Source organism: Gossypium raimondii, chromosome 8 (assembly GCF_025698545.1).
Source record: "Gossypium raimondii isolate GPD5lz chromosome 8, ASM2569854v1, whole genome shotgun sequence".
In the NCBI taxonomy this organism is placed as follows: Eukaryota; Viridiplantae; Streptophyta; class Magnoliopsida; order Malvales; family Malvaceae; genus Gossypium; species Gossypium raimondii.
Window position 1 is genome coordinate 3,146,963 of NC_068572.1, and position 59,556 is coordinate 3,206,518.

The 59,556-nt window shown below is 35.8% G+C and overlaps 5 protein-coding genes across 12 annotated transcripts; 1 reads left to right on the top strand and 4 right to left on the bottom strand.

Annotated features, from left to right (window-relative positions):
- Positions 1 to 11,994: 11,994 nt before the first annotated feature.
- LOC105793071 (uncharacterized) lies at positions 11,995 to 12,894 on the bottom strand. The gene is made up of 2 exons (XM_012622009.1): positions 12,808 to 12,894; positions 11,995 to 12,636 (listed from the first exon to the last, which is right to left on the bottom strand). The coding sequence occupies exons 1-2, from the start codon at positions 12,892 to 12,894 to the stop codon at positions 11,995 to 11,997; spliced, it is 729 nt and encodes a 242-aa protein (XP_012477463.1).
- Positions 12,895 to 21,649: 8,755 nt separating this feature from the next.
- On the top strand, positions 21,650 to 38,570 carry LOC105790302 (eukaryotic translation initiation factor 4G). Of its 7 annotated transcripts, none has more exons than XM_052634692.1 (10): positions 21,650 to 21,722; positions 21,823 to 22,068; positions 22,221 to 22,354; positions 22,451 to 22,600; positions 31,973 to 32,040; positions 32,129 to 32,185; positions 32,407 to 33,828; positions 33,913 to 37,007; positions 37,713 to 37,907; positions 38,031 to 38,570. In XM_052634692.1, exons 2-10 carry the CDS (start codon positions 21,893 to 21,895, stop codon positions 38,359 to 38,361), a joined length of 5,628 nt encoding a protein of 1,875 aa, XP_052490652.1. In that variant the 5' UTR covers positions 21,650 to 21,722; positions 21,823 to 21,892; the 3' UTR covers positions 38,362 to 38,570. The 7 variants fall into 7 exon arrangements, with proteins under 7 accessions (XP_052490652.1, XP_052490655.1, XP_052490653.1 ...); XM_052634695.1 differs by lacking the exons at positions 21,823 to 22,068; positions 22,221 to 22,354; positions 22,451 to 22,600 and adding exons at positions 31,012 to 31,254; positions 31,402 to 31,535; positions 31,640 to 31,789 and having other exon boundaries at positions 21,664 to 21,722; XM_012617823.2 differs by lacking the exons at positions 21,650 to 21,722; positions 21,823 to 22,068; positions 22,221 to 22,354; positions 22,451 to 22,600 and adding exons at positions 30,764 to 30,911; positions 31,012 to 31,254; positions 31,402 to 31,535; positions 31,640 to 31,789.
- A 7,871-nt stretch (positions 38,571 to 46,441) lies between these two features.
- On the bottom strand, positions 46,442 to 47,699 carry LOC105790304 (WUSCHEL-related homeobox 13). 2 transcript variants are annotated; one of them, XM_012617832.2, is made up of 3 exons: positions 47,459 to 47,699; positions 47,074 to 47,310; positions 46,442 to 46,966 (listed from the first exon to the last, which is right to left on the bottom strand). In XM_012617832.2, the coding sequence occupies exons 2-3, from the start codon at positions 47,276 to 47,278 to the stop codon at positions 46,524 to 46,526; spliced, it is 648 nt and encodes a 215-aa protein (XP_012473286.1). In that variant the 5' UTR covers positions 47,279 to 47,310; positions 47,459 to 47,699; the 3' UTR covers positions 46,442 to 46,523. The 2 variants fall into 2 exon arrangements, with proteins under 2 accessions (XP_012473286.1, XP_012473284.1); XM_012617830.2 differs by having other exon boundaries at positions 47,074 to 47,699.
- Positions 47,700 to 49,280: 1,581 nt separating this feature from the next.
- LOC105790305 (putative pentatricopeptide repeat-containing protein At5g52630) lies at positions 49,281 to 51,378 on the bottom strand. The gene has a single exon (XM_012617833.2). It carries the CDS (start codon positions 51,340 to 51,342, stop codon positions 49,543 to 49,545), a length of 1,800 nt encoding a protein of 599 aa, XP_012473287.1. The 5' UTR covers positions 51,343 to 51,378; the 3' UTR covers positions 49,281 to 49,542.
- A 1,930-nt stretch (positions 51,379 to 53,308) lies between these two features.
- Positions 53,309 to 56,375, bottom strand: LOC105790306 (casein kinase II subunit beta-1). Its single transcript, XM_012617836.2, has 5 exons — positions 55,881 to 56,375; positions 55,261 to 55,479; positions 54,842 to 54,951; positions 54,590 to 54,755; positions 53,309 to 53,875 (listed from the first exon to the last, which is right to left on the bottom strand). The coding sequence occupies exons 1-5, from the start codon at positions 56,113 to 56,115 to the stop codon at positions 53,745 to 53,747; spliced, it is 861 nt and encodes a 286-aa protein (XP_012473290.1). The 5' UTR covers positions 56,116 to 56,375; the 3' UTR covers positions 53,309 to 53,744.
- Positions 56,376 to 59,556: the final 3,181 nt, after the last annotated feature.

The following is a 59,556-nucleotide window of genomic DNA, read 5'->3' on the forward strand; positions in this document are numbered from 1 at the left end:
AGTATCAAAGAATATACAAAAGAATGTATAAATTTATGAATAATTATTTATACAATGTGATTATGAATGAATGAATGATATGGAAGAAAATCCAATGAAATAATCAGAAATAATTATTCAAAAAGAATGAAAGAATATTGGCTCCAAAAGGAATGTAAAGATGTATTTTATAAGAATAATGACGTTCAGACATTAGCCTATTTCACAAAGGAATTTCTATCACTTTTAGGCCAAAAAACAACAAAATGTTCTGAACATTACTCTAAATAAGCTCTACAAACTACAGGGGTCTCTTCCGCAACCCAATTGCTTAGAACACTCCCAAATTTATAAGGGTGAATATCTAACAAGACCCCTTTTCAATTGTCTTCATGTACGGTACTGATGTGAACGTTTTTTTTCTCTCTTTTTTTTTTAAACTTCTTCATGGAGCTCCGTCTCTTCATTGTCTATCATATTCAGTTGGATATTGGCTAACCGCTCTTGCATTTGCAGCTGTAGTTGGTCTTGCCTCCCTTTTTGGAGTTGATCAAAATTTTCCCATCTTTGGTCCATGTCTTTTGATTTCGCTCGAGTTCCGTAGGGGTGTCAATTTTTCAGGTTAACTGAAATAATTTTACCTAATTAGGGTCACTTTGTGAAAATCTAATGCTTATGATGCAATGTAATGCAAATGCATGAAATGAATGCAAAAAAGAGACGTTGATTTTGGCTCAATTATATTAGAAGATACTAGAAAATAAATCTCTTTACATAAAGTGGATATATATATACAGCTTTGCCCCTATATTCCAAGACAACGATCCTTTTCTTCATTCGCGCGTTAAGATAAATCTCGCGAACTCTTCAAAAGGATGTCTCTTCTATCTCCTTTTTACTTGATCCGGGCCGCGACTCATTACTCGCTCATCCTCGTGATGTTCATTGGCTTCTCGTTAAGAAAGTTCAGCGGCTCTTGAATAATATTTGTCATCTTGAATCTTTGGGCAACAGAGCAATGGTCGTGTAGTCTTCCATTAAACTATTATCCTTCTCTTATCACATTTTTTTGGACCATATTCGGACAACCGTATTATTATCCACTTTATCAAAAAACCCATTTCCTCATGACAAGTTTTCTATTTAACAACCAAACTTGAATCAACACCTCTTTATGATGAAAATGTAATGCAATCATAACCAAAACAAAAGAAAACAGGTTAGTACAAAGCAAGCGCAAGCAAGAATAAATAGAATACCTATTCGGGGGACTACTAGGGGTTCAAAGTGGTTCTACCTAGGGTGGGCTCCTAAGGTTCACTACATGTGGTTTGGTTCTAAACTAAGGGTACTTGAACCAGCAGATTCCTCAATCCTCACCCATTATAGGCTCATATAGACCGAGTTCAGTTCAGGAGAATACATTTCCCTATGGCTGCACGAAGATGAAAATCTTACGAAGACATAGGTACGGATGTATCCCAAAAGTGATCCACTATCCTGCACGGAGGTGAAAACCTCACGAAGGAGTAGCTTCTCACTCCCACTTAAAAGGGTGTGACCAACGGTCATGCAATGCAATGTGCAAAAAGACACTAAAATTTAAACCAACATCGCAATTATAAAACATAATGATGAAGATCGCAACAAAGATGGGTGGAATGCAAAGAAAGGATCGTATATTTAAACCAAATTTTCAATTTTCGACAAAAAGACAAAAAGTAATCAACTCGTGGCTCGACTCACTTATTTTGGTTCCCCAGTGGAGTCGCCAACCTGTTGACACTATTTTTTTGATGGAAACGGGGTCGACTTGGATTTTGAAAATAAAAACAGGAGTCGCCACCAATCTTTTTTTATGAGGTGTGATTGGATCACCTCAAAAAGTGGTTGTTTTTAATAAACGGTTTGATTTTATTAAAACAACAAGTTTGGTCTACAAAATTCAGAAAAACAGGTTCGGGAGTCGGTTGCACACGAGGAAGGATTAGCACCCTCGATACGCCCAAAAATTGGTACCTAGTTGATTACTTAATGTCTTACTGTCAAAAAATTGAAAACTTTAATGAAATTTAAAATACGATCCTAAAAAAACTTGAGTAACATGGATTAAGATTTAAGAGAATATTTGGCTATTTGGTCAAACGAGAAATCGAAATCCAGCACATTAGGGCACATTTTCTTGAATTTCCAAACGTAAAATATTGCCTTATTTTAACATTTTTAAAAGGATATTAAGCCACTTGGTTGAACGAGAAAAATCGACACCCAGCACCTTAGGGCATGTTTTCTCGAATTTCGCAAACGCAAAACATTGCCTTATTTTAACATTTTTAAAAGGATTTTAAGCCATTTGGTTGAACGAGAAAAATAGACACCCAGCACCTTAGGGCATGTTTTCGCGAATTTCGCAAACGCAAAACATTGCCTTATTTTAAAATTTTTTAAAAGGATATTAAGCCATTTGGTTGAACGAGAAAAAACGACACCCAGCACCTTAGGGCATGTTTTCTCGAATTTCCCAAACGCAAAACATTGCCTTATTTTGAAATTTTTAAAAGGATATTAAGCCATTTGGTTGAACGAGAAAAATCGACACCCAGCACCTTAGGGCATGTTTTCTCGAATTTCTCAAACGCAAAACATTGTCTTATTTTGAAATTTTTAAAAGGATATTAAGCCATTTGGTTGAACGAGAAAAAACGACACCCAGCACCTTAGGGCATGTTTTCTCGAATTTCCAAACGCAAAACATTGCCTCAATTAGAAACATTTTCCTTTTTGAAATATGGTATTTATATGCAGAATGGAATAATAAATAAAATAATGTGACTAAAAATAATATGAGCAAAAAATGAATAATAAATAAAAAAAAGAACAAATTCATCATGTATATACAATAACAAATAAATAAATAAATAAACTAAAACATAAAAATGGACATATAAATAAATAAATAAATGAACATAAAAAAATAACAATAAAGGAAAATAGATAAAAATCATAAAGTATGAAAATATGTTTGTACATATAAGGGAAATATATATGTATGTATATACATAAAATTATGAAAATATGAAATATATATATGTTTTAAAGTTATTAAATATAAAAGTTTATGTAAGTATATATATATATGTATATTTATGAAAATGAAATATATATATATAAACATATTTATGTAGGTATGTGTAAATACTATATAATAAAAATATATATATATACGGGCATAATACATATATGTATGTATATATATATATGAAATGAAATTAAAACTAAAAATAATATAAAACTAATTAATATATTATCGTAATAATAATGAATAAATAAAAGAAAAATAAAACTAATAATCATCAACAACAATAATAATAATAATATTATGAAATTTATTAAGAAATAAACAAAGTAACAAAAGGACTAAATTAAAAATTTAAAACGAAATTCGGTGTTAAATCATAAATAAATTAAAGGGGAAGGACCACAATGAATGCGCGAATAACAAGGAGGGACCAAATGGGAAATAATCCCGTCCCCCTAAAACGCATAGCTTCAATGTGGACCAGATTATAAAGCAAAATAGATTACAGGGCGAAATTAAAAAAACAAAAAGAACTTGATTGCAAAATCATTTAAAAGTGGAAGGGCTAAAGGTGCAATTAGCCCTTCCGTCGAAAACACGCGGATCCTCTAGTGGTTCGGGTCGGGTCGGTTCGATCCAAGGCAAAACGGCGCCGTTTCAAATGCCTTTATAAATCAAGAATTTTTTTTTAAACTTTATTTTCTGCCTTCTCTCTTAAAAAAAACTGATTTTCTCTAAAAAACCCCTCCCCTCTCAAATGTCCGGCCTGGAATCCGGTGAGGAGAGCCGCCGTCGACACCGCCGTCGACACGGTGGCCGAAAAATCCAAAAAAGGTTTTTTTTGCTTTTTTTTTACGTTTATACGTTATATATATAGTTTTTAAAAATAAAAGAAAAATAAAAATAGAGAAAACAAACAGTTTCGAAAGGAAGAAAAAAATAAAGGGAAAAATAAAAAATAAAAGGGAAAATAGAGCTTATACCAAAAAAAGGTTTTTGAATCTGTTTTCTTTGCCTTTTTATTTCTTGAAAACCATGAAAGAGGGGGCCGAACCTTTACAATCCGTTTATAATCGATTTTTTATACCGAAAATCAAAAACTAAAAAGCCCCCCATTTCATTTCTATTTTCGGCTTTTATAGCCTATTTTATTACTGTTTGTTTCTGCTACTTCTCTTGTTTGTTTGCAGGTCTGATGTTGATGGAGCAAGTGGGCGGTGGCGGTGGCAGTGGTGTGCGCCACTTGCGCTGATGGAGACTGCGCCGGGCTAGAAGACCCTAGGTGCGACGCACCTAGGGTTTGAAATTTTTTTGTTTTTTCTGTTAGGGGTTTGGGCTAGGGTTTGTTTGTAATTGGGCTGAGGGTGGTTGGGCTGAAATGGGTTAGGTCAAAATGGGTTTGGGTCTGATTTTAGGTTAGTGGGCCTGGTTTGATTTGGTGAGGCCCGGGCTAAATTTGGGTTGTACAACTGTCCTATGCAACAACCACCAACAAATGATAGTTATATCTCCCGTACATGAATGTGCCTTCAATTTGACTAATGACTTAAGGTACCGAAATGCTTCAATGCATGGCTTGGATGTCCAAAAAAGACGATAGAAATTTTTTTATCTTGGACCATTCGATTTCTATGGTACGCAAGTTCCATTTGTAGATCAATGACAGTACTTGTGACATATTGATTCAGTACCTTCAACCATTGCCACACATTATTATATGATTTATCTCACCGTTATACATATTTTCAATTGCCTTCTATTTTACAACCCATGTCTTGTAGTACAACACGGTGTAATTATACTCACAACGGGTATTAGCAATTAAAATCGGTACGAGAATCTGAGGATTCACTTTCAGCATAGGTAAGACAATGTCAGAGTTAATGTCAGAATCCAATTTCTGATAATCCTGTGACATACCTGCAAAACACAAATATTTTACCATAGGTAAGGAAATGTCAGAGATAAGGTCAAAATCCAATATTGGATGATCCCGTGACATACCTGCAACAACTGAAGTATGTGAAACGTTATATTTCTTTATTGTCTAAAACTCCATCTTCTTTTTCATCAATGTCATGATTTTCCATGGAAATATACTTTCAGGCATTGCGCACTTTAGCTCTTATTTTTCCGCTTGCGATGTTGTAAAATGGAAATTGACCCTATGTTTTATGTTATACCACTTCACTGCATCATCAACAACACCTTTGGAGGAAAACTCTATTCCAACTTGTAAATCTTTGAAATTTGTAAAATAACTCACATGGTTTGATATTCTATGAGGAAGTTTTAGAAATTCTATTCTATGAGGAAGGTTTAGAAATTCTAACTTATCTTCAATATTAATGTCGACATTAAGCACGTAGGGTGGAGGTTCATACGCCATAAAAGCTGGTTGGGTTTGTAACACCCCTTACCCGAGACCGTCGCTGGAATCGAGTACGAGGTGTCATCCAATTAAACTTACCAATTCGGAGCATAAAAATTTACTTTTAAAATTAAATTCACTGTTCACAACAAAACTGTCCACCTACGCGACTATCACTAATTTAATTATAACTCGAGTTAAGAAACTCAAAATTTAAATCCGTAAATTTTCCCTGAAACTAGACTCATTTTCCTACTTACCATAAAATTTTCAAAATTTTTTTTACTTAGCCAATTAGTACAGTTTATTCATTAAATTATCCCCTATTTCACAGCTCGATAGATCTGATCTCTTGGCACTAAAAATCAATTATATCATTGTACAGAATTCATATAAGGTTACCGTTTATTTATTTTGAAAATAGACTCACTAAGGAATCTAGACATATAAATTATGACCTACAATTATTTTTGTACAATTTATAATGATTTTCTAAAGTCAGAATAGGGGACTTCAAAAACCATTTTGACCCTGTCTCACTAAAATTCAAATATCTCAAAATACAGAATTTCTTTGCCTACACCGTTTCTTTCATGTAAAAATAGACTTGATAAGCTTTCGTTCTATATATAATTTACTCTCTAATTCCATTTCTACTATTTATGGTGATTTTTCACATTCACATCACTGCTGCTGTCAAAGAAACTGCTTCTTTGTATTAGCTACCATTTACACATACATAATACCAAAACATAATATTTACTAACCATTTCAATAGCTATTCTTAGCCATATCATATGAACATACTCAAAACGATTAAGACTCTATACATGCCATAGTTTAAACATTTTGAAAAGCACATAATACCGAGATGATTATGATAGTGTGATACGAGCTCCGACGATCCCCAATTTGATCAAGTTCAAATCACTATAAAACAAAGGAAAAAAAAGAAATGTGTAAGCTACTAATAGCTTAGTAAGTTACATGTAAATAATAGGTACTCATTTAATAATTAACACTTTTAACATATAACTAATCAGAACATTTCTTAGCAATTTCAATCACTTACACATGCACAATCCTACCAATTCACTTGCATATACATTTTCACACTTAACATTTATCACATATGCTCATTCTTTCAATTGTACCTGCATACACACTTCATTTCATATTCACTTTAATTCATTATTAATCCCGTTGAACACTTGGAATATACACGGATACGTAGAGATTTAGCACATAAGTGCCACACTGATATGTAGCCGAAGCTACCACTGATATGTAGCCGAAGCTACCACTGAATGTAGCCGAAGCTAACACTGAGATGTAGCCGAAGCTACCACTGATCAATAACACTGGAAATGTCCATGGGCCTGCTCACACAAGCTGTCAGGTGTCTGCAACACATGCTAGATCACCCAGCACCCGGGACTCACTGTAACACTGTAACACTGGTCTCTAGTGACATGTCACTTGTATCCACTTCTATTCCTAAGTTCAACCAAGAATTTACACTTAACACTTTAATTTCAACACTTTATCACTTGAATAATTCATGAACAATTTTCTTTCCACATTCAATATTGATTCACATATCAATATAATTCACAATTTATAAAAATATATTACTATTATTTACACATAACTTACCTCGGATGCAAAACGACTATTTTTGTAATTTAGTCGATAACTTTCTCTTTTCCCCGATCACTTCCACTATTTCTTCTTTCTTGATCTATATTAACACAATTCAATACATTTTATCAACATTTCATTCAAATACAATTCATACACAACATTTTGGCAAATTTACATTTTCCCCAAAACTTTTCAAAAATTCCACTTTTGTCCCTAAGCTCGTAAAAATAAAATTCACTAAATTCTTATATTTCAAACTTCACTAATGGTGGGTTTGGATAGGCGATTGGGTGCGGTGCGGTGCATTTAGCTTACTTTTTGTCTCACACTACAGTATCGCTACAGTATCTAATCTCACCGCTACCGCTGTTTTTACACTAACCCAAGTAAACGCACTGCCCATCCAAACTCACCTTAAATCATATTTCATGCTCATAACAGCCCTCAATTTCACAAAATCACAACTTTATGCACACTTTACCATCTTTCACAATTTAGCCATTTTTCAATATTTTCATTGAAATTCATCTAGTAAAACTTAAAATTAACACTTCAAACATTCATTATCTAACATCACTAATCAAATTACAATTATATCATGAATGGGTCAATTTTTTTAACTTTAATTTCATTTAAATTAAATGGTAGAAACATGAAATTCAAGCTTCAATAAGCATAAAATACGAAAATAATTAAAAACGGGCAAGAAATCACTTACAATTGAGCTTAGAAAAATCAAGAACCCTAGCTATGGTAACATGAAACTTTCGGCAGCAAGCTTCTGATTTTGGAGACGATGGACACTTATTTTCCCTTTATTTTGTCTTTTTCTCAATTTGGACAAAAATGCCTTTGACCCATTACTTAGATATTTTTTCTAGAATTACCCTTTTGTGTCCATAACACTAATTTATGGTCTAATTGCCACATAAACACTTCCAATTTCATGCAATAATTCAATTAAGTCATTTAATCACTAATTAGACACACTTTGCACTTTTCTCAATTTAGTCCTAAAAATTCAATTAGGCACTAAATCATTAAAATTTCCTATCCATATTTTCACACAATATTTCAATCAATCAGTAATTAATAAAAATTTATAAAATTAAACTATTTCACTTCGGATTTGTGATTACGAAACCACTATTCTGATTAGGCCCTATTTCGGGCTATGACAATTCTCCCCCTTAGGGATTTTCGTCCCCGAAAATCTTACCAGTGAATAAGTTGGGATACTGTTTCCTCATAGCCTCCTCGGTTTCCCATGTTGCCTCTTCCATTCCATGTCGTTGCCATAACACTTTCACTAAAGCAATTTCTTTGTTTCTCAACTGTTTTACTTCTCGTGCCAAGATTCGAATCGGCTCTTCTTCGTATGTCATATCCGATCGAATTTCCACTTCAGTCGGTGAAATCACATGCGATGGGTTCGATCGATATCGCCTCAACATAGAAACATGAAACACATTATGAATTCTTTCCAATTCCGGTGGTAAAGACAATCGATAAGCCACTGGACCAATTCTTTCTACCATTTCATACGGACCAATAAATCTTGGACTTAATTTACCTTTACGGCCAAATCTCAAAATTTTCTTCCATGGAGACACTTTCAAAAATACTTTATCACCCACTTGAAACTCAATCTCTTTTCTTTTCAAGTCCGCATACGACTTCTGTCGATCCGATGCAGCTTTCAAACAATCACAGATTATCTTCACTTTTTCTTCGGTTTCTTTTACCAAATCGACTCTATATAACTGATTTTCATTAAGTTCAGTCCAATACAATGGAGTCCTACACTTTCGTCCATACAACGCTTCATAAGGTGCCATTTTTATGCTCGATTGATAACTATTATTATATGCAAATTCCACCAAAGGTAGATATCTCTCCCAATTACCTTCAAATTCCAATACACAACATCTCAACATATCTTCGAGTACTTGAATTACTCTTTTAGACTGTCCATCGGTTTGGGGATGAAATGCTGTACTAAAATTCAATTTAGTACCCAATGCCTCTTGTAATTTCTTCCAAAACCTTGAAGTAAACCGTGGATCTCTATCAGATATAATAGACATAGGCACACTATGTAATCGGATTATCTCAGCAATATACAATTCAGCTAACTTGTCAAGTGAAAAACTCATTCGCACAGGAATGAAATGAGCCGACTTAGTCAATCGATCAACTATAACCCAAATTGAGTCTTTCTTTTTCGGTGACAATGGCGATCTAGAAACAAAATCCATAGTAATCCTATCCCACTTCCACTCGGGCACCATAATAGGTTGAAGTAACCCTGAAGGTACTTGGTGTTCAGCTTTTACTTGTTGGCACACTAAACACTTTGTCACATACTCAGAGATATCCCGTTTCATACCCGGCCACCAATATAATTTCTTCAAATCATTGTACATTTTTACACTACCGGGGTGGACTGCCAAACGACTATCATGTGCTTCCTGCAAAATTTTCTGAATTAAATCAACATTTTTCGGAACACATATTCTGTCACGAAATATTAAACATCCATCTGAATCAATCTGAAAATCAAATTTATCGTCCACTGCACACTGAGTCTTTCTTCTTTGCAATTCATTATCCACTTTTTGAGCCTCACAAATTTCTTGAAGAAACAATGGTCTAGCTTTTAACTTTGCAAGCAATGATCCATCTTCAGTCAATGTTAATCTCGTATTCAAAGCTCTCAAAGCAAAGAGAGATTTTCTGCTCAAAGCATCAGCAATTATATTGGCTTTTCCCGGATGATAATCTATCACAAGTTCATAATCTTTCATCAATTCCAACCATCTTCGCTGCCGCAAATTTAGATCTTTTTGTGTCATAACATATTTCAAACTTTTATGATCTGTAAAAACACGACATTTCTCACCATATAAATAATGACGCCAAATCTTCAAAGCAAAGACAATAGCAGCCAACTCTAAATCATGGGTAGGATAATTTCGTTCATGCGGTTTCAATTGTCGAGAAGCATACGCTATCACTTTTCCTTCTTGCATCAATACACATCCGAGCTTAACGATGCGTCACTGTAAACAACAAATTCTTTCCCTGATTCAGGTTGCACTAACACTGGTGCCTCAGTTAAACACTTCTTTAATTTCTCAAAACTTTGTTGACACTCCTCAGTCCATTCGAACTTAACATCTTTTTGCAACAATTTTGTCATTGGTGAAGCTATCATCGAAAAACCTTCTACGAATCGACGGTAATATCCGGCTAAGCCCAGAAAACTCCTAACTTCAGATACATTTCTTGGAGGCTTCCATTCAACTATTGCCGATATCTTATTTGGATCCACTCGGATACCATCTCCCGAGACAATATGTCCCAAAAATCTAACTTCACTGAGCCAAAATTCACTCTTGCTAAATTTAGCAAACAATTTCTTTTCTCGCAGGGTCTGTAGCACAATTCTTAAATGTTCGGCATGCTCAGCTTCACTTCGGGAATAAATAAGAATATCATCTATAAACACCACCACAAATTTATCCAAATAGGGCCGAAAAATCTGATTCATCAAATCCATAAAAATAGCTGAAGCATTAGTCAAACCAAAAGGCATTACAAAAAACTCATAGTGACCATACCGGGTTCTGAAAGCAGCCTTTGGCACATCTGACTCTTTAACCCTCAATTGGTAATATCCGAATCTCAAATCAATCTTGGAAAACACTGTGGCATCCTTTAACTGATCAAACAAGTCATCTATTCGGGGCAATGGATACTTATTCTTCACTGTCACTTTGTTAAGTTGACGATAATCAATACACAATCTCAATGTCCCATCCTTTTTCTTCACAAATAGCATAGGAGCACCCCACGGAGAGTAACTTGGTCTTACGAATCCTTTATCTATCAACTCTTGTAATTGCACTTTTAACTCTTTTAGTTCAGTTGGTGCCATTCTATAGGGAACAATCGATATTGGAGTAGTACCTGGCATTACTTCAATACCAAACTCTACTTCTCTAATCAAAGGCAAACCTGGCAACTCTTCTGGGAACACATCTGAATATTCACATACCACTGGCACTGATTCGATCTTTGTTTCAGACACTTTTGTATTCAACATATAAGCAAGATATGCTTCACAACCATTTTTCAAACATTTCTGAGTAGACATGGCAGAAATAACAATTGGCATCACATTTGACTTATCTGTTTCAACCCGAAGAACTTTACCACTACTACACTTCAACTCAAGAATTTTCTGACTACAATCTATCTTGGCCTGATGTAATGTCAACCAATCTATTCCCAAAATAACATCAAATTCATCAAATGGCAACAACATCAAGTTGGCAGGGAAACACTGACCTTGTATCACCAAAGGACAATTTTTGCATATTTTATCAACTATCACATGCTTGCCTAAAGGATTCGACGCTTTAATCACATACTCAGTCAATTCAACACACAAATTCTTATCAGACACTAAATTCATGCATACATACGAGTGAGTAGAACCATGGTCAATCAATGCAAGAACATTAGTGTCGTAAAGAGAAAATATACCAGTGATCACATCGGGGGAAGATGCTTCCTCTCTAGCTCGGATGGCATAAGCTCTTGCTGGAGCTCCCACTTCAGATCTTACAGTCGTGTCTTTTGTTACACCTTTACCACTAGTTCCAGTCCCCACATTTCTCGGTGGTCTTCCTCTAGTAGTCACACTGCTCGATCTCACATTCTGGAACTTTTCTATCTCTTCTCTTTCTGGACAATCTTTCACAAAATGATCTTGAGATCCACATTTAAAACATGCTCGATTGATTAAATAACATTCCCCCAAATGTCGTTTTCCACAATGTTGACATTCCGGTCTAGTAGGTTTAACACTACCTACACTTGCCATAGAAGTCGCTTGAGCTTTAGGACTTGAATATTATCTTCCTCGATCTCTTTGAAAATTCACACTAGAAGCATTCGATCGAGTATTCATTTCTCTGAACTTCTTCGCTTGAGACTGAAATGACTTGCCCATTGATCTTTTTCTTGCATCTCTTGTTTCACTTTCCACATTTCTTTTCTCTTTACTCAATTCTTCAACCTTGATAGCTCTTTCAACTAGTACCACTAACTCTTTAATTTCAAGAATTCCCACTAGCAATCGGATATCTTCGTTTAATCCATCTTCAAACCTTTTGCACAATGTAGCTTCATTAGATACACACTCTTGGGAATACTTGCTTGATTTGACAAATTCTCGTTCATATTCGGCTACCGTCATGCGCCATTGTTTCAATTCAAGAAACTCTTTTCTCTTTTGATCAATGAAACGCTGACTTACATACTTCTTCCGGAATTCTTCTTGAAAGAAATCCCATGTAACTTTCTCTTTAGGCACCACTGACACTAAAGTTTTCCACCAATTATAAGCCGAATCTCTCAACAATGAGATAGCACATTTGAGACTTTCTTCTGGAGTACAAGATAATTCATCCACCACTCTGATGGTATTATCAAGCCAGAACTCTGCTCTTTCAGGATCATCATTTACATTAGCTCGGAACTCTTCGGCTCCATACTTTCAAATTTTGTCCACTAGAGGCTTTGATAATCTTAACATTTCAGTTTGTTCAGGAGCTATGGGAACAGCTTGAGGAATAGGAGGGGGCGGAGGAGGTTGAGCATTAGGATTAGTTCTAACAAACTCAGTGTACCAATTGTTCATCATCTAGAGAAAAGCTTCTCTAGCCTCATCTCCTTGACCCTGAGTCTCGGGTCGACTTTCAACAGGCACATTACTTTGAGCATCATCAGCTGTATCTCGATTAGAATCCATTACTATATAAAAAAATATTTTAAGATGTCAGGAGTCGTCACACTATCACTATTCAATTATGGCATGTATAGATAGTCTATTACACTCGCTACGTTAGTCCGAGAATCGACTAAACCGTAGCTCTAATACCACTAAATGTAACACCCCTTACCCGAGACCATCGCCGGAATCGAGTACGAGATGTCATCCAATTTAACTTACCAATTCGGAGCATAAAAATTTGCTTTTAAAATTAAATTCACTGTTCACAACAAAACTGTCCACCTGCGCGACTATCACTAATTTAATTATAACTCAAGTTACAAAACTCGAAATTTAAATCCGTAAATTTTCCCTGAAACTAGACTCATTTTCCTACTTACCATAAAATTTTCAGAATTTTTTTACTTATCCAATTAGTACAGTTTATTCATTAAAGTATCCCCTATTTCACAGCTCGACAAATCTGACCTCTTGGCACTAAAAATCAATTATCTCATTGTACAGAATTCATATAAGGTTACCGTTTATTTCTTTTGAAAATAGACTCACTAAGGAATCTAGACATATAAATTATGACCTATAATTATTTCTGTACAATTTATAATAATTTTATAAAGTCAGAACAGGGGACTTCAAAAACCATTTTGACCCTGTCTCACTAAAATTTAAATATCTCAAAATACAGAATTTCCTTGCCTACACCGTTTCTTTCATGTAAAAATAGACTTGATAAGCTTTTTTTCTATATATAATTCACTCTCTAATTCCATTTCTACTATTTATGGTGATTTTTCACATTCACGTCACTGCTGCTGTCAAAGAAACTGCTTCTTTGTATTAGCTACCATTTACACATACATAATACCAAAACATAATATTTACTAACCATTTCAATAGCTATTCTTAGCCATATCATATGAACATACTCAAAACGATTAAGACTCTATACATGCCATAGTTTAAACATTTTGAAAAGCACATAATACCGAGATGATTATGATAGTGTGATACGAGCTCCGACGATCCCCAATTTGATCAAGTTCAAATCACTATAAAACAAAGGAAAAAAAAAGAAATGTGTAAGCTACTAATAGCTTAGTAAGTTACATGTAAATAATAGGTACTCATTTAATAATTAACACTTTTAACATATAACTATTCAGAATATTTCTTAGCAATTTCAATCACTTACACATGCACAATCTTACCAATTCACTTGCATATACATTTTCACACTTAACATTTATCACATATGCTCATTCTTTCAATTGTACCTGCATACACACTTCATTTCATATTCACTTTAATTCATTATTAATCCCGTTGAACACTTGGAATATACACGGATACGTAGAGATTTAGCACATAAGTGCCACACTGATATGTAGCCGGTTACCATCGATATGTAGCCGGTTACCATCGATATGTAGCCGGCTACCACTGAATGTAGCCGAAGCTAACACTGAGATGTAGCCGAAGCTACCACTGATCAATAACACTGAAAATGTCTACGGGCCTACTCACACAAGCTGTCAGGTGTTTGCAACACATGCTAGATCACCCAGCACCCGGGACTCACTGTAACATCAGAACATCGGTCTCTAGTGACATGTCACTTGTATCCACTTCTATTCCTAAGTTCAACCGGGAATTTACACTTAATACTTTAATTTCAACACTTTATCACTTGAATAATTCATGAACAATTTTCTTTCCACATTCAATATTGATTCACATATCAATATAATTCACAATTTATAAAAATATATTACTATTATTTACACATAACTTACCTCGGATGCAAAACGACTATTTTTGTAATTTAGTCGATAACTTTCTCTTTTCCCCGATCACTTCCACTATTTCGTCTTTCTTGATCTATATTAACACAATTCAATACATTTTATCAACATTTCATTCAAATACATTCATACACAACATTTTGGCAAATTTACATTTTTCCCTAAAACTTTTTAAAAATTTCACTTTTGTCCCTAAGCTCGTAAAAATAAAATTCACTAAATTCTTAAATTTCAAACTTCACTAAATCATATTTCATGCTCATAACAGCCCTCAATTTCACAAAATCACAACTTTATGCACACTTTACCATCTTTCACAATTTAGCCCTTTTTCAACATTTTCATTGAAATTCATCTAGTAAAACTTGAAATTAACACTTCAAACATTCATTATCTAACATCACTAATCAAATTACAATTATATCATGAATGAGTCAATTTTTTTAACTTTAATTTCATTTAAATTAAATGGTAGAAACATGAAATTCAAGCTTCAATAAGCATAAAAATACGAAAATAATTAAAAACGGGGCAAGAAATCACTTACAATTGAGCTTAGAAAAATCAAGAACCCTAGCTATGGTAACATGAAACTTTCGGCAGCAAGCTTCTGATTTTGGAGAAGATGGACACTTATTTTCCCTTTATTTTGTCTTTTTCTCAATTTGGACAAAAATGCCCTTGACCCATTACTTAGATATTTTTTCTAGAATTACCCTTTTGTGTCCATAACACTAATTTATGGTCTAATTGCCACATAAACACTTCCAATTTCATGCAATAATTCAATTAAGTCATTTAATCACTAATTAGACACACTTTGCACTTTTCTCAATTTAGTCCTAAAAATTCAATTAGGCACTAAATCATTAAAATTTCTTATCCATATTTTCACACAATATTTCAATCAATCAGTAATTAATAAAAATTTATAAAATTAAACTATTTCACTTCGGATTTGTGATTACGAAACCACTATTCCGATTAGGCCCTATTTCGGGCTATGACAGGGTTCCTCCAGCATTGTCTGGACCTTCATTGCCAAAAACACTCTCTGCTAGTTCAGTAGGAACGTTCTCTGGTTCAGAAAATAATACAATTTTGAACCATCTGGCTGGAACTCCAAGATTGGATTATCATCAGTTTCAACTTTCTTTTAGTTATCAACCCCAATTATGATTTCATGTTTAGGATTAAATGTCCTTTCACCGGTGTAGGTAGAAAGAAAAACATCATCCGTTCTCATTAGCCCTACGTTAAAACCAATATTACTTATGGATTGTCGACTTGTGTAACTTGATGGCATATCCACATAAGTGTTTCCAACATAGAATATCAATGTTCTAAAGTTGAAATCAAAAGTACTCATAAAATTTCGTGCCGGGGTCTCTGTGTTCAAGTTACTAACTAACCCCGATTGCACGCCAAAGTTGAAATTGAAGGCTGAAATCGAGGAATGCCTTCCTAGTAATGATTTCAGCATTCCCTAATACGAGCTTTGTAACAATGTTGTGAAACCATTGAACAACTGTGTGGTTGGACTTTCTGCTTCTTGTTCCAAAAACAATTGAACTTGAACTATTGTCGAACTCGGACCACCTTCATCTACATCGACAAACTGAGCATATAACTCTAATATAACATTTCTAGTTGAGCAATGCATATCAAACATCAACTCAACATTCATGTTGCCTTTGAGCTCAAATGTATCATATCTAATAGGGTTCATTGACCTTAGATATCTATATTTCAAGCTTTAATTTCTCCTCTGGCTTGAAATCAAGAGTTTCCTTCTAATTCTTGACAGAAGCTCGTTTAATTTTATGCTTCGATTGAATTCAATTCTGTAGATTGGACTAATACAAAACAATCCTAATTTTGGTGTCACAAATTTGACCGTCGTAATAAATAATGACTCTAATTCGTCTACTTATCTTAAAAAAAAAACATGTTTCACATGTTTAATATAAAATTAAAACTAAAACATTATACAAAAAAAATGTACTCATTAACCAAATTCAAACAACAACACCAAATTTACTTACTAAAACTAATTTATTTTATTGGGTCGATTTTGAACTTGATTTTAATATTAACAATATTCTCTTTAACATGCAAATATTTCGCACAAAATTTAACTATGAAAACTTCCCTTATCAATATTCATTTTATAGGAAACTATACCACATAATATGAAACAAATGTTGAAAAAGATTAAACATGACAAGTTAAAAAAAGTTTCTAACAAGAAGCGTTTTTCTGAAAAGTTTTTAAGATAATATTCTTGTTCTGCCACAAAAAGATAGCACGTAAATTTTATATACGGATTCTCTAGTTTTCAAAAAACTTTATCCTAAGATTATCGGGTTTTCAGAATACTTTATCCAAAAAAATTTGAGTTCTCAGAAAACTTTATCGCGAGATTTTTGGCTTTTCAGAATTCAATCTAACTATTAATTTTTTTTTATTTTTTTAAGTTTAATGTAGAAATCATTTGGGTGACATGGCAGGAGAGAGGGCGTTTTCCCTCTCTCTCCTCTTATGTCACTCGAAAATGCTTCCTGCTAGAACTTTTTTGCCACATATCCCAAAATCAACCTATTTCCCTAAATTTCAAATGAATTGACCTAAAACCCTACTTTTTAAAATATGCCTAATTTTTTCGAAACTAAATTCCTAAAATAAAAGTACATGACTAAATTCTAAAATTTTAAAAAGTACAAGGACGTATGACATATTTTAACCTATTAAAAAATATAGATCATTAATTATTTAGTCATTTGGTTGGATTGTTTTTTAAATTATTATTTTTTAACTAAAAAGTTAATATATCATTTGGTACTTGAGTTTTATTTGTCCCAAATTTGCATTTAGATTTGGTGTTAGTGTTCAATTTGGTACCAAACCGAATGATATCAATTGGCCCAATAAATGTTTGACATACATGCTTTAGTAAAAAAGACATAGGTACTAGTTGAGGGGGTCGATTCATTCGGGAGAATTTTTTGAAGTATTGTCCATCGAGCAACCAGTCGAGTCTCCAACAATGCCAAGGTATTACTCGTGTCGAGGTTTTGTCTCCCTTATTTGTTGAGAGCCATGTACGGTTCATGTAGCTCAAATGGTACCATACTTGCAAGTATGTGGTTTATATCCCTTAGGTAGGTTGGTGGTTTGAGTTACCTCACATGTAGGTGATTACAAAATCAACCACACACTATATTGACATCTCCTCCAAGTCTTGTAAGTCATATCACCACTAACCGAGTCGCTTTCCCTTATAAATCTTACTAGGCTTTCGATCAAAGAGGGAGACAAAACCCCAACCATGGGGACAATATTGACATTGTTAAATGTCCAATCGACTGTCTTGTAGATGACACTTGGAAGGCTTCTCTCGAAATAGTCGACCCCCTCAATAGTACTTAATTAGGATAAAAAAATTCAAATACTAGGTTCAACATTAAACCAAACTTAAGTACTTCATTCAGGAAAAAAGAAACTAAAAAAACTTAAATACAAAATTAAACATTAAAGCAAAGCTCAAATACCAAATAATATATTTTTTGGTAAAAAAAAAACAAAATGAACTTTTACATTCAAATAACTGCCTTGTCAAACCCTCTAAATAATCATGAATAAGATTTAAAACATAACCAGGTGGTTGCAAGAAACTGTAGGATCCTATCGCCTTACCAAGGGCATGTCTAGCTAATACATTTGTTGCTTTTTTTCCTTCATTGTCAACATGTTGTATCTTCACTTCGCATTGATTTTATATAAAATAGTTGACATCTCGAGCTATTGCAAAACGTGGAATCTCTGACATAGGATTCAACAACATATGAACAACCTATAAACTATCAAACTCAAGAATCACCTTCCTTACTCCATTATTCTAAGCTTGTCATAATCTATCGTATGCTCCCCATAGCTCAGCTTCAACAGTTGAACAAATTTCAATTTATCGGGTAAATCCCATGACGAGTGACCAGTCTCCAACATCTTTATATCATGGGCCGCAGTTCAAAGCCCGTGACCATCACACAAAATGCATCTGATGGAGGTCTATTGTGTAGATGGGAATCATTTGGCTAGCAAGAACTGGCCCGATTCGGTAACCTATTGGAGAAGCCTGTTAGATTGAAGCTTGGTTGGCCCGATAATCAAGATATAGCAACTTAGGCTATTTTGGTAACTAATCTTAGAAGATTGATAGAATCATATCTTGTAAAGATTAGATTAGATTTGACATGGCATATCTTGTAAATTCCATGATTTAAGGAATATAGTTAATCTCGTCCGTCGATGTAAATGTATCTTGACCGTTGATTTTAGGAGAGCTAAACTATAAATAGAGAGCTTCCCTCTCATTTGTACACTCTATTCATTGCTTTATTATTCTTTGTGAATAAGAGAATATTAAGAGCATTTACTCAAACACCTTGTGTGCGCTCTTTTTGTTGTTCTTTGTAAGGTTCTTTTGGCATAAATCGCTTCCGCTGTACAAATTGGTGCCTTGGAGGAGTTCTTAAGGAATCTTTACTTGAGTAAAGGCTGACTTAGGTGAGTTTCGACGAACAGATCGCCTAAGGCCGCATGGATCGTGAGATGAAAGATCGAGCCCCGTGACAAGTGGTATCTGAGTTATTGGTTCGAATGCACCTTGGGATGTCGAAAGAAGAGTTCGAACTAAGGTGGGCCAAAAAGTCTTTGAGGGAGATGCTGTCGGCTGTTGAGGAACACGTGGCTAAACTTGAAAAGTCAATAGAGGACGCGAAAGAGTCAAACAATGCGCTTGGGGAAAGCATTGATGACTTGAGGGAGTAGTCCAGGGACTTTGTGCCCATGTGTCTCACTTCCAATAGGGATACCATGCAAGACTTGCTAGATTCCCAAAGGAAGAAGCTAACAGAGAGGAACAATGCTCTCGAGGCCATGGTGATGGCTTTGAAGAAGGAAACAATGGCCATGACAATGGCTTTGAGCACAAGAATAGAGGAGCTCGAGGGAGAGTTGGCCTTGTGCAGAGCAGCCGTGGGGAAAGGAGTGTCAAGTGCAACACTCAGTAATGAGGATGTCCCGAAGCTGAAAGAGTTTGTGGAGACAATGTCTGCACGCGATGTAGATAATTTCTTGTGAAGGATGGAAAACTACTTCCGTGCTAAAGGCATCGTGGATGATGCAGTTAAGGTAGATACTGCTTCAATGTTTCTTACTGATATTGTGTTTTTCTGGTGGCGAGGCAGGACTACAAATAAAAGGCAATGTAAGATTGAGACGTGGCAAGAGTTTCAATGTGAGTTGAATGGACAGTTTTACCCAGAGTTTGCCAAGGAAGAAGTTTGGGCAAAGTTGCAAGGGATAACGCAACGGGGCACAGTACGGGGGTATGTTCGAGAGTTTAAGGAACTCATGCTCTAAGTTTCAGATGTGGCTAAAAAAGAAGCATTGTTTGCTTTTTGGAATAAATTGAAGCTGTGGGTTACATAGGAGGTAGAACAAAGAGGTGTCCATCGGAATCTATTATGGTAGTTGAGTCCGTGGTCAAGCTTGGTCTAGGGAAAGTCAAGCTTGGGTCTTCCAAGTCCAAGGAAAGGGGCGCATGTGAAAATGATCATAAGGAAGATATTGTTGATGGTAATGTCAACGACCACAATAGTGGTAATAGGAAACCACGAGTTGGGAAGAAGAAACCCAACAGAAAAAGGGACAAGTTGAAATGCTTTCTCTGTGATGGTCTATATATATTGAAAAAATGTCCGAAGAAATTCGCGCTTTCTAAGAAAGAGAAGTCGATGGGTAAAGCCTTGGGACTTGGTTCGAGTGCAATGGGTGTCAAAGCCAATGAGGCCAAAAGCGAGAAGAAGCCAGTGGAGTGCTTCTTGTGTCATAGTCAGCACAAGTTAAAGAAGTGTCTGAAGAAGTTTGTCATCGAAGGGGACGATAGAGTAGAGAGCCCAAGAAGCTTGGTTCGAGCAAGGGAAAAGCCGAAGTCAAGAGGGCAAAGAGGAGTAAAAAGAAGCGAGTAAAATGCTTTCTGTGTCGTGGTCTGCATGAGTTGCGAAACTATCCAAAGTAGGCCATAGTCAAAGGAAAGGCAACGCCTGAGCTTGGTGAGTCATCGGAGGGGCTTCCACCCAAGGAAGATGTGAGTTTGTCATCAAACTTAGAGGAAAAAGTTGTAATGAAAACAGTGAATCTGGGACAAATTAGGCTCAATTTGAGTGAAGTGTCGGAGTTGGTCGAGTCATCGACAAGGCTTCCACCTATGGGAGAGGTGGGTGATGCATCGGACTTCAAGGGTAAAGAAGTGATGCAAGTGGGACAGTTGACCAGAGTAAATGCAACAAGTAGGACGGTTTGAGTTAAGAAACAACATAAGCTGAGGCAAAAGTCTCAAAGGAAGGGAAAAGCTAATGCGTTGAGACGAGATCGAGACGAGTCAAGTCAGTGCTATTCAGAAGTCGCAACAAGGGGGTTGCAAGAATGGGTGGGGGAGAATGTCACGGGCCACAGTTCAAAGCCCATGACCATCGCACCAAATGCATCCGATGCACCAATTTGTAGATCGGAAGCGATTTATGCCAAAAGAAGTTTACAAAGAATAACAAAAAGAGCGCACACAAGGTGTTTGAATAAATGCTCTCAATATTCTCTTATTCACAAAGATTAGTTACCAAAATAGCCTAAGTTGTCATATCTTCATTATCGGGCCAACCAGGCTTCAATCTGACAAACTTCTCCAACAGGTTACCGAATCGGGCCTGTTCTTACGGGCCAAATGATTCTCATCTACATAATAGACTTAGGCGAGTTTGAACGAATAGATCACGAGACGAAAGATGTAGCCTCCGTATTCACTTTGTATGTTTCAGCTTTGGCAACCTCCAACAAGGTTCCCTGCCATGTTTGCTTAATTAAATAAACAAGTTAAAATTATTTTTTTAATTTTTTATTAAATAAACCGACATTCGTTATTCTAAATCTATCCTGATTGTACTGCTGTGCTGTGTGTATCGCACACTCTTTTGAATATCAAAGGTACGCACTCTCTTCTGCCGATCGAACCCTAATTATTCAATTCCCATTGCATTCTTCTTATAATGTCGCATTTGGATTTTGTCAATCTGTTTGGAAGCAGATATTGAAATTAAAAAAAAAAAAAGGGAAAAAAAGAGGGGAATTAGGAGGAGGAGTCAAGGGTGGGATATATGTCCTTCAAGCAGTCAAGGTCAGATAAAAGTGAGCAACAACAGTACAGAAAATTAGGGCGATCCGCCAGCTCTAATCAGCAGCAGCGGACCTCCTCAGGCGTTTACGGTGAGGGCGGTGGCGGTGGTCCCGCCCCTTCATCGTCTTTTTCTTCGTCTTCATCTTCCAGTCGAAGGTAACCGCAATTCTTCATCATGCTTTAGGCTTTGGACTTTAGCTTTGTTGTTTTTTTTTTTCTTTTCGTTTAATTGCCAGTTAATTTAGGGTTTTCTATGCGATTTTGTGGATTGCTGATCGTTTTTCTGTTGGTTGATCCTGATATTATAGTTTTAAGAAGTCTAACAATGCACAAGGAGGGCAACCTAGGGTCAATACTCCGGCTGTAAATTCTACTGAGTCTAGTAATGCTTATGCTGCTCGTAATATACAAACTGGTGCACGTGTACAGCCCCAATTGCAAGGTATGATTCAAAATTCTTAAGCTTGTTTCCGATTTTAGATTCATAATTGAATAAATTAGGATCATCTTGATGTTTCATGTTCATTTCTGTTGATAGGAGCATCCAATATGTTGGTTGCAAGTGGTGTTGCCAAGCCGGTTGGATCACCTGCCAATCAGAGAAGCACCCAAGCTGTTCCGAAGGCTCCAACATCTCAATCTGCCACCTTGAGTTCTGACAGTAGTTTTTCCACACACTCCACAAAGGGTATGTTTGTTTTCTCTTTGGTGTTCTAACTATATAAGATCAAACTACCTCGATTACGTGAAAACTTGGGGATCTTCAATTTACTTAGTATTTTGGCCGTTCGCTTACCATGATATCATTTCTAGCTTTAAGCTGATGTAACTAATTATATGCTTTTAACTGTTTCTTATGGATTAACTCCAGGAGATGCATCCCAAGCATTCTCTTTACAGTTTGGGTCCATAAGTCCTGGTTCAATGAATGGAATGCGGGTATCTAACTATTCATGTTGGTGTTCCATCTATTTTCCATTTGAAGCCTTGTTTCTAATAGCAGGTCTTGTGTTCTCATCTGTATCAGATTCCAGCACAAACTAGCTCGGCACCCCCAAATTTGGATGAGCAGAAATGCGATCAGGTTTTTCTCTTTCCATAAAAAGGATGCAGTTTAGTTTTTAAGAACCATGAAATGTTACACTGCAGAATACTCTGTAGAAACCAAGTATAATATGAATACAAGATATTTGGGGCCATCACATTTATTGGTCTACCATGTTCATGATCTGATGCTTTTTAACTGATATAGTTTTGGAGTCTTAGGAATTCACTTATATATATTTAAATGGCATTTTTACCTGCAGGCATGCCATGGTTCTTCTGTTAAATCTGTGTCAAATTTGCCCACTACTGTTCCTAGGCAGCAGCTACCGAGAAAAGATTCAGTTGCAAGCCAATCTAATTCTGGGGAGGCTCACCCCATGCCCATGGTCAAAAAAGATGTACAAGCCTCTGCAGGACCCGCTGTGGATCAGACACAGAAGTCATCTCATCTTAATATTCCCATGGCCTCAATGCAAATGCCATTTCATCACCAACCTCAGGTTCCCATGCAATTTGGTGTGACTAATCCACATATTCAGTCTCAGTCTCCGAGTGTAAGTGGGAATATCGAGAAAGATGGAAGTGGGAATATATCAATGAAGTATTCCAGAGATTTCCTTCCTAAGTTTGCCGAGCAGTGTACTGATCTTCCACAAGGTTTTGAGATTGCGTCAGATATTGCAGAGCCCTTGATGACTCCCAATGTCAATGGCTCGCACCTTGTTGATCGTGATTCATATCTTAGTCCTGGAAGAAAAATGGATAGGCAATCTAGTGGATCTCGATTAGATCGACGTGGTAGGGGAATGGTGGATAACGAGAGATGGGTGAAACTACCTGGTTCTTTTAGGCCAGGAAGGGATACGCGTCTTGATCCAAGTTATGGTGCTGCTGCAAGTTTTCAACCTGTCCAGGGAGGTAACTTTGGCATTGTAAGGCACCCACGAGCTCAAACATCGCTGCCATTTGTTGGAGGGATCCTTGCTGGACCAATGCACCCTATGGGTCTGCAAGGAGGGATGCCAAGAAATAGTCCTGATACTGACAGGTGGCAGCCTGTTGCTAACTATTCGCAGAAGGGGTTGATTTCTTCACCACAAACACCATTACAGACGATGCACAGAGCTGCAAGAAAGTATGAAATGGGTAAAGTGACTGATGAGGAAACCTTAAAGCAAAGGCAACTAAAAGCCATTTTGAACAAACTAACTCCCCAAAACTTTGAGAAACTCTTTGAGCAAGTAAAAGCAGTGAACATTGACAATGCAGTTACACTCACTGGTGTCATCTTACAAATCTTTGACAAAGCTTTGATGGAGCCTAAAATGTATGCGAACTTCTGTTATCATCTGGCAGGAGAGTTGCCTGAATTTAGTGAAGGCAATGAAAAGATTACTTTCAAGAGATTGCTGCTGAACAAGTGCCAGGAGGAATTTGAAAGAGGGGGGAGAGAGCAAGAAGAAGCAAATAAAGTTGAGGAAGTGGGTGAGTCTAAACGGTCTGAGGAGGAAAGAGAGGAGAAGAGAATCAAGGCACGGAGACGAATGTTGGGTAACATTAGATTTATTGGAGAGTTGTACAAGAAGAAAATGTTAACTGAGAGAATCATGCATGAATGCATCAAGAAATTACTTGGTGAATATGAGAATCCTGATGAAGAAGATATTGAGGCTTTGTGCAAATTAATGAGTACGATTGGAGAAATGATAGACCATCCCAAAGCAAAGGTGTATATGGATGCCTATTTTGAGAGGATGGCTAAGTTGTCAAACAATGTGAAATTATCTTCTAGGGTTAGGTTCATGTTGAAAGGTGCTATTGATCTGAGAAAGAATAAGTGGCAGCAGAGGAGGAAAGTTGACGGGCCTAAAAAGATTGAAGAAGTGGACAGAGATGCCGCTCAAGAGCGACAAGCACAAGCCAGTAGGCTTGCTCATGGTCCGGGCATCAATCCTGCTGCAAGAAGGGCACCCTCGGATTTTGGCCCACGAGCATCTGTGTTATCTTCTCCTGGTCCTCAGGTAGGTAGTTTCCGTGGGTCACCCACTCAGCTCCGTGGTTTTGGGGCTCAGGATGCTCGCATGGATGACAGGCTGCGTATTGAGACTAGGAATTTGTGCATATAGCTCTAATATAACATTTCTCTACATCGACAAACTGTGCATATAGCTCTAATATAACATTTCTAGTTGAGCAATGCATATCAAACATCAACCCGACATTCATGTCCCCTTTGAGCTCAAATGTATCATATCTAACAGGGTTCATTGACCTTAGATATCTATATTTCAAGCTTTAGTTTCTCCTATGGCTTGAAATCAAGAGTTTCCTTCTAATTCTTGACAAAAGCTAGTTCAATTTTATGCTTCGATTGAATTCAATTCTGTAGATTGGATTGATACAAAACAATCCTAATTTTGATGTCACAAATTTGACCGTCGTAATAAATAACGACTCTAATTCATCTACTTATCTTCAAAAAAAGAAAATCTGTTTCACATGTTTAATATAAAATTAAAACTAAAAAATTATACAAAAAAGTACTCATTAACCAAATTCAAACAACACCACCAAATTTACTTACTAAAACTAATTTATTTTATTGGGTCGATTTTTGAACTTGATTTTAATATTAACAATATTCTTTTTAACATGCAAATATTCTGCACGAAATTTAACTATGAAAACTTTCCCATATCAATATTCATTTTATAGGAAACTATACCACAAAATATGAAACATATTTCAAAATGTTGAAAAAGATTAGACATGACAAGTCAAAAAAAGTTTCTAACAAGAAGAGTTTTTCTGAAAAGTTTTTAAGATAATATTCTTGTTCTGCCACAAAAAAGATGGGACGTAAATTTTATATAGGGATTCTCTAGTTTCCAGAAAACTTTATTCTAAGATTATCCGGTTTTCAGAATACTTTATCCCAAAATTTTTGGTTTTTTAGAAAACTTTATCGCGAGATTTTTGGCTTTTTAGAATTCAATCTAACTATTAAATTTTTTTTAAAGTTTAATGTAGAAATCATTTGGGTGACATGGTAGGAGAGAGGGCGCTTCCCCCCCCCTTTCTCCTCTTATGTCACTCGAAAATGCTTCCTGCTGGAACGTTTTTACCACATATCTCAAAATCAACCTATTTCCCTAAATTTTAAATGAATTGACCTAAAACCCTACTTTTTAAAATATGCCTAATTTTTTTAGAACTAAATTCCTAAAATAAAAGTACATGACTAAATTCTAAAATTTTAAAAAGTACAAGGATGTATGACATATTTTAACCTATTAAAAAATATAGATCATTAATTATTTAGTCATTTGGTTGGATTGTTTTTTAAATTATTTATTTTTAACTAAAAATTTAATATACCATTTGGTACTTGAGTTTTGTTTGTCCCAAATTTGCATCTAGATTTGGTGTTAGTGTTCAATTTGGTACCAAACCAAATGATATCAATTGGCCCAATGACTGTTTAACATGCATGCTTTAGTAAAAAAGACATAGGTACTAGTTGAGGGCGTCGATTCATTCGGGAGAATTTTTTGAAGTATTGTCCATCGAGCAACCAGTCGAGTCTCCAACAATGCCAAGGTATTGCTTGTGTCGAGGTTTTGTCTCCCTCATTCATTGAGAGCCATGTACGGTTCATGTAGCTTAAATGGTACCATACTTGCAAGTATGTGGTTTATATCACTTAGGTTGGTGGCTTGAGTTACCTCACATGTAGGTGATTACAAAACCAATTACACGCTATATTGACATCTCGTCCAAGTCTTGTAAGTCATATCTCCAGTAACCGAGCCGCTTTCCCTTATAAATCTTACTAGGCTTTCGACGGAAGAAGGAGACAAAACCCCAACCACGGGGATAATATTGACATTGTTGAGTGTCCAATCGACTGTCTTTTAGATGACACTTGGAAGGCTTCTCTCGAAGTAGTTGACCCCCTCAATAGTACTTAATTAGGATAAAAAAAAATTCAAATACTAGGTTCAACATTAAACCAAACTCAAGTACTTCATTCAGGCAAAAAGAAACTATAAAAAAAACTCAAATACAAAATTAAACATTAAAGCAAAGCTCAAATACCAAATACTATATATTTTTTTTGGTAAAAAAAAGACAAAAAAGAAATTTTACATTTAAATAACTGTCTAGTTAAACCCTCTAAATAATCATGAATAAGATTTAAAACATAACTAGGTGGTTGCAAGAAACTGTAGAATCCTATCTCCTTACCAATAGCGTGTCTAGCTAATACATTTGTTGCTTTATTTCCTTCATTGTAGACATGTTGTATCTTCACTTCGCATTGATTTTATATCAAATAGTTGACATCTTGAGCTATTGCAAAACGTGGAATCTCTGACATAGGATTCAACAACATATGAACAACCTCTAAACTATCAAACTCAAGAATCACCTTCCTTACTCCCTTATTCTAAGCTTGTCATAATCTATCGTATGCTCCCCATAGCTCAGCTTCAACAGTTGAACAAATTTCAATTTATTGGGCAAATCCCATGACGAGTGACCAGTCTCCAACATTCTTATATCACGGACCGCAGTTCAAAGCCCGTGACCATCACACCAAATACATCTGATGGAGGTATATTGTATAGATAGGGATCATTTGGCCCGTAAAAACTGGCCCGATTCGATAACCTGTTGGAGAAGCCTGTCAGATTGAAGCCTGGTTGGCCCGATAATGAAGATATGACAACTTATGCTATTTTGGTAACTAATCTTAGAAGATTGATAGAATCATATCTTGTAAAGATTAGATTAGATTTGATATGGCATATCTTATAAATTTCATGATTTAAGGGGTATAGTTAATCTCGTCCGTCGATGTAAATGTATCTTGACCGTTGGTTTTAGGAGAGTTAAACTATAAATAGAGAGCTTCCCTCTCATTTTTACTCTCCATTCATTGTTTTATTATTCTTTGTGAATAAGAGAATATTGAGAGCATTTAATCAAACACCTTGTGTATGCTCTTTCTGTTGTTCTTTGTAAGCTTCTTTTGGCATAAATCACTTTCGCTCTACAAATTGGTGCATTGGGGGAGTTCTTAAGGAATCCTCACTTGAGTAAATGCTGACTTAGGTGAGTTTGGATGAGCGGATCACAGTAAATATTGACTTAGGTGAGTTTGGACGAGCGGATCTTCTAAGGCCGCATGGATCACGAGACGAAAGATCTAGCCCCGTGACAAGTAGTATCCGAGCTATTGGTTTGAAGGCACCGTTGGGATGTCGAAAGAAGAGTTCGAACAATGGTGGGCCAGAAAGTCTTTGAGGGAGATGCTGTCGACTGCTGAGGAATACGTGGGTAAACTTGAAAAGTCCATAGAGGATGCGAAAGAGTCAGACAATGCGCTTAGGGAAAGTATTGATGACTTGAGGGAGTAGTCCAAGGACTTTGTACCCATGTGTCTCACTTCTAATAGGGATAGCGTGCAAGACTTGCTAGATTCCCAAATGAAGAAGCTAATAGAGAGGAGCAATGCTCTCGAGGCCATGGAGATGGCTTTGAAGGAGGAAACAATGGCCACGACAATGACTTTGAGCACAAGAATAGAGGAGCTCAAGAGAGAGTTGGCCTTGTGTCGAGCAGCCGTGGGGAAAGGAGTGTCAAGTGCAACACTCAATAACGAGGATGTCCCGAAGCCGAAAGAGTTTGTGGGGACAATATCTGCATGTGATGTAGATAATTTCTTGTGGAGGATAGAAAACTACTTCCGTGCTAAAGGCATCGTGGATGATGCGGTTAAGGTAAACACTGCTTTAATGTTTCTTACTAATATTGCGCTTTTATGGTGGCGAGGCAGGACCACAGATAAAAGGCAAGGTGAGATTGAGACGTGGCAAGAGTTTCAATGTGAGTTGAATAGACAGTTTTACCTAGAGTTTACCGAGGAAGAAGTTTGGGCAAAGTTGCAAGGGATAACGCAACGGGGCACAGTGGGGGGTATGTTCGAGAGTTTAAGGAACTCATGCTCCAAGTTTCAGATGTGACTAAGAAAGAAGTATTGCTTGCTTTTCAGAATGGATTAAAGTTGTAGGTTAGATAGGAGGTGGAACAAAGAGGTGTCCAAAAGCTGTCAGAATCTATGATGGTAGTTGAGTTCATGGTCAAGCTTGGTCTAAGGAAAGACAAGCTTGGGTCTTCCAAGTCCAAGGAAAGGGGCGCATGTGAAAAGGGTCACAATGAAGATATTGTTCATAGTAATGGCAACGACGACAATGGTGGTAATGAAAAACCACGAGTTGGAAAGAGGAAACCCAACAGGAAAAAGGGACAAGTTGAAATGCTTTCTCTGTGACGGTCTATATATATTGAAGAAATGTTCGAAGAAATCTGCGCTTTTTAAGAAAGAGAAGTCGATGGGTAAGGCATTGGGACTTGGTTCAAGCGCAAGGGGTGTCAAAGCCAAGGAGGCCAAAAGTGAGAAGAAGCCAGTGGAGTGCTTCTTGTATCATGGTCCGCACAAGTTGCAGAAGTGTCCGAAGAAGTCTGTCATTGAAGGGGACGATAGAATAGACAAGGAGCCCAGGAAGCTTGGTTCGAGCAAGGGAAAAGCCGAAGTCAAGAAGGCAAAGAGGAGTAAAAAGAAGTGAGTAAAGTGCTTCTTGTGACGTGGTCCGCATGAGTTGCGAAACTGTCTAAAGTAGGCCGTAGTCAAAGGAAAGGCAACGCTTGAGCTTGGTGAGTCATCGGAGGGGCTTCCACTCAAGGAAGAGGTTTGTTTGTCATCAAACTTAGAGGAAAAAGTTACGATGAAAACAATGAAGCTGAGACCAATAAGGCTCAATTTGAGTGAAGCGTCGGAGTTGGTCGAGTCATCGACAAGGCTTCCACCTATGGGAGAGGTGGGTGATGTATTGGACTTCAAGAGTAAAGAAGTGATGCAAGTGAGACAGTTGACCTGAGTAAATGCAACAAGTAGGATGGTTTGAGTTAAGAAACGACATAAGCCGAGGCAAAAGTCCCAAAAGAAGGGAAAAACTAAGGCGTCGAGACGAGATCGAGGCGAGTCAAGTCAGTGCTATTCGGAAGTCGCAATAAGGGTGTTGCAAGAATGGGTGGGGGAGAATGTCAAGGGCCGCAATTCAAAGCCCATGACCATCACACCAAATGCATCCGATGGAGGTCTATTGTGTAGATAGGGATCATTTGGCTCGCAAGAACTGGTCCGATTCAGTAACCTGTTGGAGAAGTCTGTCAGATTGAAGCCTGGTTGGCCCGATAATGAAGATATGGCAACTTAGGCTATTTTGGTAACTAATCTTAAAAGATTGATAGAATTATATCTCGTAAAGATTAGATTAGATTTGATATGACATATCTTGTAAATCCCATGATTTAAGGGATATAGTTAATCTCGTCCGTCGATATAAATGTATATTGATCGTTGGTTTTAGGAGAGCTCAACTATAAATAGAGAGCCTCCCTCTCATTTGTACACTCCATTCATTGTTTCATTATTCTTTGTGAATAAGAGAATATTGAGAGCATTTACTCAAACACCTTGTGTGCGCTCTTTCTGTTGTTCTTTGTAAGCTTCTTTTGGCATAAATCGCTTTCGCTCTACAAATTGGTGCATTAGAGGAGTTTTTAAGGAATCTTCACTTGAGTAAAGGCTGACTTAAGCAAGTTTCGACGAATGGATCGCGAGACGAAAGATCTAGCATTCACTTTGTATGTTCCAGCTTTGGCAACCTCCAACAAGGCTTCTGTCATGTTTGATGAATATATTGGCCCTCATTTGTCAAATATATATATTAGCCCTCAATTAAATTAAAAATTAATTAATTAAATAAACAAGTTAAAATTATTTTTTTTAATTTTTTATTAAATAAACCGACATTCGTTATTCTAATTCTATCCTGCTTGTACTGCTGTGCTGTGTGTATCGCACACTCTTTTGAATATCAAAGGTACGCACTCTCTTATGCCGATCGAACCCTAATTATTCAATTCTCATTGCATTCTTCTTATAATGTCGCATTTGGATTTTGTCAATCTGTTTGGAAGCAGATATTGAAATAAATAAAAAAAGGGAAAAAAAGAGGGGAATCAGGAGGAGGAGTCAAGCGTGGGATATATGTCCTTCAAGCAATCAAGGTCAGATAAAAGTGAGCAACAACAGTACAGAAAATTAGGGCGATCCGCCAGCTCTAATCAGCAGCAGCGGACCTCCTCAGGCGGTTACGGTGAGGGCGGTGGCGGTGGTCCCGCCCCTTCATCGTCTCTTTCTTCGTCTTCATCTTCCAGTCGAAGGTAACCGCAATTCTTCATCATGCTTTAGGCTTTGGACTTTAGCTTCTTTTTTTTTTCTTTTCGTTTAATTGCCAGTTAATTTAGGGTTTTCTATGCGATTTTGTGGATTGCTGATCGTTTTTCTGTTGGTTGATCCTGATATTATAGTTTTAAGAAGTCTAACAATGCACAAGGAGGGCAACCTAGGGTAAATACTCCGGCTGTAAATTCTACTGAGTCTAGTAATGCTTCTGCTGCTCGTAATATACAAACTGGTGCACGTGTACAGCCCCAATTGCAAGGTATGATTCAAAATTCTTAAGCTTGTTTCCGATTTTAGATTCATAATTGAATGAATTAGGATCATCTTGATGTTATTCACATTCATGTTCATTTTTGTTGATAGGAGCATCCAATATGCCGGTTGCAAGTGGTGTTGCCAAGCCGGTTGGCCCACCTGCCAATCAGAGAAGCACCCAAGCTGTTCCGAAGGCTCCAACTTCTCAATCTGCCACCTTGAGTTCTGACAGTAGTTTTTCCACACACCCCACAAAGGGTATGTTTGTTTTCTGTTTGGTGTTCTAAGTATATAAGATCAAATTACCTCGATTATGTGAAAACTTGGGGATCTTCAATTTACTTAGTATTTTGGCCGTTCGCTTACCATGATATTATTTCTAGCTTTAAGCTGATGTAACTAATTATATGCTTTTAACTGTTTCTTATGGATTAACTCCAGGAGATGCATCCCAAGCATTCTCTTTACAGTTTGGGTCCATAAGTCCTGGTTCAATGAACGGAATGCAGGTATCTAACTATTCATGTTGGTGTTCCATCTATTTTCCATTTGAAGCCTTGTTTCTAATAGCAGGTCTTGTGTTCTCATCTGTATCAGATTCCAGCACAAACTAGCTCAGCACCCCCAAATTTGGATGAGCAGAAACGCGATCAGGTTTGTCTCTTTCCATAAAAAAGATGCAGTTTAGTTTTTAAGAACCATGAAATGTTACACGGCAGAATACTCTGTAGAAACCAAGTATAATATGAATACAAGATATTTGGGGCCATTGCATTTATTGGTCTACCATGTTCATGATCTGATGCTTTTTAACTGATATAGTTTTGGAGTCTTAGGAATTCACTTATATAATTAAATGGCATTTTTATGTGCAGGCATTCCATGGTTCTTCTGTTAAATCTGTGTCAAATTTGCCCACTACTGTTCCTAGGCAGCAGCTACCGAGAAAAGATTCAGTTGCAACTGGCCAATCTAATTCTGGGGAGGCTCACCCCATGCCCATGGTCAAAAAAGATGTACAAGCCTCTGCAGGACCCGCTGTGAACCAGACACAGAAGTCATCTCATCTTAATATTCCCATGGCCTCAATGCAAATGCCATTTCATCACCAACCTCAGGTTCCCATGCAATTTGGTGTGACTAATCCACATATTCAGTCTCAGTCTCCGAGTGTAAGTGCTACTTCAATCCAGATGCCATTGTATATGCCAATACCGATGGAAAATGACCCTCAGGTGATGCAGCAGCAACTTTTAGTCCCAGGTCTTTCGCCTCACCCATTGCCACTTCAGGGAATGATGCATCAGGGTCAGGGCTTGAGTTACACACCACCTTTGGGTGGTCAGCTTGCACCCCAATTGGGCAACTTGGGAATGGGCATTGCCCCTCAGTATCCTCAACAGCAAGGAGGGAAGTTCAGTGTTCCTCGAAAAACTACTGTCAAGATTACACACCCTTTGACTCGCGAAGAATTAAGGCTTAATAAACAAACAGATACATATTTAGACAGTGGGTCATCAGGTCCAAGGTCTCATCCTATTGCGCCTTCTCAATCCCAACCAGTTCCATCATTTGCTCCTCATTCAATCAACTATTATTCCAATCCCTACAATACCAATTCTATCTTTTATCCACCTCCAAATACTCTGCAATTGTCTAGTAGCCAGATAGCAGTAGCACCAAATGCCCAAGGGCTGAGATTTAATTATCCTGTTGGCCAGAGTCTTCAAAACATTTCTTATATGAACTCAGCAGCTGGCCATGGTTCACTTCCAGCTAATAAACCCGTAAATCTTAAACATGGTACTTTAGAATCACCAAGTGTGGAACTGGCATGTGATGTTCACGATGTAGCATCCTCTGCTTCATCTGGCATAACACAGGTTACAGTCAAGCCAGCAATTGTTTCTGCTGGAGAAAAGGTGACAGATTCATCTTTATCAATTAATTTGCCCCCTGTTGAAAAGGTTGGATCACTAAAATCTTCAGTACCATCTAGTGACGGTAGCTTATCTCAGGCTCAAAGAGATTTGGATACTTGTCAAGAGAGCTCTGTACAGCAGCCAAAATGTGAAAGTGAATCATTAGCATCCAATTCATTGCCAGCTACAGCAAAAAGAGTTCAAGCAACTAACTTGGATGAGTTCGTATCTCCTGCTCCAGCTGCTATGTCTGAGGAGTCAGTTCGGGTTGTTGTCAGTAATGACAGCGGGAGGGACAGTTTGACCTACTCTAACTCTGTAAAAGATTATCAGAAGAAGCCGGGTAAGGAAGGACATATTCAGCCACCAAATCAGGTATTTTCATTCTCTTTATTTGTTGTTGCACGTGTAATTTTTGTTTGCACGTATTTATATGTTTTTTTACACATTGTTTGACAGTCCATGTCAACATCCTACTTGGCTTCCCACACTGCAGAACACAGTATGTCCTCAGACAGTGCAGTCTCTGACACTATAAGGGCCAAAACAGCTTTAGTATCATCATCAGCTGCTTATGTTTTGCCACAACCTACCAAGAAGTTAACATCAATTAATGGTTCTTCAACTTCTTCTATAGATCTGAGGACAGACAGGAAGAGAGAAGGCTTAACCTCTGATTCATCTGAAGTTTCTGGTACTGGCAGTAATGTTGATTGCTTGGACATGGTTCAGCATGCTAATATAGATGGTTCTTCCAAGCTTGATGAGCAACTGAAACCTGAAATTAATAGAATTAAGGATCCCTTGAAATCTATGGAGCTTGAATCCGATCAGAATTCTGCTTTGAAGGCATCATCTACCAGTGATATTGTTCCTACCTTTGTAACTGCACGTCCAATGCTTGATGAAGACGTTGGGGCTAGCATTGAAAATAAGAGAGTCTCTGATAGTATGGATTTTTCTTCCTCTAAAGTATCCGAATCTACAGATCTTGAAAGTTCACATGTTGTAATCACCTTTGGTTCCAATGCATCTGCAAAAGCCATCGATAGCAATGAGGTCACTGTTACTAAATCTGGTGCATCTGACCAGCAGTCTACTCTGGTCACAACTACCGATCTCTTCGATTCATCATCAAAATATGAAGGAGGTGGTGTTCCTGTACCTAGTTCAAAGGACAAAACTGCACTGGATCTCAGTAGGACAAAGAGTACTTCAGCTAAAGGGAGGAAAAAAAGACAAGAATTTCTTGAGAAGGCTGATGCTGCCGGGACAACTTCTGATCGCTACATAGCTTTTAAAAGTCCCGAGGAAAAGAAAGAGACAGTCGTACCTTCAGCAAGTGCAGAGAGCAATTGCACTGGGGTTGATTTGAAGCTGGTATCTCATGAGTCCCCTCAGGTGGATTCTACAGGAAGTGAGGAACTTGCACAGGATAAGGCTCAACTTGATGATTGGGAAGATGTTGCTGACAGCTGTGCACCAAAATTAGAAACTTCAAATAATGGCGAGAAGGCTCATGAAGGGTTAATAAATATCGAGAAAGATGGAAGTGGGAATATATCAAAGAAGTATTCCCGAGATTTCCTTCTTAAGTTTGCCGAGCAGTGTACTGATCTTCCACAAGGTTTTGAGATTGCTTCAGATATTGCAGAGCCCTTGATGACTCCCAATGTCAATGGCTCGCACCTTGTTGATCGTGATTCATATCCTAGTCCTGGAAGAAAAATGGATAGGCAATCTAGTGGATCTCGATTAGATCGACGTGGTAGTGGAATGGTGGATAACGAGAGATGGGTGAAACTACCTGGTTCTTTTAGGCCAGGAAGGGATTTGCGTCTTGATCCTAGTTATGGTGCTGCTGCAAGTTTTCAACCTGTCCAGGGAGGTAACTTTGGCATTGTAAGGCACCCACGAGCTCAAACATCGCTGCCATTTGTTGGAGGGATCCTTGCTGGACCAATGCACCCTATGGGTCTGCAAGGAGGGATGCCGAGAAATAGTCCCGATACTGACAGGTGGCAGCCTGTTGCTAACTATTCACAGAAGGGGTTGATTTCTTCACCACAAACACCATTACAGACGATGCACAGAGCTGCAAGAAAGTATGAAATGGGTAAAGTGACTGATGAGGAAACCTTAAAGCAAAGGCAACTAAAAGCCATTTTGAACAAACTAACTCCCCAAAACTTTGAGAAACTTTTTGAGCAAGTAAAAGCAGTGAACATTGACAATGCAGTTACACTCAAAGGTGTCATCTCACAAATCTTTGACAAAGCTTTGATGGAGCCTACTTTCTGTGAAATGTATGCGAACTTCTGTTATCATCTGGCAGGAGAGTTGCCTGATTTTAGTGAAGGCAATGAAAAGATTACTTTCAAGAGATTGCTGCTGAACAAGTGCCAGGAGGAATTTGAAAGAGGGGAGAGAGAGCAAGAAGAAGCAAATAAAGTTGAGGAAGTGGGTGAGGCTAAACGGTCTGAGGAGGAAAGAGAGGAGAAGAGAGTCAAGGCACGGAGACGAATGTTGGGTAACATTAGACTTATTGGAGAGGTGTACAAGAAGAAAATGTTAACTGAGAGAATCATGCATGAATGCATCAAGAAATTACTTGGTGAATATGAGAATCCTGATGAAGAAGATATTGAGGCTTTGTGCAAATTAATGAGTACGATTGGAGAAATGATAGACTATCCCAAAGCAAAGGTGTATATGGATGCCTATTTTGAGAGGATGGCTAAGTTGTCAAACAATGTGAAATTATCTTCTAGGGTTAGGTTCATGTTGAAAGATGCTATTGATCTGAGAAAGAATAAGTGGCAGCAGAGGAGGAAAGTTGACGGGCCTAAAAAGATTGAAGAAGTGCACAGAGATGCCGCTCAAGAGCGACAAGCACAAGCCAGTAGGCTTGCTCATGGTCCGGGCATCAATCCTGCTGCAAGAAGGGCACCCTCGGATTTTGGCCCACGAGCATCTGTGTTATCTTCTCCTGGTCCTCAGGTAGGTAGTTTCCGTGGGTCATCCACTCAGCTCCGTGGTTTTCGGGCTCAGGATGCTCGCATGGATGACAGGCTGCGTATTGAGACTAGGACTTTGTTAGTTCCCTTGCCTCAAAGACCAGTCGGTGATGATGCTATTGCGTTGGGCCCTCAGGGTGGCCTAGCTAGAGGGATGGGTTTTAGACGACCGCCAGCAATGCCAAGTACTCCCTTAGCTGATGTTTCTCCTATTTCTGGAGATTCTAGAAGATTGGCTGCTGGTTCGAATGGTTTTAGTTCTCTACCAGAGCGGGCTACTTATGGTTCTAGAGAGGAATTCATGCCAAGAGATATGAGAGAGAGATTTGCAGCGCCTGCTGCTTATGACCAGTTGAGTTCCCGGGAACCTGGCATGAATTTCAGTAATAGGGATTCGAGGAACCCAAATAGACCTCTTGCAGCATCTCCTGCACGAGGCCAAACATCAGGCTTCACTCAAAATACTTCTCCAGAAAGGGGCTGGTCTGAGGAGCGACTGCAGGAAATGTCTATGGCCACTATTAGAGAATTTTACAGGTATCCTCTTTGGCTCAACTCTGATTTTATAGTCCCATAGGCTGGTCTTTCTGTTTCCTTAAATGTATGTAAATGCAAATACATTCATTTGCATTTATGGACTATACATTTTAGTCATGGGCAGAAACTTGAAATATAAAACTGCTCCTAAAATGTGTTTGGCTTTAGGATCTTTAATATCAAATATGCTGGTAGTTAATCTAATGATGTGACTACAACTAAATTGCTCCTATGCAGTCTTGTCACTTATTTAGAAGCAAAATTTTTCGAGAGTTTTAGTTATTTGTAAAACTCAAAGGACATTGAGTTTTGAAAGTTGTTTTACTGAAAATATGTGGCTAATTACATGATTTTAATATTGATACTGATGCCTTGATTTAAATGCGTACTGCAGTTGATGATGGTGAACTTGAAAAGTTATAGTAAGTTATTGAATTTCTGGAACTTAATAGGAAATTGATTTAAATTGAGTCTTTTTTAAAAAAAAAAAAATCAAAGTATGTTGCTTATATCTTCCATGATTTTGATATTGATTCTGATGGCTCGATTTAAGCTTAAGTAGTGCAGTTGTTGATTGTAAACTTAAGAATTTTAGTACATATTTCATGTTTATACTGCTGTCCTCCTTTTTTTATTCAGCCTTTGATGTTAATATCAGGTTGCTTTTATCAAGTACTGAGCACTTTTCTCTTTTAATTCTTTCAGTGCTAGAGATGAGAAAGAAGTTGCTTTGTGCATTAAAGATTTGAACTCTCAGAGCTTCCATCCGACAATGATTGCTCTTTGGGTAACAGACTCTTTCGAGAGAAAAGATATGGAACGGCATCTTTTGGCAAAGCTACTTGTCAATCTGGCAAGGTCCCGTGATGGTGTGTTGAGCCAAGATCAACTTGTTAAAGGGTATGAGAATCATTTAACAATATGTACCTAGGGAGAATGAAGTATCCATTTAACGTAGGTATCTATTGATTGATTATAACCTTCGGAGGTCATTATTTATGAGTTTTTTTTTCTTCCATTTAGGTTTGAATCTGTTCTCAGCACATTGGAGGATGTAGTGAATGATGCTCCGAAAGCTGCTGAATTTCTTGGTCATATCTTTGCCAAAATCATAGTAGAAAATGTGGTTACCCTGAATGAGATTGGACGTTTAATATATGATGGGGGAGAGGAGCCAGGGCGTCTACTAGAAACAGGGCTGGCTGCTGATGTTCTTGGAAGCACCTTGGGGGTAATTAACACAGAGAAAGGAGAAACTGTCTTGAATGAAATTCGAGCAAGTTCGAGCCTGCGATTGGAGGACTTTCGACCTCCACATTCTAACAAATCAAGTATTTTAGAAAAGTTTATTTAATTGTATGGTATAGATTAGTGACTGATGCCCCTCTGTATTTTGTTAATAGAAAGAAATTCATGTCTAGCGCTTTAGTCTAGTCGCAAAAAAGTTCTTTTTACGTGGGTGGCTGGGGTTTTACATATGGGATTCTTCTTCTCCATATTTTTTACATTAGTTATACTTCTTGGAAATATTTCACTGTAATTAAGAAATATCAGAATTTAGCATCCAGAGTTGCCATTCTCTTTCTCTGCCTCAACTTACTTTTTTGATATTTGAGATTGTCAGGTTTGATCTTTTAACACAGGAACTCGATCTTTGATTACGACAACTAAGAGTTCAGCATTCTAAAAACAACCTAAGACAGAATTTAGCTTCCAGGTTGTCAGGTTTGATCTCTGATCATTCAAGCTTGAATTTTTATTAGGATTGCTATCTGATCAGCAGAACTTGATTTTTTACTACAAGAACCAAGAGTTCATCCAAAATAGAAAAAGAAACGAACTGGTAGTCTCTTCTCTTCGGCAACTTATTTTATATTTGAGGTCTGTCGGATTTGATCTTTGATCACTAAAATTGATATCTTTAGATTATTGAAACTAAGAATTCAGCTATTTAAAAACACATCACAACTGTTAGGGTTTGCCTAATCATATGTACAAATCATTTCCAGAGTTTTTATTACATGACATCGGAGTGCTAAATTGGTACCTACGAAGTGTACAGGTTAAGCAAGTATCTGTTGCATATGACTGTTGCCTGCAGCCGAAGCAGCAAATTAACATTTACTCAACTCTGACAAACTAGTATAAAAAAAAAACTTTAAGACATGAATGCATGATTGTCTTCATTGAAAAACCAATTTTGTTCCCCTAGAGCATGGACATGATGTGGTTTCACCACCTGCTCACCGGCACTTATGTTACATGATCTAGCTCATCTTTAGAAAACTGTACTCAAAGATCAGATGGGAATTAGAAAAATGGTTCCATCTGCATCATCATGTATCATGAACACATGCTTTTATACTCTATCCATCTTTCATGTCAGGCATGGAACTGCAGACATGTAAATTACAGCTTCTCGATGAGAAATCAAGGCATGTATGAAGACGACAGTATAAAACATAAAGCTATTTGAAAAGAGTCAAATGAGCCATCCATAATCCTCGTGTTGCTATCTCATGTATTTTCAATGGGAATTAAAGCTGTTACCAGAATTCTCACACAATGGGAATGTTGTCATTACTGTTATTATGATGCATTTGCTTTGGACTGCTTCAACTGCCATTACTTTTGCTGCATTGGCTGCTCCATTAGCCGCAACTGCTGCCTTGTTCACCCTCTCATCTACCTTTGTCACAGCATATGCTTTCTCCGCTGCCTATCGAGTCACGTGTTCAGGTATTACACTGCTTCATTCTTGTTAATGTGACAGAAAAATGATGTAAACTGTATGGGATGTGAACCGTAGTGTTTTGTTGCAGAGCATCATTCTTAAGCACATAAAAGCATGAAAATTTTTTGCCGTTGCCAATGCATATATCTTCTACACATTTTGCATGATATCATATGGTCGTAGAACTTGGTCTCATGAATTGTTAAAACGGGTAATCAATATGTAACTCTTAGAGTTCACCTATATTTTATATCATCAGTGAAAGGCTGAGGCCACTATAAAATGCTGAGGCCACTATAAAATGGAACCATCTAAATTAATGATAGGCAAAGTAGAAAAAATAATTACCACCTAAATCACTAAATATCTTTCCATTGATATTTAAACAAGATGTTCAAATTCCTTTTTCATGTATTTAAGTAAAAGATATGTTTGTAATAAGTAGATAAAAAAAACTCAAGTCTAGTCAACCTGCACTGCATTTAGTACTATAAGGATATAACACTCCAAAGTTTAATAAAGATTGAATGTATCCATATCAAATACATATTTTTATTTAACAAATTGCAATTGAGTGCTCATAAGTGTCATCCATCCTCTCCCCGGCAAAAAAAATTGCACTCGTGAAAACTTTTCCTTGGTAAAAATCTCCTTTGTTACAAGCTTCAACCCAACGCCCCGAATTCCCTCTCTTTTTGGGTTTTTGTTGACGCTAAAGAGAGTGAGAATTCAGATATTTGCAAATATCTGACTTTGTATATATTCGGATAATGTTTAAGTTTGAATATTTTAATTACTATGTGTAGTAGATTTAAAAAAGATGATATATTCAAAATTCGAATGTATTTATTATCTAAATCAGTTTTACTTTTACGAGTAATGTATTATAGATTCAAATATTTGAATTCATTATTTGCTTTATTTATTTATTTATTATTTTTTGCATTTACTAAAAGCAGTATTTAATGGATTTGGATACTTAAAAGATGATTTTATTTGAGTTCATATTCAAATAATAATACTTGGATTTAATACAAATAACATACCATTTGGCACTATGGTTCTTGTTATAGATGTATTGTTGGTACATTTTGGTAACCATATTAAACTTCTATCCGACATTTGTTAAGGATCTTAATGGGTTACATGGTGTGTTTAAGTTCATACATTTACTTGCATAGTTGTTTTCTGGAATCTTTTTGCAAGTTAAACTTGTTGGTATGCTTTCATATATGTTTGGAGATACTTAAAGCTAGGTTTGCATAAGTTAGAATGTTTTTTTTTTCTTTTTTGTATTTCTGAGCTTGGGTCGAGACAGGTTGAGCATGTTTCAAGATAGGATGAACAAAATTGTGCCCAAGATTGATTTCTAGATGCAAGTCTCGAATCATGCTAAAGTCTAAGACATACAAGTAATCTAAATTTTGAAAACATAGGAAACTTGTCTCATTGTGTTTTGATATTTTGGCCCAAGAATCATAATTTGGCTCTCAGTTCTCTTGGGTTTTCAAACATCGTTTTAGGATCTTTTAATTTCGATTTTCATTTATAATGATACATTAATGCCTGAAATAATTTTTGTTTGATTTTAAATTTGTTTTTAAGTGTATTGTTTGATTGTTTGAGTTGTTTCGGCAACAATTACAATGCTCTATATTCAGTCGTGTAGGGTGTCACAAATCATGTTTTAAAGAATAATATTTTATTGAAATCATAATATGGTAAAACACCAAACGTCTCACAATGAGAATTATTATTGCTACATTTATAACATAAATATATATAAACAAAATAATCTACGCAGCTAGGGACATTATTGCCACTCATTTTTTTTTCTTTAAAAACAATGGAGATTTGAAGGAGTAGGTGCCATTAAATCAAATACTCCAGTCTTAAGTTAAAATATTCAAAAAAAAAAAAAAGTATTAAGTTAAAAGAATGGGTGATCTTACTTTTTCTTACTGTTATGGCTAATATAAGCAGCATTATTGCAAGGAGGAAAGTGCGTTGAAACATGAATGAATGTTACTATCCCTCCCCCATTTGGAGTAAAACTTGGCAATTACATACCAATTCCTGGTTCCAAATAACTTGCAATGAAACCTACAAGGAAGGCCGATAAAAGTAACCTGGTAGTCTTTATATTAGAAGTTGGATTGTATTTAGTCCCTATATGTTAAATTAAAGAGTAAATTAGTCCTTTTATTAAAAGTTATATCCATTTTTACAATTAAAAATTAATCCCTGTATATTAGCATAAAATACACGTGGCACATCACACGTCACTATTTAGTTGTTTTGTCAATTATGTCAGTTTTAATAATAAAATAAATTAAATTTTAATGGAAAGGACCAATTTGCAGTTTGTTCTAATGTATAATGACTAATTTACCTATTTTTTAATAGAATGGACAAAATACAATCTAATACCTAATACAGAGACTTTCAAAATATTTTTATGGGGAAAAATTCATATATATTTTAATTACATCAATCTAGAGTTACTCAATTTATTTATGCCACAAGATACAACAATTAATAACTTAGTGATTACTTGACAATTATGTTGTAATAATAAACCTACGTTTCATAAGTATTTTCTCTAGCTTCAATTTTCTTTTCTTCTATTGCAAGTTACTCTGAATCATTCATTCATGTAGCAGTCGTCTATTTTAGACGAGTGAGAGATATTAACATTCTCATATCTTTTGTAAGCACTAACTAATAATAGTAATATCTAGACACAAATACTTATATATATATATATATATATATATATGATTTTACTTACAAGAAAGTCGATATGTTTGCACCCGTGATTGAAGGATAACTTTTTTTCGAGAGTATTAGTTTTGTACTAAATATTATTTTTCTACCAAAAAAGTTAAAATTTTATTCCTAGTATCCTACTCCTACTCAATTTAATGTAAGGAATAAATCTTAATCCTAATTAACTCTTAATTAATATCATTACAAATAATATTTTTGATAATTGAGAAAGGAGAATGGGGTTGCTTGAGATCGAAGGTAAACTCTCATGCCTACAACATAATATTTTTGACATTGGGCCAAGAGATCGTTGGAACAAATAATACTTAAATAAAATAAAATAATCCTGAAATTTTAAAAAAGCATTGTACGTAATTCCTATGCCCAAATCTTTTATATGACCCCATATTTTCATTTATTTTCTATTTTTTGTTGCTTTTTATTCTTTTAAAAGGTATGGAATCGAAGAAATTGGAGGATGTTTCTGTTGAAAGTGATGAATTTGGGTGTACCACTACCATGGAGGAGATGTGGCAGTTGTTGGAATGTATAGGTTTTTGATCCCCAAGGGTAAACATCGTCAAAGTGAGGTGGGATTAAGAGAAGGCGATGCATCCTATTTTTTGGTACCGCTGTATGTGTTCGAGGAGGCCTTTCATCTTCCGTTGCACTCGTTTTTTGAAGTTCTGAATTCACATGGAATCGCACTAGGGCAACTGATAAAGGCCTCCTGGTAGGATTTGGTGGCTTGTTTTTACGTTGTCGTTTAAGGGTGAGGTAGCTTCAGTTGATGTATTAAGGAGGGCATACATAGTATTTTCTTGTTGCGATATGGTCATTCATGCATTGACTCGCACATATGACGGACAAGCAAAGTGTGAACAGATCAAGTAGACACGCGGACAACGGTGTGAGTCATTTGGCGGACTGACCAAATATAAGAAGATTGGTGAACTGTCAGTTGGAGAACTATCGAGCGGACAACCCTTGACGGTCTATCTGGCGGATTGTCCAAATATGAATAAAACTCGCGTATACACAAGACACGAGCTATCTTGATGATTCGCGTACTCTAAGCTATTGAAGGGCATACTATCAAGGTGCTAACTGACTATGCCAAGTTGAGATACTGCAGACTATCCCAATGTTTTTGGTACAAGTTGGCATCTTTAATTTGATAGGTTAATTTTAGCGGTGCAGATTAGATAGAAATCGGCCAATTTTAGCAGTGCAGATTAGATAGAAATCGGCCAATGAGTAATTTCAAGTTCACTTTGTATGTAAATTATATATATTGAAATAGAAAATATAGCAAGTCACTAAACTTGGTCCGTCTTTCCTTTCTTCCTTACAAAGAAAAACCTACACTTCTGCTAGTGAGACATATCAGAAGGGGTTCATGATGTTGACGACTCGCAAGGGGACCATAACGATGCTTGATAACACGAAGAACAGTATGCACTTAGTGAAGGAAAAATACATTAAAATCGAACAACTATGCGGAGGTGGATTTCCCTTTCCTATTCACAGGTGTAAGCCCAGCAGTGATAGTACATTGGAACCAGCTTTGGAAACAGATACGAAGGTGCTTCAATATTAATGTCTCGCCGATAAAGTATGAGGATGTACATAGCTTGCATAGTGTATGGAGATACTGCTTGATGGGGAAAAGCCCAAACGGCTGGGATGAAACTGACATTAATATAATTGGCGACAACCGGTTGAAGGGGTTAAACCGTGTAATGAAGTGTGGCCTTATGGCAGGCTAGATACTATTAGCAAAATTTTGCTTGGTTCGCAGTAAGAACCTAAAATTTTTTTGGTAACATATGCTCATTGTCTCGAGCAAAAGTGAGGGAAGAATTCAATGAAACAGAAGGGCCAACATTACAACTTCGTAGGAGGAAGAAAATCACTGCTGTAGTAGGTGATTGTTTCTCTGGTAGAGGTTCAAAAGATGTTGGGTCTCGTGCAGAGAGTGACGCTGAAAGAGGAGGGAAAAGAATGACCGAAGGCAGTGAGAGCGGAGCCCTCAGAGGTGATGCGAGGGAGACTCATGGTGCTACCATCTCGGATGATGTAGAGGAGGTTATCATTAGTAGTACCTCCACTTCTCCGTTTCTTGTGTCCGTTCCTACTACAACTCTCATTTCTTTGGCCTCCACTTTGCCAATTCCAACCTTATCAAGTCCAGTTTTGTCAACTCATGCTTTCTTAACTCTTACTTCATCAGTTCCAGCTTCGTCATCTTCTGTGATGAGGTCAAGCCTTGGAAAAAGTTTGAGCTCACTCAGGAGCCAACTGGCTAATCAAAGACCTCTTGTAGCTCCAAAGCAGAGAAAAAAGCTGAAAACTACAGCTACCAAAGTTACATGTCCTTTGGGGACAAGCTCTGCCACAACAAGCAACACTATGACTTCTACCTTTTAAGCGGAACTATCTCTGTGGTTCCTCTGAGTAGTAATATCTCCATTGGCTTGGTAGGCTGTGGGGCTTTGAAAGTCGACCCATTTCGAAGTGTTTCTCATTGCGGAGGTGGTACATCCCTTTCATCTTCATTCTTCAAGCAGTGGTATGTCTTTAAGTTAACCATGTTTATATTTGTTTTGACATGTACCTCTGGTGTTGCAGGTTCTCCTAACAAATTTTTACAGTGGTGCACGTGCTACCTTTTTCTATTTCTCTTGCTTCTTCAAGTGCACCTTCCTCCTCCTCCACTGACAAAGGGAAAGAAAAGCACTTTCTAGGATCGATTGTAACCTCGCTATTCCTATTGGTGCTTCAACCGTGACACAAACAACCAGCGCAGCTGAAATAGTTGGAAGCTGGACAGGCTTAGTTGCTGAACATGCCTTTGTTTTTCTTCAGATGGTGAGGTCTTCGAAGCGGACCAATACAAACAGCTTGTAGGGAAGCTGTTAAGAGGGAGACCAGACTGAAGCAGGAGGTGACCTGTTTGGAGGGAGAGAGCGACGGGCTAAAGGAGGATAAGCTTGAGCTTCAAGCTAAGGTTAAAGAGTTGGAATACTCAGCTAACAAGCATGCAACAGAGTTGGCTTCTCTGAAAAAAGAGCATGAAAGTGGTCATTGTGATTAGCGAGTGCTGACCGTGCAAATTGGATTTGAAGGGTCATCTCATTGGGAAATTCAAAATTCATTTCCAAATTGCCAACATGAAAATAATAAAGCAGATGTGCAGGCACACTTGCTGTTGTCTTCTTTACCATGATTGCCTTATTGCTGCAATATAGGAAGTTAGATTTTCAAGAATTGAGGTATAGCAACCATGAGTTCAATCATGTTGTCGCTTCTTGGTTGTGAGCAGCTATTGACGGGGTCAGTTAGATTACTAGAAATGGTGGCCAAATTAACATAATCTATTGAATTGAAGAAGTTAATTTCGCGTGGGAAGGAAAAAAAAAAAAGGGTCGCCTTTAGGTTGATGCTAGTGTCACGGTTGGTTTGTAAGCAGGGCATCCCATGGTGTGGAGCATGGCACCTCTAAGTGTAGTCAGAGGCAGTAGATGTGACGGGAGGCCTCCAAGGGTGCGAACAATGGCGCACCCAAGGGCCTAGGGAGGCTTAGGTGTAACAGGCCAAGAATTGTGCACAACGACAAGGAAGAGCTCGGAGGGTCGCAGATCATGGCAGACACATTTAGAACATGTCGGAGGAGTCCAGAAGTTGCAAAAAAAGTAGAAAAATCTGAAGAAAAGGTCGGATCCTTGTGGAATAAGGTAGAACATTCCGAAAGCTCTAGAATAGAATAGTCTTATACAGAAACATATAGGCTAGAGTAGAATATTCTATACACTCGATGTAGACCATCCACTGTAATTAATCTCAACCATTGGATTGAAATGGCTTGGCCTTACTAACATTCTCCCAAATTAGAGTGCTTAGAAGGCCTAGAGATTATGAAACTCATAGATTTTTCAGAAATGGCTCAATTCAATTTTTAATTATAAAAAAATATTAATGTCATCCTTTCTAAATCAATTCTTACATAAACATCATCCTAGTAACCCAAATTGTTCAGCTAGATTATTGTAAGAATCATAGCCTCGAGAAATAGAAGCTTGGAAATAGAAGCTTTCAACTCCTTGTGAAATGTTGGTAATGAAGTCCGGATCTACTGGTTTAGTCCTTTTTTCTTTTGTGCTCATATCTGTTTCTGCATTAACTGAATCTGTAGAGGATTGAAGCTTTCTTTTTGATCGAGCACGCCTATTCTGAAACCAGTTATATACATTTGTTTCAGAGATTTGACCATGTTGTGCTAGTTCAGATGCTATCTCTTTGATTTTTTGCTTGCTTGGTGTTCCAGTTCCTTGCTCATATATATTCTCAAGAATTTGAAGCTGCAATGCGGTTGGAGTCCATCGCTGTCTAGCAGTGATCTTGTGCCCAACAGAGGCTGATATTGGATCACAGTATAGATTTCCCAACCTTATACCTGAAACCAAAACAACATGATTATTGAATATAGAACCAAGGCAGCCAACATGAGAAAAGTCGAAAGGAACAAAAAGAACCCAAGGAGAAAAAAAAGAAGAAAAGAACCAGTAAAATTGTGGTGGGCAGACATGGATTTGTGCAACTCAGCAAGCTGCTCAGAAATGGCGGAATAGGCAACGATCTGTTTCCTCAGTTCCTCTACCTGTTCATCGGTCATCACTTTCCCACAAACCCCATTTTGAATTTGATACTGCAAATAGTCTTCTCCTTGTTGGTGGTGGTGTTGCATTTCTTGATTCTCCCAGTCCATTTTCTCTCTATCAGCCACTCTAGTTTTGGAATCTCGATTTCAATTTATGAAAGAAAAAGCGGCAGCAAAGATGGTAAGTAAATATATACCTTGAATAGAAATTTAGAAATTAAGGGTTGGACTCTTGATTCCAATTTATGGAAGAAAAAGCAGTAGCAAAGATGGTAAGTAAGTAGATACCTTGAATAGAAATTGAGGAATTAAAGGAGCAAAAAACTGCATCAATTAGCAAAGCAGAATCTTTGTCATTGCGTCTATGGCATTATAGTGCCGGGTTGCGCGGGTAACTCTGTAAACTCTTTAGCAGTGGCCAATCGCAATACTTGTAGCCGTCAAAGGAGGATCAACACGTTAGAAAATTTTGGATTTTAGTTTCCAAATTAAAAGGGAAATGACTAAAGTTGAAAATCCAATCCATAATTTCCAATGGTGTGTTTTACCTCCGCCAAGGTTTAATTTTAGAAAAAAAAGAAAATTGGTGACATCAAAATCCCATGGGTGAGAATGAATTAATGGGCAAATTTGATATTTTATGTTTTGGGATTTGATTGCATCACAATAATATTAATACTCCAATATTATCTTATTTAAATTCAATTTATTTGTATAGATTACTTATCTATATATTTCACTTTATTATTCACTTTATTTTTAAAATTTTCATTTAAAAATATTTTATACATTTAGTAAGTTCGGATATTTAATAATTAATTTAATTAATTTGCAGTATAATAATAAAATTTGGATTTAATGCCAATAATAAATAAATTTAGATTTTAAAGAAAATTTACATATTTAAATTTCAATTTTATAGAAATATAATATATATATATATATAAGGTTGTATTTTTTTATTTCACAAGTAGCTTTAAAAATTAAGCTTGATAGTCATGTAAAAAATGGTTTTGTAATGACCTAGAATTTAATAAAAATTATAAACGGTGTTAAGAATTGATTTAAAATAAAAATTGTTAAATAGTATACCTATTTTAACTTTTAGGTCATCACAAAAAATATAATAAGTGCAATCATTTGATTAAAAAAGGTGTCCATGAGCCAAGTCAAATTAAATTAATACTTAATTTTTAAAATAAATTTTGATTTGAGCGGACTCTACCCAAGCATGACCAATAAAAAATCCAAATTATTGTTTAAAATAAAATATTTAAAAATATTATTTTATATTAATATTTATATAAATTTATAATTAAGTTTAAATAAAAATATTTAAAAGAACATTTAATTTAAATTCCAACCGGCACCAACTTCATCCAAGGTTTTGCGTAAATAAGTATAATGTGGTATAGTTAAAGGATGTTGTCAGTATTTTGCCTGTTAAACTTGTCTTATTTTTGGCACCTTTTTCATGCATATTTTAGAGGATTTTTAGTAGCAATTATTAGATTGCACCATCTTCAACCACTTCTTTGAAAACTTTTAATGTCATCAACTTTCTTTTACTTTTTACTTATTTACTTGTTGAAGACATCCTTAAAGCAAAAATTAATGGGATATACATTGAGTTTAAGGAGATGGGGGTGTATCTAAGGGTGGCAGGGGACGACATGCTTAAAGCAAAAATTAATGGACTATACACCTATACTGATTGAGTTTAAGTAGATAAATATACATATATATACACATATATAGCAAAACTGATTACTAACACTTAAAAAATTATTGGTAGTCTTCATGTCCATTTTACTATGTATATATGTAGCAAAACAGAGCAGAGATTAGATAAATGCTGCCTCCTATCTATTGAATAACACTTAAATGGTGGCATAAATAGGAAAATGGTTGCTTAACTCTAGCATGCCTGATTACTAATTAAGCCAGAGAGAGGAAATAAACATGGAGTACATCAAGCTCCATCACTGATCAATTTTTCAAACATTACAAATTTAAACATAGGATAGTAAGTACCATAGTAGCACATTAAAAGCAAATAGATTCAGAGTGCCTTAGTAATCCTTGAGCATCAAACATCACATGAAGAAAAAAGATGAAAGGAGATATTTAATAAAAGTTAAATAAAGTCTTCTTTGGTTTTAATTTTCCCCTTCTCATTTCAAAATTTTGTTGAGGTACACTAATTATATTATCTTACATATTGTTCATCAATAGTGTCATCATAGAAGCATTTTGCCATCATCAAACCTATGGGGCACTTGTTTATCTCACACTATAGTCTTTCAATGTAATTCTTTGCCCACTTGTTTCAGATTTTTGTTAGGATACAATAATGGTATCTTATACTTCATTCACCAATAGTCACCACAGGAACATTTTCCATCCTCAAAATGATGAAACCGATTGTTATCCCTAACAATAATTACTCTTCCAGTACACTTGGACATAAACTTGATTGCTGTATGACAATCACCGCAGATGCGCAAGTTCTTCATAACTCTAATTGGCCTATCTGATGGAAAGGTAATGAGCCCAAATGCAACAGCTAGTCTTTCACTATGATATCTGATTGTCTGATTCTTTTCTTCGCCGTTTACTTCTCTCAACACAAAACTTGTGTCTGCAATATAACCAGCTCGTTCCATTTCGTCTCCTAATTCCTCTAATTTTCTGTAAATTTCTTTTGTTTTGGCATTGGACCTATCCCCAGCAGCAAATGTGTGAACCTTATTTCCCTCCTCAACCCAACTCAAGCCTGTCTCTTTCTTAATCCCTCGATCTCTAAGCATCTTCCTAGCTTTGGCTGCATCCTCGTATCTCCCAGCAGCAGCATAAGCATTAGATAATAACACATGCAAACCTGAGCTCACCGGTCCCAACTCAAAAATCCTATCAGCGGCATAAGCTGCCAATTCAGTGTTTCCATGAAGTCGACACCCTGTTAAAAAAGCTCCCCAAACAGACTCTGTCGGCTGAATAGGCATCTCCCTGATGATTGAAAGTGCCTCCTGCAGTTTACCTGCACGACCAAATAAATCAACCAAAGAAGCATAATGTTGATCACCTGGCTCAATTCCATACTCCTTCATTAACTCAAAGTAATGTTTTCCCTTCTCAACAAGCCCGGCATGGCTACAAGCATAGAGCACACACAAAAAGGTAATAAAATTCGGTTTGATCCCAAGGCCTTCCATCTGCTTAAACAAATCAAACACTTTCTCTGTTTGTGAATGCTGAGCACAAGCAATCAGCATTGCATTCCACATCCCAAGATTCTTAACACAGGCTTCATCAAAAACCCGGTAAGATCCTCCTATCACTCCACACTTAGAATACAAAGATATCAAAGAACTGCCCACGAAACTTGATATATCATAATTTGTTTTAAAGCACAATCCATGTATCTGCTTACCTAACTGAAGCAGCGTGGAATTAGCACAAACCTGTACAACACTCGAAAAAGTAAAGTCATTTACGTCCAGACGTTCATATAAAGCTTGTTTGAACAATGTCAAAGCTTCCTCAAACTCACCTAACTGAGCATATCCATATATCATCCCACTCCAAGAAACAACATTTCTTTGAGGCATTTCATCAAACAAGTTCCTTGCATCCTTAATTTTCCCGCATTTACCATACATGTCAACCAAAGAACTCGCCACGAATACATCCCTATCATACCCAGTTTTCAAAACCAAGCAATGTATCGATTGGCCGATATCAGACCTTCCCAGAATCGCACATGACTTAGTAGCGCTAGGGTAGATATGATCGTCGGGCCTAATGTTATTAACAAGCATTGTACGGAAAAACTGGATTGCAAGGGAAGGGAATTCATTTTGAGCGAAAGAGGAGATAACAGAGCTCCAAGTAGTGGGGCTTTTATGTGTAGCTTCGAAGAAGACTTGACGGGAGAAGAGAGGGAGTTGGGTCTTGGAATAGAAGTTGATGAGGTGATGAGATATGAGAGGGATGGTTTGAATGCCTGATTTAATGATGTGGGCATGGAGTTGGAGACCCTTTGGGAGGGACCTTGTGTGGGTTAAAGAGAGGAGTAGGTTGCAGATGTTTCTGTAGTTTTGCTCGAAGGAGAGTTGGTTTAAAGGGTTTAGGGGAGGTTCTGGGGTTTCCAGGGATTGAGGGAGGAGCATCAGATCGGTTTGACAACTTTGGAGATTTGGAGTGAAAACTTACTAATTTATACTCCTACTACCAATTGCTTGGGCCATTTGTATTATTACCCCTAAACCAATTCAAAAAATTTCTAGTTAATTAAGTTCAATTAAAAATTTTAATATGTCCAATTAAAATTCTTACAGAATAACTAATTCCATATTAGAATGTATAAATTTGAAACTATATATATATGTTAAAAAATTTAAAGAAAATAATAATAAAATAAAATATTTTAGTATGATAAACTTGAATAGTTAATTAACTTATTTAAGTTCCAAAATTATTATTTTGAAAATTTTAAAAATATTTTAAAATTTTGAAAATTATTTTAAATTTTTGTTATGAGAGATTAGTTTACTTATTTTTAAAATTGACAGAGACTAAAGGGATATTTACACAAATCTATTAAATTCAAATTTATTCTGATAAATTTATTTTAATTTAATTCATTGTAAATAAATTATTTTTTATATTCAATTTGTAACTAAATTAAGAATATCTTATTAGAAGAGAAAACCACAACTCCGAAACAGCAAGCTGCAACGCAAACTCAAAATTTTCTAAAACAAAACAGTCTTGTCTTTTTCCCGCAGCTCTCGTCTTTTTCACCCCAGGGATTACTATATCCGACCACAAATGCTAAACTACACCCTAAAACTGAATTCCTAAGCCATTTAAACCCTACTTCATCTTTCTTACCTAACCCAACCTTAATTAACACTTTAATTTGTCTTAGAAGAAGTAAGGATTTAAGCAAACTTGAAAATTAATCATGAGCTACAAAAACCTTGAAAAGAATTCAGTGACGTCATTCTAAATGATTTCTTGCTAAATGAAGTGAGTAATAAATGTCGGATGATTATCCAATAGAAATCTGACAGATTTTGGTATTAAGTTTTGAAGACACTAATAGAATCTTCAAAATTTTAGAAGTTTAATGAATTTTTTAAAAAATTTTGGAGTCTATATAAAATTATTAAAATATTTGTGAGATTAATGAAAATATTCGAAAATTTTAGGAAAGCTTAAATTTTATAAAAGAATTAAGAAAGTATAATGAGAAATCAAAATTTATAGTAGACTAAGAGATGTATGAGATAAAATTAGATTTGTTCATAAGTCAGATCGGATCGAGTTTAGATTGGGCCTTGTCAAAATTTTAAGTCCATTTAATTGGCTTGAGTTAAACTCGAAAAATTATTCTAAAATTTTTGATTCGAATAAAAATGTTAATATCCAACCTTGCCAAACTGAATTAATTTTTATTTTATTTTTATGTAAAAATTAAAATATAATACATCAAAAATACTAAAACATTAAACTTAATGTTTTCCAACAAATTGAAAATAAATTTAAAAATATTTATATTTAAATAACACTAATATAACTTAACAAACAAATACTTCTAAAATAGTAACAAAACTGACAATAAAACAAGAATTATACAATATCAAATAATAAAACAAAATAATAATAACATAACAGTAACATAGTAACAAAACAGTGAAAAAACAAAAAAAAAAGCACCAGACTTTTTTGTCTTTTTGCCAATTCGGGCCAGGCCAAAAAAGCTATAAACAAGGCACGACCCATTTTTAAATGAACCTTGTTTCTTACTCAAATCCTCCCACTTCCCACTTTTCAGGCAGGCCTTCGACCCAACCCATTTTTCAGACAGACCTTCGACCCAACCCATGGATAAAATAGCTAAATTCCAACTAACAATTGAAATAGATGTAGACGTGAATTTAAATTAGTTTTGGCAGGAAGGAAAAAGAGCATGAATATGAGGAAGATAATCAACTCAATGATCAAACTTTGAGCATGTAGTGATGACAAAAATATTTGGTTCCCTAGTTTGATTCAGCAACTTCATTATTTAGACAAGAAAAGAAACACAAAGGCAGATTTCATATCATAGTATTTATTTTGAAATATCCATGGATTTAAAGTAGGAAATTCATGTAAAAGATGAGGTTGAAGTTTACATTAGAGAAATGGAATATTTATGTATCTAGGTCAACAAAACCATTGAACAAAAGAAAGAGATATTCACCTAATCTATTATCAACTACAGCAAAACGCACACTTCCAAACAAAAATATATGCTTACTTAAACTTCATAAAAAAACAAATCCTAGAGATTCCTTGTGCTCCACTAGCACTCCATATTTCATTTGCCATATCAATCAATCAATCAATCAATCGTACCATTTCTTTGTTTCTTTTGGAGCCCCACTTCACCTTGCATTGTTGGGAACCCACTGCTTTGATAGAAGAAGCACCAGGCTAATTGAAAATCACCACGAATCTCACTGACCGGAAATTGATCTGAGTGTTTAAGTTCTGTCTTGCTGCAACTCATGTATCAATCATGTCAGGGCTTGTGGATCTTGAAGCCGAAAACTCGTGGGATGTAGTTTTGAGTTGGCTTTTGAGGCTTTAAGTGCCCATATGTCATCAGAAATAGATGTGGAAATGTTGTACCGAAATATGCTCCGTCAATATCTTTGTTTATGTCAAGGAAATTAAGCAGTAAAACGAAGTAATATCTGGTAACAGGAAATAATAGAAAGAACTGAAATATCATGCCAAAGGTCGATTCGTAACCGCGCAGAAGAGAAAAAAGAAAAATCGAGACCTCTTACAAGCCCAACAACATCATGGAAGGGCGTTTGTGAACATAGACTAACTTCTATGCGAAAACTGATAGCAGGAAGGTATGAGATTCATGAGCAAGGGCACGGGGTACCCTTAGCATCTACTAACTTTGTAATATTGTTCATCCAAAAAACTACTTAAAAACCATAAGGTTCCACAAAATCCTACTGATTTCATAATTTGAGATGGAACAAGGGAACGTAATCACAATGCATAAATAAAGGAAGACCAAAAGCATAACATCATCAAACATAGATGGAAGACAAAAACTAATATAGGAAAGAATCTACCGAAATGCATAATAATACCAATTCAAATAGTAATGAATAAAATTAGCAAAAAGAATCCCAAACACCATATTAATCTTCTAGGATAAAAGAGCTTTTTTATCAATGTTGATCCAAGAGATCCTATTTATTTATGCATGAAATGATTATATTATATGTGCAAAGAATTAGTTTCGGGTAGCTTACCTAGAAAGAAGTTGTTTCATATGTCTCAAGCATAATATAGGAGAAAAACAAAACAAAGAAAAAGCCAAAGATGAAATGGTAAGGATACTGCCTTGATACTTGGATCGAGGGTAATATATATCTTCACATTTTGGGCAGTAGATTTTCACGGTACTCGAGCGAGGAATATCTGATTGACCAACTGGAAGACAAGGTTGTCCACAGCAGCAAACTCTCGGGCATCTTCCAAAGTCATAGTTTTTGTACTTCTCCAACTGAAATAGAAGTTTCAAAGTAGAGTTTTGTAAACAAGATATGAAGTTAACCGAAAGAAAAAGAAAAAAATGACAGTGATTATTACCATAGCAGACATTCCCTTGCTAGTTAATATGTAACGGACGTGTATAAGACCATACAACATCTCAGCAGCTGATTCAACCAATTCATTTTGTTCTTCGGTGAACATATCGCCTATAAAAGCAAAACGCATCTACTTAATAGTAGGAATCAACACACAACGATGTTGGTTGAGTAGAAATGATGTAGGAGCCATACATTAAAAAATGGGACAAGAAAAAAACATTGTTATGCAAAAGCACAGCAAACAGACACAAACAATGATGTCGATGCTAAACAACATTAAAAACACAAGCAAGTGGCTAAATGTAGATATAAACATTGTAAATGCAAACACATGGTAGGAAATGCTTCAAACCACAAGGCTTACTATCATTTGTAATATGGACCTTGAGGAAATACCAAATCATCTTCATGACTTACCATGAGAAGATTCAATGTCCAAAATCAAATCAAGTGCATAATCATAATACGGAACTTGATGGCTCAACCCACAAAGATTAAAGTCATCTTGGATGTATTCATCATCAACTTCACAGAAAAACTCATTGCCCCGCAAATTGCAAAACCACGAGATCCAAGATGTGTCATCTCCATCGGAACCGCTAACATCCGATTCTTCAGTGTCCGTTTCAGATTCCTCTGCAACCAAAGGACAAGAACTTCACATTAAATTACTTGCATACTGATCACAATTAGCTTATGTAAAAACACTACAAGAAGGAAACTTATAACTAAGAATTATAATTAGCTTAAAAAAACTGGTACTAGGATTTTTCTTTTGTGCACAAAATTTTGCTTATATACAAATTAGACACACATATAAATAGTAATACAGCCCACTTACAAACACCTCTAAGCCAAGATCTCAAACATTTCGCTTTCACAATGCAAATTGCAAATACCCAAGACGCATCGGCTTAAATAATTCAAAAAAATAAAAACTCAAAACTCAGATCTTGCTAAAGAAAATGAATTCGAAAATAAAACAATCCAATGGGCTATAAAGTAAAAGAAAGAAAACAACAGATAAACCAACTAACCATCGGAACATCGGGCTTTAGAAAGAGCCGTAGAACGCGAATCGCGATGATCGAGCTGAGATTTACCAGTGGAAGTTGAAGGCAAAGAGGATCTCTCTTTGTCTTTGCCGTTCAAGCCTCTCGAAGTGCACGGCGATAACTTCTCTAGATGCTTATCCAAAGAAGCGACTAGACGCTTCCGATCGATTAGCTCCGATTTCGATGAACCTATTCCTCGATCTCTATGACTATACATGATTTCTTTTTCCTCTTTTGCACCTCAAGAATTTCAAAAAAAGGTGCGAACTTTATTTTTCACTGTCAATGGTAGGATAAAAAATTCAAGCTTTTTGGAGATGCATCGGTTTGAGAGAGAAACCCTGGAATTGGGAATTTGGGGGGGTTTTGTGGGGATTGAGGATGACGCGACGACGTATAAACGAACTGCACTTCAAGGATAGCTCGCCTCTCTGTGTCTCTCTTGTCGTTGCTGGTGGCTTCACTTGCTTCTCTCTCTTTTTCTTTTATTTTTTCTTTTTAATTTCTTTTTTTTTTCTCGGGAGATTTTTTTTCTTGGATTCCTATGGCCCAAGCCCATACTCAAGCCTCTCATGAATTTTTTTGCATTAAATCTTTAAATTTTGTAAGGTAAAAAGTCCTCTCAGGTCCCTTTTAATTTCAAAATTAGGCAAATTGGTCCCTTGACAAAAAGAGCAGTTTAGTTCTGTTAATTTCAGAAATGAGCCGCTAAAACTTATTTGAAGAAATGGTTGAAGGTTTTGCTTGAGATTTAGATGACACAAATTGAAAACAATTAACCATATGTAAGAACTTGGCACATATTTTTTATTAGGGATAATATAATTTTTGGTCCTTGAACTTGATAACTAGGTCTACTTTGATACTTGTGCTTTTTTGTATCCACTTTGGTATTTGAATTTGGTAACTAAATTCATTTTGGTTCCTAAACTTGAAAAATATAAAAGTTCAATGATGTAGCATTCTGAGATTATACCACATCATCACTTAAAAAATTTTAAAAATTTATATAAATTTCCAGGTGTTAATGTGGTACTATCTTAGACTATCAGATATAATGTTCTAATAATTGGACCAGTGGTTAAACTAATCAACCCATTGGTTCCTGATTCAACCGGTTTGATCGGTTCAACTACTAGACCAACAATAATTAAATATATAATTAAAATAATTTCTGATTCAATCGATTCAACCCCTTTGTTTGGACTAATATATCGGTCTGTTCTCAATCCGACCAACCAATCCAGTTATGTTCCAAAAACATTGCTCATATCATCAAATCTTAACAAAATCCAAGTTCAGGGAACTAAAATGGATCTAGTTTCCAAATTCAGATACCAAAGTGAATAAAAAAATACAGGCATCAAAGTGGACCTAGTTGTCAAGTTCAAAGGTCAAATATTATATTATCTCTTTTTATTATTAGTAATTTTTTTTCTTTTCCACATATAAATTGATAGAAAAATTAATACCTCACTTCCGAAATTAGCAAAAAATAAATTACTTATTTTAAAGAGGGATTATTTTTAAAATTTCGACACTAAAAAGGACTCGAGAGATTTTTTACTAATTTTTTAAAATTATCTAATTCATTTAGAATGTTTAGTTATATGCGATATAAATGTCGATTGAATATTAGTTCTTTAGTACTAATATTATTAAAATTTTAATGCAAATATATTGCACACCAAAGTCTATTTTGATTGTTTTTTGAATGTAAATTACAATTAAAGTTATTAAATTATTATTAAGTTTACGTTTTGGTCACTCAAATTTAATAAGTTATAAAATAGCCATTGAACTATTCGAAAGTTCTCATTTAAGTCACTAAATTGTTAAAATCATGTTATATGGCCTTTTCTGTTTGCATTGTCTACGCCAACCGAAAGCTTTCTTTCTCTTCTATAATTCTTTTTTTTTCATGAAGCAACTTTAAACATCATGAATCTAATCTCTAATATTGACCGTCAAATCGACTTTAATCTAAGGTATGTTGTTCTACTCGTTAATGGATACTAATCAACCGTATCAATCATTGGATCATCGCTTGGAGCTTGCTAGTCGAACTTAAAACAAGAAAACTTAATAACCCACTAAAAAAAAACTTTTGAATAGTTTAGTAATTTAAATAAAAACTTTGAATAGTTCTTTAATTATTTTATAACTTTTTAAAGTTGAGTAACTAAAATGTAAAATTATTAATAATTTAACATCTTTTTTAAGTGTAGTTTACTCTATTAAAAAGTTTGACACTTCATATGTATGAAGTGAATAATGCATGTAAGGATATAGCCATATTAGGCAATTATATAGCAAAAAGTAGTTAAAAGTTAAATTATAGTGATCATCATCATAGAGTCAACAATGTAAAGTAAGTTGTGCTAATTAGAATAGTGCTATGTCAACTAATTATGTAAAAAAAAAAAAAAGTCAAAAGTTAAATTATAGTGATAGTCACATAATCATATTCACAATGTTCTCTAATAGTTCTACTATAGCGAATAATATTATTCCAAAGGATTAATACATGCTATACTGATTGAGTTATCCGTTCAGGTTTAAAGATTAGTTTTAAATTTGAAAAGGTTTGAGTAAAAATATTAGACCCAACAAATAAATTTGGGTAAAAAAATTAGATTTGTTTAAAATGAGCTTGAACATTCAAAGCCCAAACCCGGCCCAGCCTATTTTTAAGTTTATAATACTTTATATTATATTATTTTATATATTATGTAATTTAAAACACATTAAAAAAATAAACCTATAATAAATATATAATATTACTCTAATGTAAACATTAAAATAAAATTAAGATGACTATATAAAAATTTTCAATAAATAAAAAATTATAAAATTATTAATTATTAATTATTAAAATAATATAATATAAATATTTTAAAAAATAATATGGGTGGGTCTAAAATGGACTTGGGTTAGTCTTCTGCAAATATGGGCGAGTTTGGACAAAAATTTAAGCCCATATTTCAGGCTAGGCTTAGGCAAGCATAAAGCATGTTAATATCATGCTTATATCCGACCCGACCCGAACCATGAATACCTCTAATACATACAACTCGAGTTTGACATTTTCTTTTAATGTTGTTGTATTTTTTTTATTCAATGCAATACTTGTATTTGATAAAAGTTATACATTTTGATATTTGAAGTTTTAGAGATGAGTTGATAAAATTTCATAATTAGCTAATAATGCCATCAATTAATTTTCATCAAATCTACCCTAAAATTTGTATTAAACCATGAACATCGGATTGTATTTGACAAATTAAATAGATTCACAATTATCACTAAATATATTCTATTAACAAAATCATGAAAATTAGAACTTAATAATATTAACAATCAACTTTCATCAAATCAATTTAAAGTCCGGATTAAACACTAAAAATTAACAATTTTACCAATGGTTACCAAAATATATAACTTCTTTCAAATACAAAATTAAATTGGACAAAAAATAACATACATATCACATTAGAAAAAAAATTATAAAATTCAAATACTAAATGATATATTAGAACTTTATAAACGACTCTTCACTCTAATAGAAAACTCAGGTTTATGAGAATTTCTGTGAGAAAATTTTATTCGACATTTTTCTTTTATTTTTTGAGATTTTAAAATTATATATACACACACT

What these genes read in the sequence shown, in the direction of transcription:
- LOC105793071 (XM_012622009.1), bottom strand. Translation starts at nt 12,894, where the DNA reads ATGGATTCTAATCGAGATACAGCTGATGATGCTCAAAGTAATGTGCCT. An exon ending in CTCAGGGTCAAGGAGATGAG is followed by an intron (nt 12,637 to 12,807) that starts GCTAGAGAAGCT and finishes AAAATTTGAAAG; the next exon opens with TATGGAGCCGAAGAGTTCCG.
- LOC105790302 (XM_052634692.1), top strand. Translation starts at nt 21,893, where the DNA reads ATGTCCTTCAAGCAGTCAAGGTCAGATAAAAGTGAGCAACAACAGTAC. An exon ending in TCTTCATCTTCCAGTCGAAG is followed by an intron (nt 22,069 to 22,220) that starts GTAACCGCAATT and finishes CTGATATTATAG; the next exon opens with TTTTAAGAAGTCTAACAATG. An exon ending in TGTACAGCCCCAATTGCAAG is followed by an intron (nt 22,355 to 22,450) that starts GTATGATTCAAA and finishes TTCTGTTGATAG; the next exon opens with GAGCATCCAATATGTTGGTT.
- LOC105790304 (XM_012617832.2), bottom strand. Translation starts at nt 47,278, where the DNA reads ATGGACTGGGAGAATCAAGAAATGCAACACCACCACCAACAAGGAGAA. An exon ending in TGCCCACCACAATTTTACTG is followed by an intron (nt 46,967 to 47,073) that starts GTTCTTTTCTTC and finishes TTTTGGTTTCAG; the next exon opens with GTATAAGGTTGGGAAATCTA.
- LOC105790305 (XM_012617833.2), bottom strand. Translation starts at nt 51,342, where the DNA reads ATGCTCCTCCCTCAATCCCTGGAAACCCCAGAACCTCCCCTAAACCCT.
- LOC105790306 (XM_012617836.2), bottom strand. Translation starts at nt 56,115, where the DNA reads ATGTATAGTCATAGAGATCGAGGAATAGGTTCATCGAAATCGGAGCTA. An exon ending in TAAAGCCCGATGTTCCGATG is followed by an intron (nt 55,480 to 55,880) that starts GTTAGTTGGTTT and finishes CTTTGGTTGCAG; the next exon opens with AGGAATCTGAAACGGACACT. An exon ending in GGACATTGAATCTTCTCATG is followed by an intron (nt 54,952 to 55,260) that starts GTAAGTCATGAA and finishes TTGCTTTTATAG; the next exon opens with GCGATATGTTCACCGAAGAA.